Below are 72,089 nucleotides of genomic sequence, written 5' to 3' on the forward strand. Positions count from 1 at the left end.
GCATAGTCGCCACCCACGGGGGAGTGTATTTTTGCTTTGCAAGTGTGCAAACGGCTTTGCAGCCGAGCTCTGCAAAAACAGTTTGTGCAGTTTCTGAGTAGGTCTGGAATTACTCAGCCCTTGCGATCACTTCAGTCTTTTTGGTCCCGGAATTGACGTCAGACACCCGCCCTGGACACGCCTGCGTTTTTCTAAACACTCCCAGAAAACGGTCAGTTGCCACCCACAAATGCCTTCTTCCTGTCAATCTCCTTGTGATCGGCTGTGCGAATGGATTCTTCGTTAAATCCATCGCTCAGCAACGAACTGCTATGTACCCGTACGACACACCTGAGCATTTCGGTGCATATGCATGCTCAGTTTTGCAGATTTTTTACCTGATCGCACCGCAGCAAAAAAAACTAGCGTACGATCAAGTCAGAGTGACCCCCATAGTCTCCAGCTTCTTCCTGTCAACTCAGAATCCCTCTGTGCATACGCATGCACAGAAGTTACCTGATCGCTGTGCTGCGAAAAATGGCAGCGAGCGATCAACTCGGAATGACCCCCATGGGGTTGCACTGGGATGCCATGGTCTTATCACAGGTTAATATATGCATCAAGGTCAGCGCATTCAGTGCCTGATAATATAAAACACAGCAGAAAGGAGGAGGGCGCTCGGGAACCGCTAGCAGTAGCAGGGACTGCAGTGGAACTGACACATCCAGGACTCAAGCAGTGATAGTCATAGTCTCCCTGAGGAAGATTAAAGTAGTCGAAACGCATTGGTAGCATGCTTGTTTGTTAAGAACTTGGTGACCCTTTTCTTTTGGCGTCTCCCAGCAGTTTTGGTTATTTTTATGGAATAAAACTCATTTGCTATGAGTACGTCTATTGGTGGAAATTGACTACAGATATAATTTGAAAGAACCCGCTACGGGAACATACCTCGTATTCTTCAAGTAAGATCACGTGTAAGCGTGTTATTTTGAACACCTATTATTTAAAGTTTGAAATATACCTTTATGTGTGTCCATTCATCTGCTTATATGTAAGCCTAAGAGTGAGCATCTGGTATTCGTTATATATCACTTGTGTTTGGGTGGTCCCTTTACATGATATAAAAACACAAAGCAAAAAGGGATTTATTTTTATTTTCATTTCTTCCCTGATCCATCATACCCACGGTAATGGGTGTCTAAGAAATACTACACATTGGATTTGTTCTTTTGTGTAATTTTTTCACATGTTCTGCATCCTGGAGAGCAATCACAGACATCAGGAATCTGTTGAGAGTGAATTCACACCCTTAGAAGTTTTGAAAGATACCTTTATAGGAGTCTACATACATTTGTCAAAGTAAGCAAGAAGTGAGCATTTGGTTAATTCTGACCGATACACTTTCCGGGTGGTCCCAGAATATCTTACACAGACACGGAGGAGGGGAGAATTCACATCCCATATTCCCGCAGTATAACTCTGATTACGTCTTAAAGAACTACTACACATTTGAAATTTCTTTTTTCCTTGTTTTTCCTTCTTTTATGTGCCATCGGATTGGAGAAAATTCCGTGAAACATTTGACAAAAACGGTGAGGTCTTCTGAATAACTATTTGATACTATATTCACTGTACCTAGTGTCTAAGCGCATTTTTGTATATAACCTGTGCATTATACTGTACATCGGGACTGAGTAGTCTGGGAATAAACGTGGAATGAACAGCAACACCATCCTTAACCCCCGGCCAGGATTCCAGGAACTGTTAAAGTTACTGCCTGAGCCGGGCGGAGTTGGAGGCTGCAATAAAGGGTTGCATGGTGACAGCAGCTACTGTACAGTAAGAAGTCAGGGAGAGGGATTTCGGTGGCTGTTATTGGCATGACATTGAGGTACCAGAAAGACGTAAGACCATGCCACCCTTTCCAGACAGCAGGTAGCCCCCTTAGGTCCCAGTGCCCCTGCAAAAAGCACTAACACTGAACCAACATCCATGCACTAAGGACTGAATTTCTACCAAAATCACGCATCACTGGTGAGGACTTTCCTATTTACTGCCATATAATTGGGACTGACAATCCTCCAGCATTGAAACTGCATCTCCCGGTCCAGGGACTGTGCTACAGCCCCAGGATAATTGAGATTCAGTTGTGCGGGTCCTATGGAGATATTGGAACAAGTGATAAGTGATATATATGTATGGGTGGTATTCATGTGACCGCTGGTCTGCTGACCGACAGTCACATGACCTCCTCCACCATCCCGCCGGCTCAGTATCCCGATGGTCGGCATGCGACCAACAGGGACTATTTCCACTCGTGGGTGTTCACGACACCCACAGTGTGGGAATAGAACCCGTGGCGACCGCAGGTCGCCACCGAGCCCGCAGCGTGGCGAGCGCAGCGAGCCAGCAAGGGGCTTGCTGCACTCGCCCCTCCCCGCCGGGATCCCTGCGTCGGTATGCTGTTGGGATCCCGGTGTCGGTAAGCTGACCGGCGGGCAGGAGACCGCCAGTCAGCCATACTACACCCATATGTATAGTGATTAGAGGCTATATGCCGCAGTGTGGCTAGTTCATTTTAAATTGATTTTATTCATCATTTTGTTATGTTATAAATGTATTACATTTTTATTGAATTAAGAACCAGACAATCCATCACAGCTAGCACTGCCTTATTGTTGTTTTGCATGTACTTTTAATATAGGTGTGACTAACCTATTTCAGGCAGCTGCTTAGATACATAAAATTGGAGTTACACTCACAGTGCCCCTTCTCAACCTAGGTTGGTTATCTTTGTTTTTACAAGGTAAAATTAAAATTTTTAACCTTACTAAACACATACTTGAGAAATAAGAACTGTCACTGTTGGAAAAGGTATAACAATTTCCACCAGACTTCCCCTTAATAAGTTTAATACTTTTGTAGACCTGCATAAGTTTGTAAGAAAAGTATAAAGAAATTATTTTTTGACTAAAAATGAGGTCACCACAGCCCCTATAGACATTGTGGCAGCTGCCCCATTTAAACCAAAATCGGAGTTCAACCCAACACACTCACGGGGTAATTTCATTGAAACCAATTTAAAATGATTTTACGACAACATACAGGAGATGGAGACTAAAATAGTAAAGCATCATTTGACTTATAAACAACAACAAGCTCTAAAAAGATTAAAGGATAACGAAGACCTAGTGGTGAAATCTGCTGATAAGGGGGGGGGGTCATTATTATGACCAGAGAGCATTATTATAATAAGGTTTTTAAACAGTTATGTGACAATGAGACTTATATAAAACTAAAGAATGATCCCACTAGTAATAACATACTTGAGAAACTGAAAAAACTTTTGGATGACTATGCAGAAAAAGGAACCTTAACAGAGAGGTAAAGTTTCTATATAACAAAGAACCGGTGATCCCAGTACTGTACATACTACCAAAAGTACACAAGGACCCAATAAAACCTCATGGATGTCCAATAGTGTCAGGGATAAACTCTATAACATCAAATTTATCAGAGTTTATGGATTTTTATTTACATCCTCTGGTGTCCAAAAATAGGTCACACCTGAAAGACACCAAGGATTTTTTAAATGATATTGGAAATATCAAATCGGTGCATTCGATATACAATCATATAGCATGACGATGGTTTTAAAGCACTTTTGAGGATGTTAGACTACAGTCCATTGGATAAAGTTCAAGATTTTATAAAACAAGGAGTACAGTTCATTCTAGCATATAATTCCTTTTCTTTTAACAATGTTTTTTATTTTCAAAATATTGGTACAGTGATGGGCACCAGGTTCGCCCCAAGTTATGTGAATATATTTATGGGTCAGTGGGAAGAGGAAACCATCTGGAACCACTGTGGTTTTTGGGGGTGAACTGGGTGTCCTGGAAAAGATATAGACAATGTATTTTTATATCTGGAAGGGGAGTGAAGAACTTTTACAGGAATTTTTTTATCTACCTTAATACGAACATTGAAAAAATTTTTTTTTCTAAAGTAGTAGTAGTAGTAGTGTAAATTTCCTAGGTGTCACTGTTTTTATAGATGGAAATAGTATTCAAATAAAAAATTATAGTAAACCCACAGATTCGGGAGCATATATTGGGGTCACTTGTTGCCACCATCCGAACTGGCTGGGGTCTATCCCAGTTGGCCAGTTTAGATGTCTAAGATGGACCTGCAGTACTTTTGAGACCTACAGTATGAAGAACAGTCTTTACAAATGAGGGCTAAATTTGGAGCCTCAGTTTATGGTCTGGATAAGATGGATCAAGCAAGACTTAAAGGGCCACATTTCGAACGTACCAATTTGTTAAACCAAATATGAAGAAAAATATGAAGGAATAATCACATTTCTATTGGGCGTTTGTAACTTCCTTCAGCATTTAGGATAAGACCATAGAGAGATTGTTAAATAAACATCCTAAAGAAAGATCCAGTGATTGGTAAATCCCTACCAGGAAAACCAAAATTTATTTTTAAGAAAGCACCCAATTTGAAAATGAGTCTTGTGAGGAGTGCCAAACTAACCAATAAACCCATGTACACAGTACAGTAAAAAGGCATTTCCACTGTGGATTATGTTTTAGTTGTAGAGGGGTACAGGGTCATCACAGTAGGATAAATGAGGTAATGATAAATAATAATAGTCTCAAGATAACAGACTGCATTACATGTAATAGTTGTAATGTGATATATGCCATAAAATGCATATGTGACCTTTAGTACATCAGCTGGACTTCCAGGCCCCTGAAAGTTTGAATAGTTGAACACCTAAGGAACATAAAAAAGGTGCTTACCATCCATGCCCTATCCAAACACTTTAGGGTACATCACCATAAATGTACCCCTGTTATAACAACTTTTTGTGGGATTTAACATATTAAAGGTACCATGGCGATGGAAAGATGTGGCAAGGCAGCTTGCCCAAGCAGAGATGAAAGCCATATATGATCTTGGCACTTTAAAACCAGTTGGATTAAATTCTGATTTTTAAATAAAGTAGTTCTTGTAAGATCTGTATGTATTATGTTAACCATTAAGCTGTTATGTGGGGCTAGTGCTTAGGATAAATGGTGAATGATATATGATGTGATGAATAATTATGTATTAGAAAGATCCAAGTGAGGATGGAATGAGGGAATGATAATTGCATCCTTTGACAAATAGTTTGTTTACCTTTGACATCACTGGAAGTGAAGTCATGGGACAGATGTTTAAGATGAGGTGAACAAGCTTGTTACTATTAATGTCTAAACCAGGCCTGTTCAACCTGTGGCCCTCCAGCTGTTGTGAAATTACACATCCCAGCATGCCCTGCCACAGTTTTAGCATTTCCTGACAGCAAAACTGGCAGGGCATGCTGGGATGTGTAGTTTCACAACAGCTAGAGGGCTGCAGAATGGACAAAACAAAGATGTTAGCATGGATGAATGGAAAATGCAGTGGATTTACTCAACATTACATCCCCTTGAGTAGAACTCACAATTACCCATGAACACAGGGACAGGAAGTGATGTATCGGCACCCAGCACCTGGTTTTGACTGGATGCAGGGTTGCCGGGTTACCCAGGATGCATGAATAGCGTGTACCAGGAAGTCTGGGCAGCAGCAGGAGACCATAGGACGTTTTGTTTATTAATATATGGGGTCCAGCTGTGACCGCAAAGACACAAATGGTTAAAGATTTTGTTAAATAGTTCACCTGTGGGCGTATAATATCCACTTTCACCTTGAAAAGGACCCCAGTTAGGGGTGTTAATGCATTGGTGTCAGGACAGGACGTCCAAATTGATGTGAACAGTGACCGGCTTTTTTTCAAGCTAAGCCAAGGAATTGTGAGATGATTGTTTATAAAGCCTTTGTAAGAAATGTTTGGCTGCAATTCTTACCCATTTGGTAATTATTCACTGCTTATACTATTTTTTGGACTCCTATCATATTTAAATCTACTGCATATTATACATTTTATTGCTTTGATTTTTTTATCATATGATTATTAAAACTGTGCTTCACTATGTTATTCCATGTGTACTTTGTTTTAAGATGGTTTGCCTGTAATGCAAGACAGAGATGTGGGATCTATCGGACAAAATAACATCTGAAAAAGAAAGCGCCGCTAGGTTTCTCTCTATGCAGTATATCTATCAGTAGATTAAAAAATATCTACACAGGACACATGGACAACCTCTGAGGTTAGAGGAGAGAAACTGTCATACCCAATGAAGGAAAGGGTTCTTCACAGTAAGGGCAGTAAGGATTTGGAATTCCCTGCCTGAGAAGGTAGTAATGGTTGACTCAATCAATATGTTTAAAAATGGATTAGATAAATTCCTAATTGAAAGAAATATCCAATGATATAGCATTTAAAGTGAGTTTATTTTAGAAAAAGTATGATCTATAATGTTAGACTTAATAACTCAACTTCATCTAGGTCATTATTGTTAAACTAGTGTTAAATACAGATTAGTGTAAGAATTATAAAAAAAAGTTGAACTAGATGGACATTTTGTCTTTTTCAACCTCAATAACTATGTAGAGAGTGAGAGTTTGGTTAATGGAGACAAGGCAATAGCAGATCATATGAATAATTATTTTTGCTCAGTATTGACTACAGAAGGAGAGTTGCAAGGACATTCATAAAAATAAGGTAGATGAAAGTATATATACAGGAGAATGTTCTAATAGAGCTCTCAAAACTAAATGGGGACAAGGATACTAAAAGAGCTTAAAGATGTCCTGGTAGCATCATGAACAGAATTATTCAACCAGTCACTAGCTACAGGTGCAATTCCAGAGGACTGGAAAATAGCAAATGTAGTACCACTGCACAAAAGTGGAAGCAAGGAAGAAGCAAGTAACTGCAGACCAGTAAGCTTTACATCAGTAGTACAGAAAGTAATGGAAACACTATTAAAAGAGTTGCGGAATATCTTAAATTCAACAATTCACAGGATACCAAACAGTATGGATTTACTGGTGAGAGAATGCCAAACAAATATTGACTTTTTGACTCAGTGACTAAAATAATAGCTCAAGAGGAGGGAGGTTCGTAGATGTAGCATATCTAGACTTTAGTAAGGCATTTTGTTCCACATTGCAGACTGATAAGTACTCTCCAAAGCATGGGATTGGATAAGAAAAGACCAAAATGGATAAGAACATGGTTGCATGATAGGAAACAGACAGTTGTAGTAAATGAATTGCATTCTATGTAGGGAAATATTACCAGTAGAGTACCCCAGGGATCTGTACTTGGACCAGTGTACTCTTTAATATCTTTGTTGGTGTCATTGCAAATGATATTGAAGGGAAAGTTTGCCCTTAGACTTGAGAAATGGTTAAGAACATGCAACTACAGTTTAACACTAAAAAATGCAAAATCATGCACTTGGGTCTCAAAAACCCAAAGGCTAAATATAGTATCAAGGATACTATCATGGAAACAACTGAGGAGGAAAGGGATTTACAGTTTGAGACACTATTTCAAGTGACTTAAAGGTAGGGAAGCAATGCAACAAAGCAATGAGAAAAGCAAGTCAGATGCTTGGTTGCATAGGGAGAGGAATCCATAGCAGGAAAAAAAAGTAATAATTCCACTGTGTAGGTTATTGGTACAGCTTTATCTGGAATGCTGTGTCAAGTTCTGGAGACCATAATACCATTAAGAATCCCAGTCCAGAATAGATTTTCCCCATTGAGAAGAGACAATAGAGATGGTAAGTTACTCATAGCTAAACAGTCTTTTTTACCTTGAGACCCAAGGACTCCAAGGAGATCCCATTTTTGTGATAAAAAAAGTAAAGAGAGTTCAACAAGGAGGGACTAAGAAGACCAAACACAGCAAAAATAAATCCACCGTAAGTGGTTTTACCTGTGATGAAGGGAACATTTTTAAATGAAGAATGAGTCTTGAGTGACTGAATAAAATGTTTAAAGTTTGCACCCTCCCATTAACCACATTTTTTTTCTATTTAGACATACAAAAGTGTATTAGAAAGTTAACTGTTAAACGTTTTTAAATAAGGAAAATAAAGAAACTGGCATTCCTTCAAATATCAAGAGATCTAAGTTTAAACCGCCCTCGACTTTTTACCATACACAGTGTAAAGGCAGTTACACTGAATGTTTTAATTGTGATGAAATGGAACAAGTAATTAGTAAGAAGGTAGATAAATGACCAAATCTGACCAAAAAAGTATTTCTTGCAGTTAAATCATTAAGAGGATGCTGAATTAATAATTAAGCCTGTTGATAAAGGAAGGGGTTGTTTTAATGGATAGGGATAGATATGTTAATGAGACATTAAGCGATGGACTGGCCTATCAAAGAATAAGGAGTGGATCTTACTTTCACAATCCAAAAAGCACTTTTTGAACTCACTAATAAAGCAGAGAAGGAAGGTGTAATAACAAATATTAAGAATTCCTTAATCCCTACCATATATATCCTCCCTAAAATGCATAAAGACTCCCAAAATCCATCCAGCAGACCTATATCATCGAGATGTGACAGATTGACATGTTATCTATAAGAATTTATTAATTTCCACCTTCAGCCCTTGATACAAAGTACTAGGGCTTATCCTAAGCATACTGCAGATGTGTTAAAGAAATTATCCAAATTAACATGGGAAAAAGATTCATATATTTGCAGAGCAGAAGTGAGCACATTATATACCATCATAGAAATGGATAAAGGGACGCACAGTAGTATCTATTTAGATAAGTGTCATTTAAGTGATGAAATTTATTTACAGATGGTATTAAATTCATTCTCCAGAACAATTACTTAATTTTGTAAGTTTTTTTTTTAATCAACTTGTTTATGGCATGCTGGGAGGACCACCATGTTTGAGAAAGTGGTGGTCCAAAGGCGGGGGCCTGGTGTCCTGGCAGCATTTTATTGACATTTTGTTCATTTGGAGGGACGAAAAAGTGTCTTTGCTTGAATTTGATAACCACACCGTCCATTAAAATCACTTTTTCACAGTCAGTTTGGAGTAACTTTTTAGGATTTAAAACATATAAAAAATTATATTAACCAAACAATTTTATTTTATTTTTTTAGAAGACCAACTGTTTCATTGATAGGTCCAGCCAGCACCATGCTATCTGGCTTGATAGTGTCCCCCTTTTGCACAATTTACAGGAATAAAACGGAACTGTACTGACAATGCAATATGTGAAGAACAGATTGGAGTTTCAAAATACTTCTCCAGTAAAAGTTATAAACAGAGCACTTTAGTTAAAGGCCAAAGAGAGGATTGATCAAATTGAGGGAACAGATCTATGATAGAAAAAAACTAAACCAAAAGTGAGTGGTGATGATTATCAATGGGCCTAAATCAATATAGTACCTGTTTTTGGGATATTTAGTCTGTTTTTAAAAATAATTGGATACTTAATACGAGACCCTATTTTGCAAGGCAATATCCTTACATGTCCAGTTTTCATTTATAGGAGGGCACCAGCACTTAGGGATTCATTTTGTACAGCAGCTGGAGGTAGAACCTAGACAAAGCATTCACAAGGTGTGGGACCTGCCTAATGTGCAGAACTGTAAAAAGTGAAAACTCAACCATTAAAAAAATATACTGTTAATGGTAAAACATATGAAAGAATTCATCACATGTAATTCAAGGAATGTGACCTATATTCTGGAATGTGTATGTGGTTTGTTATACATAGGCAAAACCACGAGGTGCCTTAAGGTGCGCCAGGTGGAACATGTATACAACATTCGCAAAGCTGTTGAAACACATACTGTTTCAGTGCACTTTTAAAAAGTCAATCACTCTAAAGAATGTTATATGAAATGGTATCCAACACATCTTACCTAAATGTAGAGCTAAAGATATGAAACAGAGACTCTCAAGATAAGAGCTGAAGTGGATTTAGGAGTTAAAACCTTAGTACCAAAAAGGGTTAAATAGTGAATTTGAATGCATATTTTTTTAACGTCATTTTATATGATTTTTTTGTTTTTATTATATATAGATATGAACTTCTTTGTTTTACTGAATGCATTGTAATTTTTTATTACCTCTTTCTCTTTCATGTGACCCCAGATTGCTATTTATATATATATGGTGCTATGGATTATAATAGAGATGTTGGTTGCACATGTTGTGAAGGTGATGCAATATGAATACAAAAGGATTAGAAACACTTCATCATCATTAAGTTTTTGCACCACTTTATTGCTGAAAGAAACATGTGGAACACAATTTGGAATACAAGTAAAAATATAGTGCGTTATAAATATTCTGGCCTTGCTGCTTGTAGTAGAACGCACTGGTGGAACGCAAACTGGCGGTCACACTGGAACCGGTTATTGGTTGTCACTTCTGCCACAGCATTTTTGAAATGTACATGCCACATCAATTAAGAACCAGCGCTGGGGGCTTGTGCAATCACTGGGGGTATATAAATAATCTATGCTTGCAATACCGACCACAGTCAATATTGCGTAGTGAGAATCGGGCATATCCGAAATCTCACTGTGTGTACACACCTATAGAAATGATAGTAGGTAAGTTGAATAGCCTTCCATCAAAGGTGGAAGAGGATAAGACAGTAGAGCAATTTAAACATGTTTGGGTTAGACACAATGGTATCTTTACAAAGGATCAACTAGGGTTGAGGTTAACCTAAAGGATGAAAAAAGGGGTAAACAAGATGGGCCAACTGGTTCTTATCTGCCATCAAATTCTGTGTTTCTGTGTTAAGTAATCTTTAATCTCTCATCATGAGTGCTTACACCAATAGAAGTTAGTCTTGTCTTTTTGTGTAAATTATGCCAACAACTGTGCCTAAGTGAACATGTTAATACAGCTGAACACCTGAATATTCTTGAAGTTGGGATAGAATCTATATTACCATCAATTTTCCGTCAAAAAAAAATACCCAGTTTCATCTAATGCGTCTATGAAGACATATTGTCACATGGTGGAGAATGACGTCCAACGTGTCTTCCTGAACCAACATGGTCCACACTACAATCTGTCAAAGGATTAATGGCATAATTACATTGTAATAAGACCGGACGATAAGGGAGGCACAATAGTTATACAAAATAGAGTATATTGCTGAGTATACTAACCCTTCACTGGCTTCCCTTCTAGAATCCTATTCAAACTTCTCACACTCACTTACAAAGCCCTCACCCACTCCTTTCCCATTTAACATAACTGACCTTATCTCCCTTTACACTTCCACCTATCCTCTTCACTCTGCTAATGCACGCTGCCTCTCCTGCCAACTGATCACTTCCTCCCACTCCTACCTTCAATATTTCTCATGTGCTGCTCCCTCTCTCTGGAGTTCCCTACTTCTTTCCATCAGACTCTGCATCACTCTTCAAAACTTCAAACTGGCTCTCAAGACCCACTTCACCAAACCCAGCCTAATCTCATCCTAACCCTCTCTTCCATGCTCACTGTCTACACCATCTGTTCCACCCCTGTCTGTCTGCCCCTCCCCTTTAGAATGTAAGCTCTCACGAGCAGAGCCCTCAACCCTCATGGGCTTTTCCTTCTCTTACTTAAACCATCCTCAATGGCACCTTATCCTGCGGTTCTCTGCAAACTCTGATACTTATGTCAGTGTTACTTACCCTGTACTTGTCCTATATTTTCTTCAACTGTAAGTCACTATTGTCCTGTTTTGATATTTTATTTATGTACTTTGTAATTGGGCACTGCAGATCCCTTGTGGCACGCTATAAATAAAGGATGATAATAATAATAATAATAATAATACTACAGTAAATTTAATACAAAGTCAGGAAATATTAAATAGATTATTTATAATAACTTCCCAATCCTTAAACAAGAACTCATACTAGGGAATTGCATTGAAGGACAGTCCTATTACTTTTAAGAGGAATACAACCTTATAAGTTTACTGGCACCTAGCGACTTGAAGCTAGAAGACAAATCTCATGCTAAATGTGGTTACATTAAAAGATAATGGGAAACTTAAGGTGTAATAACTCAATTTTCTTGACATGTCAACATATGCAGAATAAAATACGGAGAGTTACTTCCTATGCTAATGAGAAAGCTTTCATATTAAACAAAAGGGCATATTGTCCGCAAGATTTGTAATATACATAACAATTAATTTAGGAGAATGAGATTCCAACAGCTAAAATTAAAATATATCGCTGCTTCTAAAATTAATAGTCACCATAAATGGTATATTAAACCTGATATCAAAGATATACTGTATATGAATAAGAACAGTAAAATTTATATTCACCATCCCAGCATAAATTGTAACTTTCCACTCTATCTCTCGGTAGAGCAGGATCAACTATTGACCCAGACATACATTAAAACTGTAGATCAAAACAGGTATTTGAACTTCAATAGCTCACATAAACTGGCTTGGAAAACAAATATACCTAAAGGACAGTTTACTAGAGTGAAACGTAACTGTACAATGGAACAGGCCTTTGAAACACAGGCAGGTAAGTGGATATCCTTGTTCTAAGAAGGCATCATATAAAATACAGTACTCCAAAAAGCTATGGAGGAGGTTAGAACTATGGATAGGATGTCATTATTGACGCACCCCTTAAATACTAGTAAAAAGAACACAGGTATAGACTATGAAGATAAATCAGCACTCTTCATAACACAGTATAATAGTTGTGCTCACAAAATAAAATCTGTCATTAAGAATTCATCTTTATTAAGATTAGATAATGTCCTGAAAGATAATATAAATTTAAATGGTACTGTCATTTTTAGAAAATCCAGTAATCTTCAATCTTTTCTAGTGAAGAGTCATTTTCAAGTAAAAGGAGTATTAGTGAGACATGGCTACCAAAAAAGCCGGATGGATTTCATAAGAGCGGCAGGCAGAATTGTAATACATGTCTACATACTGCCAAGAAGAGTATAGAAATTACATCAGCTTCAGGGGAAGAGACTTAAGATAAAGGGCTTTCTAAACTGTAGATCCACTTTTGTAATCTATCTAATCCAATGTGAGTGCGGTAAATAATATGTTGGAAGAACTACCCGCACCCTACATAAACAATTTATGGAACACTGGTGCAACATTATACAAGGAATCAAAACGCATCCTCTTTCTAGCCATATATCTCAATGTTCCATGTCTGACAATAAGAACAAAGTAGTCAGGAGGGCCATTGAACAAATAAAAATCACTTATAGAGGGGGGACAGATTTAAAAGGCTATGCAGACGTGAGCCCTATTGGATCTATCATTTAAATACCATGGTCCCATATGACCTCAATGATTCTGTTGAGCTCAATAATATTTGAAATATAATTGTCCATTTTGAATCTGCTTGGTATATCCACAAGTTTTTTTAAACTGATTTCTATAATCTGTAGAATTTTCATGGTGGGAAGCAGCACCACCTATGTTCATTATCAATAAATGTGCTGTTTCTGATCTGTCTCTTTATGACTCTTGGTTACATTAGAGTCACTTTGTTGCTCCTCTATTGCAGTCCATGTCAGTTCTCATCTAATTTTTAATCTCTATTGTACCACTTATCACTATTTATAATTTGCAACTGTATTGTTTGTCTTCCTTTCCCCTGTTTGTGGAAATTGGGGATTATTATTATTATTATTAATTTCTACAAACTTGATATTCCACTCCATACATGGGGATAGATGGTATATTTGTGTACATCTAAATATCATCTGGTGAGATGAATTGTTGTTTGGTCAGATGAAGCATGTGAAATATATGCTTAGAAAAAGTCTGTAAATTATTGGGATCTCTATGACTGATGCAGTCAATACTAGGTTTTCACAGCATTAGTATTATAATTAACCACATTTTAATTCCTTTGGATATACTGTATATACACACACACATATGAAGAGAGATATAGGTTCAATATTAGTATCAGCACCATCATTTACGGAGGATGCTGATTAGAGATATTATCATACATTTGTCTACTCCTTTTGGAATTCCATTTCTCCTTTGCATTATTATTGTCTTAGTATTTTTATTTCCATTCTAACTAAAAATTGTGAAAATGCGCATATATATTAGAGATGAGCGGATTCGTTTCCTCGAGATCCGAACCCCTCCGAACCTCTCCTATTTTACACGGTTCAGAGGAAGCCTCGGATCTTCCCACCTTGCTCGGTTAACCCAAGTGCGCCAGAACGTCATCATCCCGCTGTCGTATTCTCGCGAGATTCGTATTCTATATAAGGAGCCGCGCGTCGCCACCATTTTCACTCGTGCTTTGGAGATGATAGCGAGAGGACGTGGCTGCGTTCTCTCAGTTTCTGTGTTCACTGTTCAGTGTGCTGCAAATATCTGTGCTCAGTGTGCTGCAAATATCTGTGCTCAGTGTGCTGCAAATATCTACGTTCTCTGCCTGAAAACACTCCATATCTGTGCTGCATTATAGGAGGACAATGCAGAATTTTGCTGACCACCAGTATATATATATATATATATATATATATATATAGCAGTACGGTACAGTAGGCCATTGCTCTACCTCTGTGTCGTCAAGTATACTATCCATATCTGTGCTGCATTGTAGTTGTGCGCAGTATATAGTAGGAGGACAGTGCAGAATTTTGCTGACCACCAGCATATATATATAGCAGTACGGTACAGTAAGCCATTGCTCTACCTCTGTGTCGTCAAGAATACAATCCATACCTGTGCTGCATTGTAGTTGAGCGCAGTATATAGTAGGAGGACAGTGCAGAATTTTGCTGACCACCAGTATATATATATAGCAGTACGGTACAGTAGTCCATTGCTCTACCTCTGTGTCATCAAGTATACAATCCATACCTGTGCTGCATTGTAGTTGTGCGCAGTATATAGGAGGAGGACAGTGCAGAATTTTGCTGACCACCAGTATATATATATATATATATATATATATATATATATATATATATAGCAGTATGGTACAGTAGTCCATTGCTCTACCTCTGTGTCGTCAAGTATACTATCCATATCTGTGATGCATTTAAGTTGTGCGCAGTATATAGTAGGAGGACAGTGCAGAATTTTGCTGACCACCAGTATATATATATATAGCAGTACGATACAGTAGGCCATTGCTCTACCTCTGTGTCGTCAAGTATACAATCCATACCTGTGCTGCATTGTAGTTGTGCGCAGTATATAGTAGGACCGTGCAGAATTTTGCTGACCACCAGTATATATATAGCAGTACGGTACAGTAGTCCATTGCGCTACCTCTGTGTCGTCAAGTATACAATCCATACCTGTGCTGCATTGTAGTTGTGCGCAGCATATAGTAGCAGGACCGTGCAGAATTTTGCTGACCACCAGTATATATATATATAGCAGTTCGGTGCAGTAGTCCATTGCTCTATCTCTGTGTCGACAAGTATACTATCCATACCTGTGCTGCATTGTAGTTGTGCGCAGTATATAGTAGGAGCACAGTGCAGAATTTTGCTGACCACCAGTATATATATATATATATATATATATATATATAGTGGTACGGTACAGTAGTCCATTGCTCTACCTCTGTGTCGTCAAGTACACTATCCATACCTGTGCTGCATTGTAGTTGTGTGCAGTATATAGTAGGAGGACAGTGCAGAATTTTGCTGACCACCACCTTGCAACCTACGGGTCTGAACGAGAGCTATGATATTGCACCCTTTCTATTAGGTGCTGTATCCTCCAATACTCCCCTTTTTCCTTTGTCGCCACAATTGGTCTTTTGCACATTCCTTCCCTCTTGGGTGTCCATGTCACACTATATTAAAGTAATTGAATCATCAGGGCTCGTGTGTTAATTTGCAATCGGGTTATATAAGATGTTAACTTTTCGTGTACAGTCAAACCACACTGGTACGCCCAATCTCATCCGATCTTGGAAGCTAAGCAGTGTTTGGGCCTGATCAGTACCAGGGAGGGGGACTGCCTGGGAAGATCAGGTACTGTAAGGACTGACAAATAACGTCAAGCTAACCAGTGACCAATCCATTACCACATGATATTAACCAGGTTGACACCATTTACGACTCACCTTATGAATTATAACACTATGAATTCTCTGAGCTTAAATATCATCACCTTCCCAGCATCACTCTCATATTGTTTATATATCCTTTTTATATATCCTTTATTAGGTCAATACTCTGCGCTTGGTTCTACCCCCCTTCTTTTTCCTCACAATCTTTGGGGTTGTAATCTTACAACCATTTCTCTTCTTTTTTCTAATCTCAATAATTAGTGGCACTTGTAAATCCTCTTATCACCTATGTATGGCTTTTTAACAGGATGTCACTTTCTAGATACACATTGGTAGCGTTGTGTGTCTGTCACTTTAATGTATATCATGTGGGCTAGTATTATTCCCTCATATAATAGTTTCCAGCATGTTTTATCTGCAACAAAGAAACCAGTACATAGATTTTACCATATCTTTTCTGTTTGTGTTTTTATTTATATGGATCCGTCGTCATGGATACCGATAAACCACAATTCTGGGTCTCCAAAGACTCCTTAAAGATGGCCACCGCATTTCCTTTATCCTCTATGGAGTTCCCCTCCAACAACATGGCCGCCGCAGCACTTAATAAGAAGGACATACACAGCATGGAGACCTGAACGTAGACTGTTGCTATCTGGAGAGGCTGCGGGCACATGCGCAGTGAACGAGCAGCGCCGCCGGCGCATGCGCACTAGCAAAACCGGAAGTGGGGCGGAAGTACCTGAAGACACGTGACGCGTCACCTCCGTCACCGGAAGTGTGGCGGAAGTGCCGCAATTCATCACATTTTTACAGTTTTGAACATTCCTAACATCATTTGAGCCTTACAAACCATTCGGTTTTAATGTGTACATCCCTATGGTGACCTCCTTTGCCTTAGGCTATGTTTCAATTGAGTGTCCTTGATTTCTTTTAGGTTATATTTTTTCATTAGATCACATGATCAATTATGACCTCACCAACCCTGAGCTAGTATACCAGGGGTATAAATAGGCATGTTATCTCATTCTGTCCTTACCCCTTGAAGAAGTCTGGTGTGATGAAACATGTTGGGCTCCCTGCAGTGACCCCCTTGCCTATTTTTAAATATAAGTCAGAACTCCTTACCTTTTACAAAGACCTTTTATGTTTATATACTTTTATCAATACTTTGAAGTACTTTTTATGTTGTGATCCACTTTTATGTGATATTAAAGCTCGTTTGGATTATTATATATTTTTTGGCTTTTAAATCTAAAAATTTTAGCAATTGCATTTTAAACACAAGTCGCCGGTACCCTTATCCCCCCATTCTATACTTTTCCTGGCAGTACTGTACCAGTAGTGCACTCTTAAGGGTTTGCAGACACCTTTTAACAAGGCTTCGTGTGTTTTTCTTTTAGCAATTTTATTTTTCATGTTTTACTGAGAACCCACCTCACAAGTGGCGCTGTATCATTTCTTGCTACACAATTGTCTCTCGGTACATCGATATAGCAGCCTGGTGAGACGAGTATCCAGTATTTTACTAGAATGTTTGGAAACACTGATCGCACGGTAAAAAGAAATGATTTATGCCAAAAAATATTTAATGAGAACAAACAGGTGGATGCTCCAACAACCACACAAGACCTTGACGATCTGTTTTGGGGTATGGAGAAACTCCTTATTAAAGAAGTGAAAATGTGGTGGGACGTAAAAGGCCTGGAACATTACATCACAGTAAATAGAGTACCCAGAGGCTTGAGACTCCTCAAACAACCCGTGTTTGGCACAATGGATACAGAATTCATAGAAGAATGGGACTCCATTTTGCACAGGTGTTCTATTGACCTCATGAAACTTCTCATCCGAAAAAAGAAGGATGCCCTGGTGGAACTAGAGGTCGAAATAAAGGCGAAAGAATCTGAAATGATCGGATTCAAGGACAAGGAGGACTACATTATCAATGAAAAAGTACTTAACAAGAAATTAGAGCATGTTGAAGGGGAAGTCATTAAAGGGAAAGAGAAGAAATTTCTTCGGGACAGAAATTATTACAGTCAAGGACACATGAAGAACTGGAGCCGGTTTAAGGCTCCCGGCCATCAGTCTAATGGAATGGGGAGGTACCAATGGAAGACGGCACCTAACAAAGGGAAGAAAACCAGGACTAATAGTGAAGATTCCCCATCAAACCCACACATAAGAACAATAAACAGATTCTCAGCTCTACAAAGAAGAGACTCCACAGGGGACCAGGATTTTTTATCGGCAAGAACAGGTGCACGAACAAAAGATTTGATGAGAAACATGGTGAGAGAGGACAGCAGACAGGCATCTCCCATGAAAAGGTTTCTAGAAGAAGAGGAAAACGGGGCGGTAGGAGGGAGAGACCAGAAAAGAAGGAATCTACATTAGCCGAATCACGGGACAAAGGCATCTTTAACCTATCTAAGCACATTTTAATGGAACCAGAGGTCACACTCCTCAGTAAGGGTCTGACTTTTGCACCAACGAGTGGTTTGAACAAGTTCGAGACCTTTATTGATTTGAATAAATTTGTGAGAAAGCTAACTTTGAAGAGACATTTTTTGCGTAAAGAAGATGCTGTCATAAATAATTATGAGGAACGCTCCAAGTCTGGTCTTAAACCAACATCGAAATATTACCCACTCGAGTCAAAGGGAAGCAACGTCAGTATTTTTTATGATATGGTAAAAAAGGACTTATGTGATACTGAACAGAAACAGGCTGAGGGAAGAAATTTGGGGAACCGTGAATGCGAAGCCCTGAAAAAACTGCAAAAAAACAACAACATAGTTATAAAGCAGGCCGACAAAGGGGGGGGATTGGTTATAATGGACCATGACCTCTACAAAAAAGAGGCACTAAGACTACTGGGGGATGCTAATTCCTACACACCACTCCAGGGTGATCCAAAAGACCCTTTGTGGAAGAGCTAAGGACCATACTTCTACATGCACTAAGGAGTAATGTGATAACAAAGGAAGAGTACCAGTTTCTTATGCAATCCAATATCATTACCCCCATTTTTTACTTTTTACCGAAGATCCATAAATCCTTGATTAATCCACCCGGCAGACCAATAGTGGCGGGCATAGGTTCACTAACCTCCAATTTATCAGAATACGTGGATGTTTTCTTGAAAAAGTATGTGATAGCATTACCATCATATTTGAAAGATACAACATCAATACTCAATATACTTGGAGCAGTGGAGTGGAAGGACACATATATATGGGCGACAGTGGATGTTCAATCCCTGTACACATGCATTGAACACTCTATAGGCATAGCTGCATGCAGGGAATATTTGAACAACGATCCAACCCTTACTTCCATCCACCGAGATTTTATTTGTGATCTTATGCTTTTTATCCTCAGCCATAATTATTTTAAGTTTCATAACCAGTTTTACCTACAATGCTGCGGCACAGCTATGGGGACGATTTTTGCCCCAAGCTTTGCCAATTTATTCATGGGATGTTGGGAAAAGACACATGTTTACGGTTCTAGTGCTTTTAAGGATAATGTGGTACTCTACTGACGATACATCGATGACATTTTAATCATTTGGAATGGCACGGTTGAATCTTTTAATGAGTTTTTAAATATGCTGGGAAACAATGATCTGAACTTGACCTTTACGTCAAACACCAATGACAAATCGGTCGAATATCTGGACTTGATTTTAACTGGTGAAAATGGAGGCATTACCACTAAGAACTATATCAAAGAGGTGGATATGAACAGTTATTTGCACTACCGAAGTAACCACCTCCAAAAGTGGAAGGATAATATTCCGGCATCACAGTTCTCAAGGATAAAGAGGAATTGTACGAATCCCAAGGACTGTGATGACAAACTAAAGGTCTACAGCAAAAGGTTCCAGGACAAAGAATACCCGGGGCCCATTTTGAAGAAAGCCCTAGAAAAAACAAGGAATGTGGACAGAGAAGACCTCCTGAAGTACAAACCAAGAGATGCCAAGAAAGATTCAGTTGCCTACATTACCACCTACAATCAACATGAAAAGACCATCAGGAATTCGCTCAGGAACCACTGGAACATTCTTCTCATGGACCCAGTACTTAAGGACATCCTACCGTCTGAACAAGTTCTCATCTTCAAGAAATCTAGAAACCTGAAGGACCATCTTGCACCCAGCCTGTTGAAGGAGAAGTCCACCAAGAGCACCCCAATGCCAAAGTGTGTGGGTTCCTTTAAGTGTGGGAAATGTAATGTATGCAAATACCTACATCCGAATCGAAAAACCTTTAGTGACATGGAGGACAAGAAACAATACACCATAAAGGAATTCATGAACTGTAATACCATGTCCGTGATCTGCTTACTGGAATGCTCTTGCAAAAAGAAGTACGTGGGCAAGACCAAAAGACCATTAAAGATGAGGATCCAGGAACACATAAGGAATATCAAGAATAAGGTGGAGAGCCATACTGTTTCTAGACATTTCACATTACAGCATAACTCCAACCCTGAGGATCTCACGTTCAAGGCGATTGAGCATGTATGTCTGGGAGAGAGAGGAGGTGACCTCGCGAACAAACTCTCGAGAAGGGAGATGTACTGGATATTCCAGCTACAGACCTTGCAACCTACGGGTCTGAATGAGAGCTATGAGATTGCACCCTTTCTATGAGGTGCTGTATCCTCCATTACTCCCCTTTTTCCTTTGTCGCCACAATTGGTCTTTTGCACATTCCTTCCCTCTTGGGTGTCCATGTCACAAAATATTAAAGTAATTGAATCATCAGGGCTCGTGTGTTAATTTGCGATCGGGTTTCTGGCGATAAGATGTTTACTTTTCGTGTACAGTCAAACCACACTGGTACGCCCAATCTCATCTGATCTTGGAAGCTAAGCAGTGTTTGGGCCTGATCAGTACCAGGGAGGGGGACTGCCTGGGAAGATCAGGTACTGTAAGGACTGACAAATAACGTCAAGATAACCAGTGATCAATCCATTACCACATGATATTAACCAGGTTGACACCATTTACGACTCACCTTATGAATTATAACACTATGAATTCTCTGAGCTTAAATATCATCACCTTCCCAGCATCACTCTCATATTGTTTATATATCCTTTTTATATATCCTTTATTAGGTCAATACTCTGCGCTTGGTTCTACCCCCCTTCTTTTTCCTCACAATCTTTGGGGTTGTAATCTTACAACCATTTCTCTTCTTTTTTTCTAATCTCAATAATTAGTGGCACTTGTAAATCCTCTTATCACCTATGTATGGCTTTTTAACAGGATGTCACTTTCTAGATACACATTGGTAGCATTGTGTGTCTGTCACTTTAATGTATATCATGTGGGCTAGTATTATTCCCTCATATAATAGTTTCCAGCATGTTTTATCTGCAACAAAGAAACCAGTACATAGATTTTACCATATCTTTTCTGTTTGTGTTTTTATTTATATGGATCCGTCGTCATGGATACCGATAAACCACGATTCTGGGTCTCCAAACACTCCTTAAAGATGGCCACCGCATTTCCTTTATCCTCTATGGAGTTTCCCTCCAACAACATGGCCGCAGCAGCACTTAATAAGAAGGACATACACAGCATGGAGACCTGAATGTAGACTGTTGCTATCTGGAGAGGCTGCGGGCACATGCGCAGTGAACGAGCAGCGCCGCCGGCGCATGCGCACTAGCAAAACCGGAAGTGGGGCGGAAGTACCTGGAGACACGTGACACGTCACCTCCATCACCGGAAGTGTGGCGGAAGTGCCGCAATTCATCACATTTTTACAGTTTTGAACATTCCTAACATCATTTGAGCCTTACAAACCACTCGGTTTTAATGTGTACATCCCTATGGTGACCTCCTTTGCCTTAGGCTATGTTTCAATTGAGTGTCCTTGATTTCTTTTAGGTTATATTTTTTCATTAGATCACATGATCAATTATGACCTCACCAACCATGAGCTAGTATACCAGGGGTATAAATAGGCATGTTATCTCATTCTGTCCTTACCCCTTGAAGAAGTCTGGTTTGACAAAACGCATTGGGCTCCCTGTAGTGACCCCCTTGCCTATTTTTAAAGATAAGTCAGAACTCCTTACCTTTTACAAAGACCTTTTATGTTTATATACTTTTATCAATACTTTGAAGTACTTTTTATGTTGTGATCCACTTTTGTGTGATATTAAAGCTCGTTTGGATTATCATATATTTTTTGGCTTTTAAATCTAAAATTTTTAGCAATTGCATTTTAAACAACACAAGTTGTTTGCAGAAGAGTCCTTGGAGTGCCGTGCTTTCTTGTATGGATATATGGATTGCGTTGCACCAGGCACCAGGACCAGTTGTTACCACAGCGAGGAGTGCCGGCTGAATTGGATCAGTAGATATATATATATATATATATATCGCAGTACGGAATTGTAGGCCATTGCTATTGATATATTACTGGCATATAATTCCACACATTAAAAGATGGAGAACAAAAATGTGGAGGGAGGCCGGCCACTTGGGTCGCTTAGCTTAGCCATGCAGCGACCTTGGCGCACCTCTTTTTTTCTTTGCAACATGTGCTGTTTGAGGACAATTTTTTTAAGTGCCATCCTGTCTGACACTGCAGTGCCACTCCTAGATGGGCCAGGTGTTTGTGTCGGCCACTTGGGTCGCTTAGCTTAGCCATCCAGCGACCTTTGGTGCACCTCTTTTTTTCTTTGCATCATGTGCTGTTTGGGGACAATTTTTTTAAGTGCCATCCTATCTGACACTGCAGTGCCACTCCTAGATGGGCCAGGTGTTTGTGCCGGCCACTTGGGTCGCTTAGCTTAGTCATCCAGTGACCTCGGTGCAAATTTTAGGACTAAAAATAATATTGTGAGGTGATAGGTGTTCAGAATAGACTGGAAATAATGGTTATTGAGGTTAATAATACTATGTGATCAAAATGACCCCCAAATTCTATTATTTAAGCTGTTTTTGAGGGTTTTTTTAAAGAAAAAACACCCGAATCCGACAAAAAAATTTCAGGGAGGTTTTGCCAAAATGCGTCCGAATCCAAAACACTTCTGTGGAACCGAATCCAAAACCAAAACACAAGACCCGAAAAATTTCCGGTGCACATCTCTAATATATATATAGCTATTTCTATTAGGCATTTTATTTTAATGATGTATTTAATACATGAAATTGTTAGATTATTGTGCAACCAAAGTAAAGACGCTACCAATAGTGGTTGCACACACCTGATTATATTATAATCAGTTGTTCAATTCTTAATTGACGACACAGGTGAAAGGGGTTTGTCGAAGTCGAAAATATTACACCTACACTCAGCACGTGCAAACACCACACAGAGTGCTATCTGTGCATGCACGTGATCTGCCGTGCGTGCGCATACCCGCACACTGCATACATTCGCTCACGAAGCCGTGCGTATTAGCGCGTGGTATGAGTAAATATGGTAGCATATGTGTTTGCATAGAAAAGCCACAAAGACATATCCAATATTTTATCCACATAGTCTACACCACAGGTTCTCAAACTCGGTCCTCAGGACCCCACATGGTGCATGTTTTGCAGGTCTCCTCACAGAATCACAAGTGACATAAATAACTCCACCTGTGGACCTTTAAAAATGTGTCAGTGATTAATTAATACACCTGTGCACCTGCTGGGTTACCAGCAAAACATGCACTGTGTGGGGTTCTGAGGACCGAGTTTGAGAACCACTGGTCTACACACACCACACCAGCAAGTTACATTTACTTAGAAAATAGAACAACAGAGATATCCAGCTTTACAGGATGTGAGGGGACAGAACTAGGTTAGTACATAGTGTTTGGTATCCAGATGTACAGTATTTCAAGGGCCACATTCCAATCACAGTTTAAAGATTATAGATATGCGCAGGAATACAATATTCATAACTTACTGTAATTACTGTACTCGTGATATTCGGCAGGAACCCAGTGGAGGGCCCCTGCAAGTACACCTGGACCAAGCATCGCCCACCTATTCAAACCAACCTATGACCCCTCATGTACTGTAACTGACCTGCCCCTTGACCTATGGAAGAAGAGCTTACAGTTTCCTTTGTATTGTGTTTTGGACCATTGTATAAAAGCAAGGCCTCCTGGCCGGCCTCAGTCTATTACTCTGAAGGTCATCTTGCTAAGCCTGACTGAGGACCGGATCCAGGAGGCGCAGGCGAACAAACATATGTACTATTGGTTGTAGCTCTTCTCTTGTGATATTGTTGTATTTCTGTGTATATCCCCTTTTAGTAAATATTTGTTGCTGCGCTGGACCACAACATAACATATACAACTGGTGTCGCATTCCATTCTTGTTTGGGTATAGAGGTGTATTCTGCCACACGTGTCGCTGTATAGTGCGCATAGCATGTAGGCATGTATACGCAACGTGCTTACACATCGTAGGGGTTATTGTTTGCATTCAGCGGCCCGAACCATAGTAGTAAAAGGTATTGCATTTCCCTGAAAGTTAAACGAACTTAACAGTTGGGAGCTCGTCCAGTTCACCACATACTCACGACTTGCAGGGCCTAACGGACTTTGGTTTACCAACAAAGGGTGGAGACGCATCTTAAGTAATTTTGTATTGTGTTTAAAACTATCTAATGTTGCTAGACCACGTCTGTCCTGTATAGTCTTAGAGGTGTTGGTGCGAGCAGAGGGACAAAAGGGGAAAAAAAGCCATTAATTTTCTGTATGTGTCATTTTTGGCACGAAAACACACACAAAGCATACTGATAGTTTGCATACATTCTCACATATTGTTGCCATAGGTTGTAATAGTCATTATAGATTTGCATAGAATCGGATACGTTTGTCATACATTTGGTGTATTTCGTTATGGGGTAATTGTAAAAACACAAAACGCAGTTCCAGCCTAAAAGTTTAGGTAAACACTCAAAGGAGGATTACCCTTGTGGGTGACTTCCAGCGGGTGTAAGGAACAAAAGTGTATTGTGTAGTGAGCAGTAGAATTTTGCTCACATTGATCGTGATAAGTGTGGTATAGTCAATTGCGAACGCACGTTGTACACGTGGTACGGTACGTGAGGAAAGCATACGGGAATGTGCACGTGGTGCGAGAATGCGCAAGGTTGCGTGAAGTAGCGAGCGCAAGTGTAACCATACAATTGGAATAAATTTAAAGGCGGGATAGAAAACATAGTTATACAAAAGCAAGTAACTACCCGATTCTAAAAGCAGATTACTGTAATATTTTGTTTAAAGTGTACTACCTCTGGAACAAGCTATCAATCAAAGGGAGTGATATACCTTGTGTATTAGTGTGGGTTGAAAGTAAGTGTGAATGCATTGAACTCCATGACCAATTCGGGTTCCCGTAGAAGACACTGAGTTGGCAGAGGCTTGGTGGCGTGAAGGCTAGCGACCTTACATTATAAGAGAAATACGCAAGTAGTGAGGAAACTTGCAGAGGAGCATGATAGAGTATAGATTGTGAAGTATTGAATTTAAGGTTTTGGTGTTATGCTCCAGCTGTGGAGCGCAGCTAGTAGAATTCGACTCCTGTGATCGTAGGGCGTATAGATAACAAGTATCTATAAGCCGTGCAATTGGACTGCACATCTGTGTGTGAGATATGCGGTGCAACATGATACCATTTGCATTCTTTTCGCAATTGAGTCATCATACACGCTGTGTGGAGCATACGCAGACGTGATTTGTGTAAAGTAGATGGAATTTTCGCTGACTCTCTCTCAGGAAATATTCCGGGTGGAAGTCCAAAGGAAGGCTTGGTGATGTTTCCCAGGCGGAATTCCTGTGGAAAGAAACCACAAAGATCAGGCTGATTATTAACCTCCACTGAAAAAGGTGGCGTATTGATTTATTGCTGTTAGTACGTCAATACTTACAGTGCAGAGGGGCCTGGTATGGATCCTCACTGGGTACGCGGTGGTCACTATTGGAGTGAGTCGTGGTATTGCCAACGGAGAAGGAGTTGGTGAGAGAACTCAGAGGACTTTCACCGTTTGCTTGTATTGTCCATTTGGGGATCATGTAAAGAAAGCCCACCATGGGATCCAAATGTACAAGCGAGAAATGTTCGGCAGCCAGGGTTCAGGCTGGAGAGCGGAGGCCAAGAGGGTCCGCTCGGTTGATAATGTGTGGGAAGTATGGTCCACACGGAGAAGCTTTTTGTGATGAATGGGTGAGAATGACAGTGGATGATAGGGCATCATTTCCTAGGGTTGGTAGTTTTGTACCAGAGGTGCTTCAGAATGTTAGGAATAGAATATGTCTGATCAAATCTAAGAAACAAAAGATCAGACATAATGACTGTTTACACATATGGCAACAAGAGGGAGATATGCAAAGGGAACTTGCTCACACAGTAAATTCCAAACCAAACAGGAATGTGAATGCAAGTGCACCACCACCGCCATATGTCGATGGAGAGAAGATAGCTACAACCAATGGTATATCGGGAAATGATAGGAACACATACAAATTGTACTAACCATAATCCATGCAAGCTGTACCCTGTTTTAAATTTTCCCAAAGGTTGTAGTTCTGAGGAAGACGACGAGCCCAGCATGATCTGAGCCCTCTCCCTGGCAGCCACCATACAAGAAACTCAGGTGGGCATGGCCCAACCAGTAAGAGCCATGGCGATACCCTCCCCTGGAGGAATGGGTGAGATCGTATCCACAGGTAAGTACGGGACCGTTCGTTATGCAGAGACGGTAGCCCCCCGCACTGACACAAACAGGAGTGAAGTGGTTGAGTTGAACCATGTCCGGGTAATAGCAGTCCCCAATGGGAGAACTGTTAACCAGGGAGTAAACCCCATCAGAAACATTGCAATGCATTGTCCATGGTCCCAGTCTGAACTAAGGTCCATTATGTCAGAATTCCCTGATCCCAGGAGAGATTTAGTAGGATGCCAGAAATGTATTAAAGAACTGGGCAATGCCCATGAGCCCACAAACAAAGATTGGCAGATAGTGTTACGAGCGAGCCTACCCTCAAATATTGACACCCAGAAATTTATAACAGACTGCAAGATAGATGCAGACGTGCCTCTCACTAATGAATACAATCAGGAGAATGTTAGGCAAATTAACATACAACTAGGATTGTATTTCCCCACCGTTGTCAAGTGGAATAAAATTTTCTCTATAAGACAAAGAAAGTGAGACGGCATCAGAATATTTCCATAGAGCTTTACAGGAAATGGCTAGATACACTGGGATAGGGGATATAAAGGAAAATGCCAACCACGGGTAGGTAGCTGTCTCTGTACTAATGGACGGGCTCAAAGAGGCATTGAGAACCAGAGTAGAAACTTCTTTGATAAATTGGAGGGGGATTACGGCAGATGCCCTGAGAGGAGTCTGCTTTCGAGCACGACCGCAATATCCTTAAGCACAAGGAGTCGCAAGGGGATAGGTTGATGATGGTAAGTATACAGGCTCTTGAAGGGACATCTGACCAACCAAAACCCCAGACCCCCTGAAGACTGGAGAAGGTCAATAACATGTTTCACTTGTAAAAAGGAGGGACACATAGCCAGAGAATGTAGGTATGGAGGGACACATAACAAGTATAGACCCCCTAGACAAGATTACGAGCCACGATACCAAACACATATATGAGATCATGGAACATATAGGAGAGACTACGAGCCACATAGAGGGGAAACACGGAGGTACCCACCAAGGAGGGACTGGCAGGCCTCCGAAAACTCACAGCTATCCCCCTCACATCTAGTAGCTGTCAATGCTCTGTTGGAGGGCCCAAAACCACAATAGAGGTCAGGTCATACCTGTAGTCTACAGCCGGTGAAATTTATTGCTGTCCTTGGAGATGAACCTGAGGTCATGGTCAAGGTAGCTGGTACCATACAACCTTTTCTTGTAGATACAGGGGCAGCCAGGTCAGTACTAAACTCCACAGCAGGTATTTCAAGGGCTACATTCCGATCACAGTTTACAGATTATAGCATGCTCCTGCACATAGATATGCGCAGGAATACAATATTCATAACTTACAGTAATTACTGTACTCATGATATTCGGTGGGAACCCAGTAGAGGACCCCTGCAAGTACACCTGGACCAAGCATCGCCCACCTATTCAAACCAACCTATGACCCCTCATGTACTGTAAATGACCTGCCCCTTGACCTATGGAAGAAGAGCTTACAGTTTCCTTTGTATTTTGTTTTGGACTATTGTATAAAAGCAAGGCCTCCTGGCCGGCCTCAGTCTAATACTCTGAAGGTCATCTTGCTACGACTGACTAAGGACCAGATCCGGGAGGCGCAAGAGAACAAACATATGTACTATTGGATGTAGCTCTTCTCTTGTGATATTGTTGTATTTCTGTGTATATCCCCTTTTAGTAAATATTTGTTGCTGCGTTGGACCACAACAGAACATATACAACTAGTGTCGCATTCCATTCTAATTTGGGTATAGAGGTGTATTCCGTCACACGTGTTACTTTATAGTGCGCATAGCGTGTCAGCGTATATACGCAATGTGCATACACATCGTAGGGGTTATTGTTTGCATTCAGCAGCTGCAGTGGACCGAACCATAGTAGTAAAAGGTATTGCATTTCCCTGAAAGTTAAACGAACTTAACAGGTTCTTATCCCTTTAAAAAGGGAATGTGGGAGACACTAGAAATCTTAGTCTGAGAAAGCTGCTGATTGTTATGCAGGCGAAGAAACATGTTACTATCATGGAGCAACCAAGGACAGCCGCACGAGGAGTATTGAGCCATGACACAAACGGTATTAGTGAGGCCGACGGAGAGAGCAGCTTGCGTCTCACTACTGCACACAGTGAGAGCGCACCGGCCTCACTTGCGACCGCCCAGTCGCATTCAGCAGGAGCGGGGAACATCTATCAGCGGTGTTACACTCATTAACGGAGACCACCACACAGAGCAGTGTGCGCTCTGCGGTTGCGCGCAGTGTCAGCGTCCTACCTGGAACATATTACCCAGCTACCCCAGCAGTCCACCCTACACAGCGGGATCAGGAGACCGTTTCTATCAGAGGTAAATTATCCTTCATTGACATAACAAGGAAGGTCTATATACTGATACAATGGTTTCATATGGGGATTTATCATTAGCTGCTCAGGAATACCAGTGGAAACATCTAAACCCTCTGGATACAGCCATATAAAAAGGAACTCTATACCAGTGGCCCAGAGGACAGTGATATTCCTTTTAGGTGTCTCCTAAAATTTGACACAAATCATTTATGCTGTGGACTTTTTACCATCAATATTGTAGAAAGTTACAATTTATGCTGGGATGGTGAATATAAATTTTACTGTTCTTTTTCATATATATCTTTGATATCAGGTTTAATATACCATTTATGGTGACTTAATTTTATAAGCAGCAATTTATTTTAATTTTAGCTGTTGGAATCTCATTCTCCTAAATTAATTGTTGTTAGTATATATTATGCGGCTGGCCAGCTTATGCTTTTTTATGTATATTACAAATCTTGCGGACAATATGTCCTTTTGATGAAATAAAATTTCTTACATTTTGCCTCAAACCAGCGCTCTTTTGACCATTTGTACATAAAATTCTTTCGTTTATTTAGGTTGAGTATACCCACAGAAGAGCAGCAGGTATTTGGGGTACCAATAGGCGCCTGATCATCTTTGGTTTTTCTTCATATTAAACAGTTTATGAATGGTGACACCATATATAATATTGTGTATATGTTTTACAATGCCCTTGCGCACTCCAGTATGTGAGGAGGACAACTAGAGCAATCAAAAGTAAGTTTAGCGAGTACAGACAAAATATTATTAATAAACTACTTACACACAGTGTTTCGCGATACTTCTACAAACACCACAGCAGCGATCCTAAGTGCCACTCCATTGTAGCTGTCGAACAATTTCCAATCACGAAAAGAAGGGGTATTAGATTCCGACAATTATGTTTAGGGGAATCAGCTTGTAGTTTCAAGTTAGATACCCTTAGTCCGAAAGGTGTCAATGAAGCACTGGATTATGCATTTTTGGATAACTAGCCTTATATAAGAAGTAGTTATATCCTTGGAAGAAAAGATAATGGCTTACCCTGACTTATTTTTTCCCCCAACTAGTCTCTTTTCTTGTGAGTTTCTACATCCTTACCAGCCAGTGGTAGGGCAGCCCAGTGTTTGCGTGCCTGCACCCCTGTTGATTTAGCAAGGGACATCTGTTGCCACTTATTCACATGGAGACAGAGCATGTGTATATGGAGGTCTGATATACAATACTGGGTGGGTAGGTAGATAGATAGGAGAATATTAGTGTATTCATTTAAAATATTGATAAGTTGTGTACTAATTGTATTATCATAAAATCCCTACAGTGATTAATAAACAATGGAATATAGAAAAATTAAGGTTAAATAAGAAACTCTTTCCCTAATTGCATATCTCGGATATGTAATGATCAATAGAGAAGTTTCTTCTCTTCATATATTTACTTTTTTTTTAAAATCTATTTTTATCCTTTAATGTAATTTGTTTATACATGTTTAATTACATATTTCTATGCTGAGGATAGATATATATATATATATATATATACACACACACACACACACACACACACACCAACACGTGTTCTCCATGTATACAAACATATGTGATATGCGCAAGGGGCGTATTGTCTTGTTAATGGTAATTACAGATGTCCACATACAGATGAAACGAAGGCTCATATAGTGCTATCCAACTGGTTTGGGTCAGGATATATTATCAAATCCCCATAGAACCGGGAAAATAGAAGAGAAACCAGTTACAGCTAGGGTGCACACAACCCAATATTGAGGTAAAATACAATCTTTACTTTAAATGTATATATCCACAACAATGTTTTCCAATAAAGGCCTCAATGCCTGTATAGGTTATTGTTATTTGAAATCAATTATTGTACTGGGACTAAATATGTCCTTTATTAATAAATGAGCGAAGTATTAAAAATTAAAGATGAGTTGACGACCTGTGACTTATATGAAAAGCTGGATGAGTTTATTTCTGTGTGTGTCATACTTACGTATTCATGAAAGTGCTTGTGAGAAATGCAAGTCCTATTCTTCTTCTCGAGCTTGTGTACTTTTTCTTGTAGCGGATGAGCCTATGCAAATTAATAGATCTCATTTATCTCCGGAAGAGTAGTCCTGAAGGCTCAAACAGTGTCTATGTCTCTATGGCACTGCTTCAGGTCATTTTCTCAGCTGTGTATACAATGTATGTGGTTTTTCATTGAAGATCCCCTACTACTGTGTGCATTAACTCACAAACATCCTCAGCTGTATGGACAATGTATGTGATTTTTCATTGACATCCTGCAAACTGCAACTCCTAATCTGAATTCACACTAAATGTATAATTTAGTCATGTATTTAAGTCTATTTGTATATTAGTACTTGCTTGTAGCGGATATTGTCTCTTCTGAAGATGTTCAGTGGAGTGAAGTTTATTGAGCATACATGAACTGTTTACTTAACACAGGGTAATTTAAGTCCTTTGATTAGATGTGCAATTGGCTTTAGCTGAAGCCTTTGTTAATTAGACCTAGTATATGTTTGCATTCAGTTATGGGGCAGTTGTCTGAGTTTGGAAATATACGAAGTGAGGAAATTACAAAGTGAGAACAATTTTAAAGCAGTTAAACATTGGAGACCAGGTAATTACACCATATAACTTGCATTTTCCTGATGAACTTACCTAACTGTATATACTTTTATTTTAAAAACACCATGTACCACAAACTTTTTTTTCTAATAGCATTTCATGGTATCCTCTATAAAGTCCTTCACTATTCCTGTAACTCATTGCTTCGTGCACATTGCAGTCTCATTAATCTAATCCCCTCTTATTAACACTCATGAGTTTTTAACCTATGTACACTAACTATAACATCCTCAACCTGTCACCATAAGAAACTATCACAACTCCCCCAACTATACCCTTCTCTCTCTCTTCTTGTGCTTCTACTAGCTGGGGACATATCCCCAAATCCAGGTTCCATCCACATACCGCACTCACATTCAGCTGATTCGCAATGGAATATACATCCAACAAACCTTATAAACATCACGTATATCTCCCTCCAAGTCACTAAAATGTGCTTTATGGAATGCATGTTCTGTTTACAACAAATTAACATCCAACCATGACCTTGTCATTTAAAAAAAACCTCAATATGCTAGCTACAGTATAACAGAAACATGGCTCACACAATCAGACACAGCCTCCCCTGCAGCACTGTCACATGGTGGCCTCCACTTCACACCCCCCCCAGGTCTGGTAACAGTAAAGGAGGTAGGGTTGGAATATTACTGTCCAAATTTTACACACACACAGTTTTGCCACCTGTTCCTTCACTCACATTTACATAATTTGAAGTACATTTTATTAGGATTTTCGCCCTTTTCTCTATGTGTGTTGCAGATATTGCTCACCTGGGAAGCCCAAAGAGTTTCTGGAAGATTTTTCTGCTTGATGCCCTCACTTTTTATCCTCTGACATCCCCACCATCATTATGGGTAATTTCAATATCACTATTGACAGTCCACAATCTCTCCATGCCTCCAAACGTCTCTCTCTAACCTCCTCTCTCGGCCTCTCCCAATGGACTGCCTCTTCTACTCATCAGGAGGGCCACTGCCTCGATCTTGTATTCAACAGACTATGCTCTGTTTCTGAACTCACTAACACTCCTTTCCCTCTCTCAGATCACAACCTTATCACCTGCATGCTCTCCTCCATTACTAATAATGCTATTAATTTTCCACAACTATCTACCTCTACCGCTGCTCTCACCACTTTCTACATTCACCTCTCCTGAGACTGCTATATCACACCTTTAACGAAACTCTAGAAACAGCACTCGAAGCGGCTCCAGCTATCTATCACACTCCACGTAGACTTAGAGGTCAACCGCGGCACTCTAACTTCACAAGACACCTACAAAAACTCACATAAAGAAGAACATCAGTGGCGTAAATCTCATAGTTCAAGTGACTTTCTCACATATAAGAGCATTTACCACTCTTATCATAATGCTCTGGACACCGCCAAACAAATATTTCCAATCCCTCATCTCTGCTCGAGCCTCTAACCCCAAGCGACTTTTTAATACATTTTAAATAACTTCTTATCCCTCACTCATCAATCCCATCAGCCACTATTAGTGCACGAGATCTTGCTTTCTATTTCAAGAACAAGATTGATAAGATCCAAAATGAAATGGTATGCTCTTCCACAGCCATTGGCCTGCTCAATTCCCTTCCTGAACACTCTCTAACATCTTCTCTTCATTTGATCCCACAAATGAAGATGAAGTATCTGCACTCTTCTCATCTGCCTATTCTGATTTTATACCCTCACAAATTAGTAAAGGTCTGTCTCCTGTGCTCATCCCAGCCTCAACTAAAATCTGTAATCTCACTTTTTCTACTGGTATCTTTCCTTCTCTGTACAAACATGCAGTGATTACTCCCATTCTGAAAAAAACAAAATTCTGACCCTAACTCTCTCTCAAATTACCGTCCCATTTCTCAGTTTCCATGCCCCTCCAAGCTACTTGAGAGACTTGCCTACACTCGCCTTACACACTTTCTTAAAACACAGAGCTTACTGGACCCATTTCAGTCAGGCTTTCGTTCACAACACTCCACAGAGACAGCACTGACTAAAGGTAGTGAATTATCTGGTCACTGCTAAATCTAAAGACCATTACTCACTACTTATTCTTCTTGATCTCTCTGCTGCTTTTGACATTCTCTTCTCATACAAATACAACAATCCCTAGGTCTTCAGGACACAGCACTTTGTTGGTTCCTATCCTACTTATCTAATCACTCCTTCAGGGTTTGTTTCTCTGATTCCACCTCCTCTTCACTCTGCTTTTTTCAATCTATGCCACATCTCTTGGCAAACTAATCAGCTCTTTCTGATTTCAGTATCATCTGTATGCGGATGATACTCAAATCTACCTATCCTCTCCAGATTTGTCACCATCTGTATTAGACCATGTCACTGAATGCCTTTCTGCCATATCATCTTGGATGACATCTCGCCACCTCAAACTTAATATTTCCAAAACAGAATTAATTATAATTTCCACCGGCCAATAGTAGTTACCAACCTGATATCTCTATCACTGTTGATAACTCAGCAATCATCCCTACCCCACAAGCTCACTGCCTAGGTGTCATTCTTGACTCTAAAAACTGTCCTTTGTTTCCCACATTAAATCTGTCTCAAAATTATGTTACATTCATCTAAGAAACATATCCAAAATACGACCATATCTTACACAAGACACAGCAAAAACTCTTATCCATTCTCTCATTATCTCCTGACTGGTCTTCCCAAACATAGGCTCTCACCACTACAATCCATTTTGAATTCAGCTGCAAGGCTAATCTTCCCCGCTAGACGTTGATCGTCTGCAGATCCACTCTGTCAGTCCCTCCATTGGTTACTGGTATTTTATCATATTAAATATAAAATACTTTCTTACATGCAAAGCTATTAACCAAACTGCACCAACATACCTCTCTTCACTCATCTCAATAGCTCCCTACCCTCTCTGCACAAGATCTGCATCTCTCATTCACATGTATTACTTGTTCCCACTCAAAATTACAGGACTTTATCCGGGCTTCACCAATCTGTGGAATGCCCTTGCACAATAATACTCACCTCTAGTCTGCAATCCTTTAAATGTTCCCTGAAAATACACCTCTTCTATCTAATTGCATCCTCTCTGTACAGTACACATAACCTTCCATATTGTCTTTCTTTACTCTCACACCCTTCTGATCCTTAGCCAACATTGCCCAGTGATCATATCATACAACCCAATAAGAACCTAGCAATATGGTGGACCATTATGCAATAGGTAGCATCTATCCTTGTGTATCAATGCCTATTATCCTATAGATTGTAAGCTTGTGAGCAGGGCCTTCCTACCTCTATGTCTGTCTATTTTTGCCCAGTTTTGTTCTATTACTGTTGTTCTAATTGTAAAGCGCAATGGAATATGCTGCGCTATATAAGAAACTGTTAAAAAAAAATTTTCCTAGGAACCTTAATGCGCTATATAAGAAACTGTTAATACATAAATTTCTATGAAACTGTTATGCCCATTCAAGAAACTCCAAGGCCTAACTTGTAAAGGAGAAGTTAAGTTAGATCTCCTTGAAAAACCATATCTAGTTTCTAATCTTATCTTACCTGCAGTTATTAAATTTGGTAACCATGGTCTACTTAGTGTAACTTGTGGATTCAGGAGCCATGGGAAATTTCATTACTTGTGTAGTCATGGAGAAATAGGGACTTTCAGTGAAGCATTTAACCTGATCTGTGTTTCTCACTGCTGTGTATGGTAGCCATATCTCGGAGGGTAAAATTACACATCAGACACTCCCAGTGACTTTGTTAACAGGGGTGCTTCACTCAGAACAAATTGAATTTGAGTTACAGGTGATTCCGAGAGCCACCCACAACATCGTCCTTGGAATGCCCTGGTTACAAAATCATAACCCACAGTTTGATTGGTATTCTCTACAGTTAACAGCTTGGAGTCCTGCATGTCACCAGCATTGTTTGTTTCTCATGTATCCTGTTAGACCTTCTAATGTTCAGTCTCATCCAGGGTTACCAGAACAGTATAGAAACTTCGCTGACATCTTCAGTGAACAAGTTGCCAATACTCTTCCACCCCATCAAGTTTGAGATTGTCCAAGTGACCTCATGCCTGGGAAAACTCCTCCAAGGGGATGAACTTAACCATTATTGGTCCTTGAAACTCTGAGCAATGTCCAAGTATATTACAGAAAAATTGCAGAGAAGAATTATACATCCATCTTCCTCTCCAGCAGTGCAGGCTTCTTTTTTGTAAAAAAATAAAAATGGTGGTTTACGCCCATGTATAGACGGGTGGTATTCAGCTGACCGACAGTCACATGACCTCCTCCACGAGCCCGACGGCTCACTTTCCCGATGGTCGGCATGCCGACCAACAGGGACTATTTCCACTTGTGGGTGTCCACGACACCCATAGAGTGGGAATAGAACCCGTGGCGACCACAGGCCGCCAACAAGCCCGCAGCGTGGCGAGCGCAGCGAGCCCACAAGGGGCTTGCTGCACTCGCATCTCCCCGCCGGGATCCCGGCGTCGGTAAGCTGACCGGCGGTCAGGAACCGCCAGTCAGCCATACTACACCCGTTTAGACTATCGAGGGCTTAATGACATCACCATCAAGAACAGCTACTGTCTCCCATTTTTCTCAAGATTTATCTGAACATCGGCAGAAAGTCTGAGGGGTCCTCACTCACCTATGAAAGAATTGCCTGTATGGGAAGAGATATAAATGTACCTTTGAAGATCCCACTATCCTATTCCTTGGGTATATCATCTCTGGATCAAAACTTCTGATGGACCCAGAAAAGCTTGAAGCTATTAATAGTTGGTCACTACCCACATCTTTAAAAGCAATTCATTGGGTTTGCAAATTACTATAGAAAGTTCATTCATGGATTCTCTACACTCATTACTCCCATTACAGCTCTCACTGCTGCTACCAACTACTGGTCCTTTCCCAAATTACATGTCTTTACACCTCGTGTTTTGTTTTCCTCTACCACAGTGCACAGCGTTGGGGTACCATACTAAGAGCGCCCATGGGCATGTGTTGAAAGCATGCTGACATCATTGCGACCCAACAATGTGCATGTGGAGGTGTTGGCAGCTGTCCCACTCTGGGGAACTTCTTTCTGCAGCTATATAAGTGAACAAAAAGAGAAAGTACTGTATAATGGGCGCACTATTGGAATTAGATTTATAAAACTTAGCTTTTAATATTATTTTTTGGATAAAATCTTGTGATATTTAATCACAGTTGAATTGAGTATGACAGTGAAAATTAGAGGTTAACATCAGACTAAAGGTGCATACACATGGTGAGATTCGGGCTAACCCCGATTCTCACTGTGCGATAGGGACTAGGTTGGTATCACAAGCATAGATGACTTGTGATACTGGCTTTGTCCAATTTTGGCCATGTGTCAGTTTTGACTATCTTTTCTACTAGATAGTCAAAATTGACATGCCTGCACAGTCTATCTAGGTTTGCAACGCCGACCGCGAATCGGGATCGCAAAGTGACTTTCACCTTGCGATCTGCAAATAAACCAGTTCACCAATTACCTCACCACTAAAATAGAAAAGGAACAATGCCGTATTGATAGAGATATTAAATCCACAATTATCTGGTAGTGTTCCAACTTATTTCTTTGCAGGTGATCTGTAACAGACTTGTGTCCCCTTCATAAGAGAGCCCCTCTAATTCATAGGGGGAACACAATGAAAAAATATCATAGTGCAATTTATCATTAAAAGCATATAGAATTTAATAGCACTCCTTTACGACTCTTAACATTAGCTTGTTCTTTATATCCTGTCCTATGTATTCTCTATGTATATATTTTTTATAATGTGTACATATTTTAAGTATGTTTTTAATTTTGGAGGCATTTTACTCATATTAATATGGATGGTGATGCCCACTATATATTTACAAATAATTGGTGGTGTGGAATATGGATGGAACACCATTAGGACTATGATTTTACAGTGGAAACGTTCGACTTCCGGCCAGTGGAACACATCAGCTGGGGATAGAATGCACGGCCATTACGGAAGGAGTGTAAGATGACAACTTCCGCTTTGTGGAATGCACAAGCCGTGAATGGAACGCACTGCTCTTACGGACGCACTCGTCACTATGGACAGCGTTGGCGCGGACATGGGGAAACGTTTAGCGGCGATTCAGCACAGCTGGTCTATGTATTTGAGTCCTGCAGCAACCATGTTCACATTTAGAGAAAATAGAAATGATTTAATAAAAACCACTTTTAAATCTACTAATAATACTACAGATTTATTTGATGAAGATCTATGTACTATATTTCAGAAATTGGAGAATATCATGATGAAAGAAAACAGGATATGGTGGGAAGTAACCACACTAGAGAAGTACCTAGAAGTAAATCTGATACCTAAGGGGTTAAACATTGTTAAACCTCCCTCCTTTGAGGCTACAAGTCAAGACTTTAAGGAGGAGTGGAACAAAATTTTGGATGCTTGCTCCAGATCCCTGATTGAATTGATAATCAGAGAAAGGGGCAGCACCCTTAAACATGTGAATCATGAAATTAATTAACTACATTCTTTAGTACATCCTTACAAGGAATTGGAAGATTTTCAAGTATATGAAAAAGAACTTCTACATAAAATTACTAAAAATACAAAAGCGTTAACAGATAAGAAAAATAAGAAATATCAAAGGGATGTTTTAAACATCCAGCAGGAACCTAAAGAGACTCCAAAAATGAAAAAAAAACAACCCCCAGGAAACCATTACAGGAAATAGATTCCAGGGTAGGATAGACCCCACTTTGGCGCAATACCTATAAGAAATACAAATATAGAAATAGGTCCCCTTCCAGGACTGGATATGGTCCTAATTATATTAATAGGAGGGAACTTGGAAATAATTTTCATCAACAAAGATACAATAGGTATGCTCCAAGAAGGGACTTCAGTGAGGTTAACAATTCTGAGTATTGGGAAACTAATCAGAATTTTAATCGACCGCAAAAGCAACGTCATTAGCGGAATCAGACCAAAAAGGTTATAGCCCAACATTATCGAATAGATTTGAGAGTCTGGAGATAGATAATTCAGGGACCCCAAATTAGCTCAATACTTATTTTTTAGAGTGGGATCTCAAACTACCAGGAAGGAACTAGATGTAAAAGGACATTCAAAAACCACTAGGGGTAAAAGAGCTGAAAGGAATAGAAAAAGGAAAAATACACGTTTGAATAATATTTATCCTTTAGAGCATAGGTTCTCAAACTCGGTCCTCAGGACCCCACACAGTTCATGTTTTGCAGGTCACCTGTAGATTTTTAAAATGTGACAGTTGGTGATACACAGTGCAGCTGCTGGGTGACATGGAAAACGTGAACCGTGTGGGGTCCTGAGGACCGAGTTTGAGAACCATTGCTTTAGAGGATCAATCAATGATACCTAAAACTGATGGTGTCACTAAATCATTGGTAGAAACTATCCCTGAAACACAAGTTTTACAAAAGGGGTTAAAATTTGCCCCCTCAAGTCAACCAAAGGGTTTTGACATGTTTTTGGACGTACAAATATGTACCCGTAAACTAACTATAAAACGTTTTTTCCTCAATAAAGAAAAAGAAATTGATCATACACCCATAGAAAACCATTGTAGTGGTACAGGTTTCCGTGCACCATCCACATTCAATCCTACATTTTGTAAGGGGAGTTGTATTGATGTATTTAATAGAGTTGTGACTGAGGAAATAGAAAAAGTGGTTAATACAAAGAGTAGTGTAAATAAACGGAGGAGTTTGAATCTTAGTTAAAAACAGTTTTCTGCTTTAAAATCTTTGCGGGAGAATGAATAGATTATCATCAGGCCCGCAGATAAGGGTGGAGGGGTGGTCCTTATGGACAAGGAGGCATATGTCAATGAAGTTTATCGACAGTTGTGTGATGATGTCACATATAAGAAACTTAAGGTGGATCCAACATTGAGAATTACAAAGGAATTGAGGGAACTCACTACAAAAGCATTGGATTTAAAAATCATCACACAAAGTGAATTTGACTTTATTAATATTAAGGATCCATCAGTACCATCGATATATGTCTTGCCAAAAGTCCATAAGGACCCCCTCCACCCACCAGGCAGGCCAATTATTTCTGGTTGAAACAGTATAACCAGTAATTTATCTGCATTCATAAATTTCTACTTGCCACCATTAGTTCAAGGCACTAGGGCTTACTTGAAGGACACTTGTGATATTTTACAGAAATTATCCATGTATGAATGGTGTGAGGGTGACTACCTAAGCACAGCAGACGTAGGATCCTTATACACCATCATTGAGAAAGAGAAGGGATTGGCTGCTGTATCATATTTTTTGAATTTAAGTACACTGGGAGATGATCTAAAACAATTCATTTTAGAAAGTATTAATTTTATTTTAATTCATAATTACTTTATATTCAAGGGCACATTTTACTTACAATTGATGGGCACTGCCATGGGCACCAGGTTCGCCCCCAGCTTTGCTAATTTATTTATGGCCCACTGGGAGGAACAGATGGTGCAGCGGTGCTCAGCTGGGGATGGGCCTGGTGCTCTATCAGCGCTTCATAGATGATATTATTTTTGTATGGAGAGGTGACATGGAGCATCTGACCCATTTATGTAGTGCACTAAACTCCAATGAGTTATCGATTAAATTAACCTTTCAGTTAAGTCAATTAAGCATATCTTTTTTTGGATTTGGAGATCTATATTGAAGTTGGAATCTCAAAAACTCGGACATTTAGAAAAGCAACCGACTCAAATGTAGTTTTATTGATATTTCTAGTCAACACCATCCTAACTGGCTGGAATCTATACCATTCAGCCAGTATATACATATAATAAGAAATTGCATGGATGATATGGTGTGCCAACAACAGCAGGATGATCTATCAGATAGGTTTATAGCAAAGGGCTATCCGGTAGAAAAGTTAAATAAGGCTAGAGTTAGAGTTGACAAGATGGAAAGAACTGACCTATTGAGGATCAAAAGTCCAAATAAGGATAAAAATGTAAATAATAAATTCCAATGGGCTTTCTCAAGTCAAATTAATGCAAAACATAAACAAATAGAAACCATATTTAAAAATAACTGGAAATTATTGAAACAAGACCCCCTGTTGGAAAAGGTTATACCGGATAAACCTGTATTTGTTTACAGGAGAGCACCATCACTACAAAATCAATTAGTAAAAAGCAGCATGGAGATTAACCCTAGACCCAGCATTAGAACCAAAGGGTTCAATCGCTGTGGAGACTGCTTGATGTGCAAAACAGTAAAAATGAAAGACAAGAAATTCACTAATTTAAGTATTAATGAGAAGACAGTAGAGATAAAAGAATTTATTACATGTAATTCTCGAAATGTTGTATATGCTCTGGAATGCTCATGCGGATATTTCTACGTGGGAAAAACCACAAGGAATTTTAAAGTAAAGGCAACAGAGCATATCTATAACATACGCAAAGGTCTTCTCACACACACTGTTTCATCTCATTTCAAAGCATGTCATGAGTCCAAGGAGTGCAAAATAAAAGGTTTCTGGGGTATACAACAAATACAACCCCAATGGAAAAATAGAAATATAGAAAAACGATTATATCAAGCAGAAATGAAATGGATTTACCATTTAGGAACCCTTGCTCCTAAGGGATTAAATGTGGAATTTGAGTTAAAATGCTTTCGGACTTAGAATCTATTTTATTAATTTGTTATTCCTATTTGCACTCCTTTACGACTCTTAACATTAGCTTGTTCTTTATATCCTGTCCTATGTATTCTATATGTATACATTTTTTATAATGTGTACATATTTTAATTATGTTTTTTATTTTGGAGGCATTTTACTCATTATTATGGATGGTGATGCCCACTATATATTTACAAATAATTGGTGGTGTGGAATATGGATTGAACACCATTGGGACTATGATTTTAAAGGGAAACGCTCGACTTCCGGCCAGTGGAACACATCAGCTGGGGATGGAACGCATGGCCATTACGAAAGGAGTGTAAGATGATGACTTCTGCTTTGTGGAACGCACGAGCCGTGAATGGAACGCACTCGTCACTTTGGACAGCGTCGGCGCTGTCATGGGGAGCTGTTTAGCGGCGATTCAGCTCAGCTGGTCTATGTATTAGTTAGGGTATAAAAGGGAGTTGAGGGTGGGCAGTAGACACGCTTCTGATGAAGGACATAATAGTCTGAAACGAGTTCTGCTCTCCCTATCTACATTATCCCATTGGATGGCTACTGTTTTGGTAATCCTGCTCTGCTATCTTGTTCTGGAGCTTGGTACAGTTGACCCAGATCCATCAGGGCACTTGGAGGATTTCTCCAATCCATTGCTGCTATTGCCTTAAGGGATTTTAAACATGCGATTTTATCCTTTATGTTTGTAACTGTAACCTGTTAATAAATTCTATATGCTTTTAATGATAAATTGCACTATGATATTTTTTTATTGTGTTCCCCCTAGGAATTAGAGGGGCTCTCTAATGAAGGGGACACAAGTCTGTTACAGATCCCCTGCAAAGAAATAAGAACACTACCAGATAATTGTGGATTTAATATATCTTTCAATACGGTATTGTTCCTTTTCTATTATTGTGGTGAGGTAATTGGTGAACTGGTTTATTTGTGGAGCGCTTGTAATCTATCTCTCAAATCTTTTTGACCTAGTAATCACCTATAGTGCAGTAGGGAAAGCACTACTGGATTTAGATTGGTGCTGCACCATAGATTAGATTGCGCAGATTGTCTCTGGATATTTTCTTTATTTATACCTTGCTATCTGCACTAACTTTCCTTATGATTTTGACTATATAGTCAAAATCATAAGAAAAATATCTCACCGTGCGTACACACCATAACAAGGACATACAAATGTGTTATTATTGATAGAAATTGTGATAAATATTAAAAAGGGGAAAGCATTGTCCACCTATTACTGTACTGCTTATATTACTGACCAATCAAATTAACCTAATTTTGCACACTTGGACCTAATCATTAGAGGTGGAGGAGGTAATTACCACTAAGATTATGAGGAGTGAGAAAGAAATTAAAAATAAAAAACAGAAAAAATATCATAGGGATAAGAAAGATAAAATGGATCAGGAAAAGACCTATCAAGAAAAGGAAACATCGGCAGGGAATGAAGGGAGTAAAATAGCCCCACCCAGAGTACCCCCATTTCATAAAAATGGGGTAATAAATAACAATGAAATACATTTAATCATTCTGGAAGGAATGATGAGAACAAAAACCCGAGATGGGGGAGACAGATATAGGAGAAAGGAGGAATATAGGGAAGAATGGAGAGTAAGGTCCCCTAGGAGGAATTCTGTGGGGTACCATAGACAAGAAAATGTGCATCAAAAGGAAGTTGGTCGGAGAGATAATAGATTTGAAAAAAGGGACTTAGGAAGGAATTACAACAATAAAGAGCGGGTGACCCAATTTGGAGACAGAAATGGCTCCTCCCCATATAGAAGGAGGGAAAAAACTCCGGAAATGTGGGATCAGCCATCGTCTTCTTTTTTAGAAAGGGGTACCCACCGACCCCCGAGGTGGAGATAAGGTCTGATTTAAGGAAAAGGGGAAAAAGAGGAGGAAAAAGAATCCCACTCAAGAAAAGGAAAAAGAAGCATACACTTAGTCTCTCTGAGGATACCAGTGATAGTATCCATATCTCAGAGGAAAGAGTCACTTCAGAACCCCCTAATGAGAAAGATAAAGAGACCACAAAGATTTATAATCTTAGTGGGTATGAACTAAATCCACACGAGAGGTCTGTGTTGGAGAAGGGCCTCAAGTTTGCCCCCACCAATAGATGTGACAAGTTTGAAGTTCATGTCGACATAGAGAAATTTATAAGACGCCTAACACTCAAAAGATTCTTTGATGAGGTACCGGGGAATGAAAACAATCAGGTTACAGATATAAGAAAAAAATTTAAAAGAAAATCTACGTTCTACCCAAAACATAAAAAAGGTAGTTTTATAGAATCATTTGAGAAAATAGTGAAGGCGGACTTAGAAAGTATAGAGTTTAAACCTAATAGAAGGAACAACTTGTTTAGGGAAGAAAGAAATGCGATTAAGTCCTTAAGAGGGAATAAAGAAATAGTCATTAAGCCGGCAGACAAGGGGGGGGGGGGGGGGGGGAGTATAGTGATCATGAGTCTAGATGATTATAATAAAGAAATAATGCGCCAATTGATGGACAAAACTACATATTGCAAACTTAGGGGAAACCCGAGTAGTAATATCTGTAATAAATTGGAGGTATTTTTAGCACTATATCTGACCAAAGGTATTATTACGTAGGAGGAACGGTTATATATGATTATAGAGGAACCGGCAATACCGGTCCTCTATATCCTCCCAAAGATACATAAGGATAAAGAATGTCCCCCTGGCAGTCCAATAGTAGCAGATACCAAATCCTGCCTATCTAACCTATCATGCTTTTTGGACCATATACTACAGCCCATTGTTAAAACCACCAGGTCTTACTTGAAAGACACCATTTCAACAATAAACAAGTTGATGACAGTTGAATGGCAACCAGGTTTTTTGTTGGTGACGGCGGACGTCACATCGTTGTACACAATCATTAACCATGAATTGGGACTTAAGGCGATGTCACATTTCTTAGACATGTACGGTCTGCCGGAGGAAAGGAGGAATTTTGTTGTGGAGGGTACATCCCTTATCCTTCACAACAATTTCTTCTGGCATGATGATTCTTTTCATAAGCAGTTGACCGGTACGGCGATGGGTACCAGACTGGCACCCAGTTATGCTAACTTATTCATGGCGTATTGGGAGGAGCACCAAGTGTGGAATGGCCATGAATGGGGTGCCAGTCTGGTATCCTGGAACCGTTATATCGATGACATACTGTTCATCTGGAATGGTGATCGGGCTTCACTTGAAGTCTTCTGTGAATATTTAAACAATAATCAGTCAAATATCAAATTAACCTTTAACATAAGTGAGGTAAAGGTGAATTTTCTTGATCTCAAGATTTACATTGAAAATAATGAAATAAAAACTAGTAATTTCATCAAAACCACTGACTGTAATTCGTTTATTAATTTTACTAGTAATCACCATAGGAATTGGTTAAGAAGTATCCCGATTAGCCAATTCCAAAGGATAAGAAGGAATTGTACAGATGTGGAAAAATATTGGGAACAAGCAGGGAAATTAGAGGAACAACTTAATGAGAAAGGTTATGAGGAGGAAATGGTGCAATCTGCAATGGTCAATAGTGGTCAAAGTAATCGATTGGACATGCTAACAAAGGGACCCAATAAAGAAAGAAAAAATAAAGCAGATATTCCCTTTATTACTGGCTACAATAGCCAGTTTAGACAAATAGAAAAAATTATGGACATTGGTCCATATTAGGTAAGGATCCATCTCTAAAAGAATTTATATCCGAAACCCCCAGATTTGTATATAGAAAGGCCAAGAATATCAAAGAAAATGTCGTGAGGAGTGTTGTTACGGCTCCAAAGATGCTCACCAGCAATGTTTCTAAGGGCTTTTATAGATGTGGTGCATGCATTATGTGCCGCACATGTACAAGCAAACAAAGTAAAATCACTCAGTACAAATCCAAACGGGTATAATCTATGAGATTAAAGACTTTGTGACATGTAACACTAAGAATTGTGTATATCTATTGGAATGCACCCGTATGATAAAAACTAGAATGGCTGAGCATGTCCGAAATGTAAGGAAGGGGATGGAAACCCACAACCTTTCACTGCATTTCAAAAAAATACACAATTGTGACATAAAAAACTTGGTAAGTTTCTGTGGGATAAAATCTGTTATATCCAACTGGAGAACTAATGATGGGGAGGCGAGATTGGCAAGAATTGAGATGCGAACCATCTATGATCTGAGAACCCTAGAACCAAAGGGTTTCAATGCAGATTTCGAGATGAAATGGTTTTTATGAGAAAAATTAGTAAAACATGAATTAGAGCCTTTAAATGTTTCTTTTCGGCAATATATATATGAAATGGTTTGGTTTTTTGTTGAAATTATTATATTTGTCAACAGTATTCCTAATGTTTGACTCTTTACTTCTTTGCATGAGCCTGTTGCCATAACTACGTGCCCAAAATGAAAACATCTGACGTGCACTATTAAGAGAAACAGGAACCTCCGCTGTGCGTTCCAAATACCGGAACCACGTGTCCCGGACTTCCGGTTATGCGTTCCACCAACCGGAAGTGTGTGATCGGGACTTACAATGGATAAAAATGAACGGAATTGTATATATCTTGATAAAGTTTTTCAAAAATCCGGTGCATGATGGGTATTTGAGGAGGAAGTGATCATAGGTCGAGCTGGAGAAAAACCAGGGGAAAATCCAGGAACGGCATGGTCCGGACAAAATGAACTCTGGGCAACGATAGCCGATCCCCAAATTCTGGACATATTTTCCGTATAACCAATTAAGTTATAAATGTTATTATATTGGAGGTTTTTTGGATATTGTGTTGTCCTAACACTGTAATGGAACCATAATGGAATGTTTAAAAAGATATGTGGGTAATTAAAGTTTTATAACCATTGTTAAGGGATTTTTTAAACTGATGCAATATGATTGGTTTTAACAATTGTAGGGAGGGACCAGGAGGTATAAATGGCCGATTTGGTTTGCTCCCAAGCACACCCTGAGGAAGGATATCAAATCCGAAACGCGTTGGTGTTTTTATACCCTAGGCTGTTGGATATCTCCACAAGTTTTGCACCACTGGTAAGAACTTGCACTCTATATTATATAGAATATTGCCGAAAAATTGGCAAACGTGGTGCTTTATACCTGAGGGTGCACGGTGGAGCAAACCAGAAGCCTATTTTGGGTAATGTTTTATGTTTGGTTTTATGTTTTTATTGTTTTTGTGGATATACCTATGTATTGAATAAACATCTGTTTATCGTTGGATATCCGTCAAAAATATTTTTTTTACCCACATTGTGATGAGAAAGCGATTACTGTCTGGAACGAGGAAGGAGTGAAAGAAACCTTTCCATGCACATAGGGAACCTCTAAGAGGTGAGTGTCCATTACAAGGGCCAGGACGAGTGGTTGTCCAGCTGTATGATAAGCATTGTATGGAGAATGAAAAGAAACCTTTTGAGGCATATACTCTGTTCACGGAGGTCAGTTGAAAGGTGCGAAACATAGGTTGGAAGATTGTGGTCTTTTGAGGTTGCCCTGGTTGGAAGGAAGAATATTGTCTGCTGGAAGAATCGATTAAGGACAAAAGAAATTAAGGATAGAATAAAGTGTCAAGCAGCGCCTTTGTATTACTTCATTTTTGTAGTGTGTATTAGATTTACACAGTGTGCATAAATGTCCCAGCTATCTTATTGTATACACACTAGTATATGTATAGTAGATAAAGTTTTTCAGTTGTCTAGCTGTTCTCAAATATTACATTCCAGTAGCTACAATATTTGACAATTTTGGGCTGTATTACTCTGGATAGATCAGTGATGGCTAACCTTGACACTTCAGCTGTTGTTGAACTACACATGCCATCATGCCCTGCTACAGTTTTGTTATTTGGCCATGCTAAAACTGATGCAGGGCATGCTGGGATGTGTAGTTCATCAACAGCTTGAGTGTCAAGGTTAGCCATCACTGGGATAGATACTTCGACGGTAGATTACTATTATCAAACCTTTGAGCTCTAGCAAAGAAAAGTGACAAACTCAGTGCTTGGACAATATTAAAACTCAATATTGGTGTTACATGAAGAGATATAATTTACTGCTTAGAGCAGAGGTCCTCAATACACCCCAACAGTCCAGGTTTTAGGTATATACATGGCTCAGCGCAGATGAATAAATCAAATTGACTAAGGTGCTAATTAAGTCACCTGTGGCCAAGCATGGATACATTTGAAACCAGGACCGTTGGGGTGCCTTGAGGACCCTGTTTGGGAACCTCTGGCTTAGGGCAATAAACACCTTTGTATAAACAAGAGGTAGGATTCTCATTCTAGTATCAATAATTCTATAATAGTTCCTGTGTGTGTATTCTCTGCCTCATAGATTGATACATGATTTTCATTTGTATCTGTAATGCTTTATTATCCTCGGAATTGAAACACTCAAGAGTTAAACATTGTAGCAGAGTTAGTCTGTATTGGTGTGCATGTATCTATTTTGCGAAGTTAAAATTCAATTTAGATTGTTGTCAAACAGTTATTTATTGTGCTTATGTACACAGAAGCCGTTTATTCCATGCTTCTTAGATGCAGATAATTAGCTTTTAATAAAGCGGTTATTATTATATTGTCTGTTTATGGTTTATCGGGCAGCTAATCACATGTGGTTGATGTAATTTAAATACAATATCTAGATATACAAATATCAATATAAGCCTTTGAAGAGTGAGTTAAAAGTTTAAATTGCGTGTTCATACATTGTTCACAAGAGGCTACATATTTTTGATTTATTATAAAAAAATTATTTTCTTCTTTTTATCCATCCACGGGTTCTGTAAATGAGGATGGCGGCAAGCCAGGATCCAATTAACTGAATGGCGCTGATGACATGTTTGGTACAGATATTTCAACATTCCAAAACACATATCCAACATACGTGAACTGTCAGGCTCGTCCCATTGTAAGTAGATGAACATGCGCCCCGGAAAAATGGTCCAATCAGAGATGAAGCCATACTATGGGGGAGATGTAAGAAAAATGTCCTAATGGACGTTATGTGCTTGAAGCCATATCACCACATTATCGTGGTGATTCGACCTGACCCACTGCCACAATGTATTATTTGAGTGCCTGCCGATGTGGGAGGGCGTTATGTCACCTGTAGCATGATATGCCTTCTCACACATCAGCAAAGCTGTTATCTGCACTGCAGTCTGTGTGCATGCGCCTTTCTCCCCTGCTTCCAGGCGGTGTGAGGAAGTGTTTGTCCAGTAGCAATAAAGTAGCAATAAAGTTTTATTGTGTAAATTACAATAACAAAAAAATAAAAATATCCAGGAATGCTGTATCCACATATCGCCTGGCTGGGGGAGGCGTTCCGGATCTGCGGCCTTAGGAGGCGAAAAGTGACATCAGAGGCAAATATACATTGCCTCTGCCCTTCATCTCATATTGTGAACAGCAGGGAAGTTCTATGCGGCAGGGGCAAACAACCAACATTGCACACTGCGTAAACATGCCGTTCTTACATTACAGACTTCTGGAAAAACCAAACTTAGCGTGCGCTGTGGCTGATTAAAACCACAGCGCTCTTTAATACATCTCCCCCAGTGTCTCTTAACAGTTGTCTTAAACTTGCTGCCTTTGCAAGTCTACATGCCAGAACTGGTTCAACCACATTTTATACAAAGGTATGTCAATCACACGGCACTATATGATCAGTTGTCTAAAACCATGATCTTCTTTCCACAGAGCAAGATAAAGACCATACTGTTGAATAGCTAATTTATATCAGTAGCTTTACAGATGCTGTTGCAGCTAGTTGTTACGAACAAGCTATAATGACAGACCACGAGACATCTGCCGCTGTCTAGTCAATCATATCCAGGGCTATGCCGCCAAGAATGAGTAATGAATATTGCTGACCAACTCCATTGAATGCTCATTACCACCTTAATGCTGCTAGACAAATGTTTATGAATCAACTATATTGTAATTCCAAGCCAAACAAACAAAATAGAGGTATGCCATGCACAACACTATGGTGTGGTGGATCTAAGTACTAATAAGAGTGCCAAATGTCTGAAAAGTAAATTAGCCTATTCAGAAGAGGTCCCAAATAAGGGGAGGTGACTGACAGGGATACAATATGATTCAAACATGTGTAGTGATGACAAATGCTCTGAAATACACAGTACACATAGCCCAAATGATAATGCAAGCCAGACCACTATCACAAACCCAGACACACAGGTTGATGAACATACTGCAGGTACTGATGTTAATATTACAGAACCTGCAAAGAAACATGGAGACTTTCAAGAAAATAAAACAAGGTTACACCGATAACAGAACCAGACATTATCATAATCCCTGACACACAGGATAGTCCTATAACTATAACAGATATGCAGCAAGAAGCCCTGTACACACATAGTACCCTGAGTTATGGGGTTGCATCAGATCACGATTCTGCAGTTACAGACACAGCTGTTGCTGAGGTACCCAATGATTTTACAGCTGATGCTTATGCAACTACATCATTCAACATAGTTGTATCAGCTGTAAAAACGCCATCCAATGCCATTATGCCTGATGACGTTGATGATTCATTATCCAGCATAGCGAATGGACAACAAAAATCAGAACACACAGACAAAGAGGTGGAAATACAGTATTATGCTTTGATGGGTAGACTTGGGAAAGATGCCACGAAGCAAAAAACAAAAACCATGTCAGTGCTTATGAAGATGTTACTGCATAGCCATAAAAGACTTTCACATGTTCTTGAAAAATTAATTACACCTTTATATACTAAAGTCCTGATTTTGTCCGATGTTTTTTTTTTTTTTCAAAGTGTCAACATGGGAATTTACTAAGTACAAATCTCGCCAGTGTTGGATATATTCATAATGGTTTTTACAGCAGAGATTAGAAATACGAATGAATAGACCATCGGCCAAACGCGACTATTTGTTCATACAACACAGTGATTTACTCTTCAATCGTATTTTGAGGTTTGTCCGTGAATCCTCAATTGCGGTCATATTTTTTTGTGAGTCGTAAAAAATAGCAGCAAAAAATAAACCTGCTTTTTCGTGGCGTGTTTACATGTGTGGCAACTTCTACATCAATCACACGTGAATTAGGAGGCCTATAAAAGGAACCTAGGCCCATTTCAATCATCCCTCACTCAGATATGGCTTTGTGTGATTCCTGAGACTCAGATATCAGCCTCGAAGAAACCAGGGCCAGGAAACTGAACATGGTCAGCAGGTTGTACAGGTGCCGCGGAGGCTGCGCAGGCCTCGTTTTTTTTAGGGGGTGTTTAAACTTAAATGCATTGGCCGATGACAAGGTCATACAGATGTATGGAATTATGCCTAGAAGTCTGCTATCATCTACAAAAGGGGAGCTTGCTATTACCCACAAAGGCATACAAGACCGGAACTTTAAATAGGACTAATCACTGTCCGGAATCAAGCATCTAAAGGTCTGTTTCCAAATTCTATGTGGACAATCATTCAATAGCTTTGAACATACCCCTAGGACTGTGGCATATTTCCATGTACAATACATATACGAAAACGTCCGGCTTCCACATGTGGTATTATACCAATTAATCTGCTGTGCTTGCCCTATAATACAAATTTTATATTAATTGTTTATTTGTTGCAACAATTTTTTGTGTGTCTATTAAAAAATGTTTTAATCCATATCCAGTTATTAGTGCTGTATATATTCCCTAGTCTCATACAGATGTTCCGTCTAAATCGAACCAACATTTTCCATCTGTATGACCTTGTCAAACTGGACCTAGACCCTGAGACAGCATGCTCTCACCCTGTCTCAGGCCTGCACAAACTCCTGGCTGTGTTGCACTTTATGGCTACTGGTAGCTTTCAGGCTGCTTCTGGCGATGTCATTGGGATCTCAAAGCCCTCCTTTTCAAGAATCCTAAACCAGGTGATGTATACCTAACATCCTCATCTGTTATTTGTTTGTTGTAGTAATGTCAGTACAGAGTAATCATGTTATGTAATTTAATGTCAGTACCCTTTTTTCACAAATATACACAGAGGTGTTGGATGATTTGCAGCCCCACATCAATGCCTCAATCTGCTTCCCTACCCAGGAGTCTCAGTGGGATGTCATCAGGGTAGCTTTCTATGGCCTTGCTGGCATGCCCAATGTGCTGGGAGCTATAGATTGCACACACATTCAGCTGAGAACGTGTGTGGGGCAGGCAGCATATATATACCAATAGACATCTTGACCACTCTACAAATGTCCAGGTGGTTTGTGATGCAAAACTCAAAATCATGAGTGTTGTTGCTGGTTACCCTGGTGGCTGCCATGACTTCTTCATCCTCAGTCAGTCATCCCTCTTTGATAAATTTGAGGATGGACAAATGCCAGATAGATGGCTGATGGGTATGTGATTTGATTTGTGTAGGACTTTGTATACTATGTCCAAATCCACTGTGTTAGTTATGTGTTGCTGTAAATGTACTTTTCACATGTTACTATATATGTCTTTCAATTGATAGGGGATATGGCTGTTTCTATTGGCTTCTGACTCCATTGTCCTGCCCTGATTTCCCTGCTGAACACAATTACAATAATGCACATAAGTCCACGCGGAATGTGATAGATGTTTTGGGGTGCTGAAATCTAGATTTAGGTATCTGGATAAGTCTGGTGGGATTTTGTTATATAGTCCCTTAAAGGTGACCAGAATTGTGTTCTGCTGCTGTTTTCTTCATAACATGTGTTTGCAACAACATCTGCCACATGTTGATGATGAGGAGGAGGAGGATGAAGAAAGCTGTCAGCAAGCAGAGGAGTTAGATACATCTGGTGACACTTGGAGTACAGATGTAGGGAGGCAGGTAAGGAAAGAGCTTATACATCTTCACTTTTAAGGTAAGTATATGTGTATGTGTTTTTTTGCATTTTTACATTGGCACATAATTATTTGTAACCAATTCAAACATGTTACTTCGCCAGAATGTGTATTATTCCAAATACATACAAACACACACTGGCTTAGGGGCATAAAAATGAAGCATGTGTATTGTGTGTTCTTGTTTTGAGTGCACATCATATTATGGTGCACATGTATTAAGGCTGGAGAAGTCATTAAGCAGTGATAAGTCGAAGGTGATAAAGCACTAGGTAATCCTGATTGCTTTTGTAAAAGCTAGTTACTATCTAAATGTCTACTATGTATTCACTTTACACTTTGCCATGTTTTTTTCTCTTCTACATGCTGAATACACGTCGCCTTATGTGTGGTGTTCCATGGTGTTTAAGGGACACAAACTCTGTACCATCCAAAAAGTTTTATTTTTGTGTGATTGCTTGTTAAATTCAGCATGTTTTATAGACAACACAACAAACATTATGTATCCATTATTACACACATTACTTTTGCTGTTACAAGGAAAAGTGTGATTTGTTAGAAGCATCCAAACAAATGCTCCCATAACGCATTTTTAGCACACACAAACATGGCAGGACATTAATGTCAATACGGTTAAAAAAAGATAATTTAAAAAAAACATTCTTGTTTGCACATATTCGGACACTAGCTTGTTGAACAATACTGTTTTTGTCCTAATGGCTTAAAGTATTAAACAATGAGCCAAAAAATTAGGTTGTATGGGTCATGTATTAATCTGCTTGGTTGTGCTGTAGACAGGCTGTTATCTGATTGTGATTAAAATCTGGAATTAATCAAAGACTGTTGGCTCAGTAATGCATACACCTCACAATGTGCATGCCTGCGCAGTAGGAAGACTGAGATATGAGATATGAGACTGATTAGAATCTGGTAATAATAATTAGATAATCAAAGACTGTTGGCTCAGTAATGCATACACCTCACAATGTGTAGCACAGATAACATTTCACTGCCAAAAACATTTACAAAGACTGGTAAATAGCAGTGTGAAAAACAACTCCACTTGCAAACTTAGTATACGGCTAATTGATGATGTTGTTTAAATTAGTAAGCTGCTAACAGGACAATATATAGTGTTCAACATACACTTACTAACTCATTGTATTTTTTATCTCCAAACAGAAACCACTACATCTGGCAGTTATTTTTGGGGAGCCGGCTGCTTGGATGCTGCTTTGACTTTACCACTGTCGGGTGGGCGTGTTCTGGTGAAGCACCTTGGTGGTGAGGCCACTGGTGATACAAGTGGAGTTGTCATACCATATTTTATTTAATTTTATTTATTTTAAGTTAGTCACAGTAAAGGCAACTTACTGTGTTGCAACAGTCCACAACACTTTAAATAGCTTTACATGAAAATAGAGTGAAATAATCTCAGAAATGGCAAATTATAAGTATTTGGTATTGTTTAGAAGCATGAAACAAAGCGGTTATGGATCCGCTAACAGAGTATATTTTTATTGTAACTGATAAATAAATATCATACTTAATAAATTATACGTCCAAAGTGTATATGTTTAAAATCCCCGCCCTGCATCTTGGTAATGTGGGATGGCATATCACAGGTTGGTGGGGACAGTTGGCTCATAGCCATGACTATAAGAATGGGACACAGCTCTGAAGTGGGACACAGCTCTGAGAAGGAATTTCAACTGAAGTTACATTGCTATACACACGCACAACGTCATGGTAAGTGTTATTATTACTCTAACTGGGCTGTGATGTGTGCAATGTCTTGTAATTATTATTATGACTCTAATGCTTGGGTTGTGAGGTTGTGAGGGGGTAAAATTATTATTATTATTATTATTATTATTATTATGGCTCTAATGATTGTGATGTGAGGGAGGCGGTGCATTTTGGAAATGCATTTAAATATATATATATATATATATATATACACACAAGGAGTTCCTGCACTCTCACAATAATAAAGTCAGCTGCTGGGGTGCCTATCAAGGTCCAGTCACAAAGGAGACCGGGCCCATAGTACAATACAGGAAATCCCACTTTCGTGGGAAAAGATAGCACTCTCCAGACTAAATATCCAATAAAGTCAAAAGTAAAATTAATGCAAAAGGTAGTCTCACAGTTCATATGAAGTATCAAATGATCTCCAGCAATGTCCAACGTTTCGGTCCCTGACGGGGCCTTTTTCAAGGAATAAATACAGTCAACAATGGCAGCAGTTCAACTTCAATTCAGCCTTGCAGGAATTTAATAATTTACAGAGGAACATTGAAAAATATAAATTACAACGTAAAGTAAAACTTAAGAGCACTTTGGTGATCGTAGTAATTCTGATCCTAATGTTTCTATGCCTTCTAAACTGCAACCTTTTCGCCCTAAGTCTGTGTTTGATCCCTTATCTAACAACTCTAGTTTAAAAACCTTTATGAGAGTACTTGATCACGAGGTCAAAATCGCATCAGATTCCAAAGATAAGATCCATCTTAATTTAACAAAGGCGGAAAGAGATGCTTTACAAACATTGTCTAGTAATGATCAATTAATCATCAGGCCGGCAGATAAGGGGGGATCTATTGTATTGCAAGATTTTAATGATTATAATCTAGAGGCTTTACGCCAATTATCTTGCTCTGAAGTATACATCAAATTACAAAATAATCCCACTACCAATTGTAAGAAGCGGCTTAAGGAGATCTTGTTACAGGCAGTGGATGTTGACTTAATCACCACAGAAATTATGGAAGTCCTAGTACCACAATTCCCGGTGGTTCCGTTGTTTTATTTATTGCCAAAGATCCACAAGGGTATCAGCCCTCCCCCGGGTCGACCCATTGTGTCGGCCAGGAGGTCGTTGTTGCAACCCTTGTCTATTTTTTTAGATTGGCTGCTACCACCTCTATTGGGTGCAGAACCTAGTTTTCTGGCTGACACTACCGCATTTCTCAATAATTTACAGGGAATTGAAGCACTACCGGAGGGGTGCTGGCTGGCTACGGTTGATGTAGTCAGCTTATATACAACAATTCCCCATGGGATGGGTTGTTTTACTTGCTATTAAATGTTTTTTGACTAGAAAGCAGGTTTTCGATGTAAGTAAAATTGAAGTGATATTATCATTATTAGAGTTAATTTTGACCAACAATTTTTTTCTCTATGGTAAACAGTTTTACCTACAAGTGCAAGGCTGCGCGATGGGATCTGCTGTTTCTCCCACGTATGCAAATATTGTGATGTTTTCAGTTGAGGATGATGTATTTTACAGTAATGAGGTATTTAAATCTGAGGCGATTTTGTTTAACCGCTATATAGATGACTTATTCATTTTGTGGAAGGGTGACAAGAGGGATCTCATTGAATTGTTGGAGATCTACAACTCAGGGGAAAGCACTATAAAATTTACATTTTCGTTAAATCAGGAGGTGATTAATTTCTTGGATGTTAAGGTATCTATCTTAAACAACTTAGTACATACATCAGTATACATCAAGCCCACTGATTGTAATCAATTTCTACATGCTAATAGCTGTCATCCCTCTTCCCTTAAGAGAGGTTTGCCATTTTCACAGATGATTAGGATTCAAAGAGTTAACAGCGATACTGAGGGGGCGTTGCATCAGATTTATGCACTGATTGTTAAATTATTGATGAGGGGGTATTCCAAAGCTCTACTTCAGTCAGCCAAAAATAAAGTGAGATGTCTATGGATAGAGTATCTTTATTACAGAAAAAAGCAAGAATATAGAACAACAAAATAGATTCCCCTGGGTTAATAAATTTAATATCAAATCCGACACTGTTACCAAAATTGCAAAAAAAAAATGGCCCTTACTGGAGACTGATGCCCAATTACATATGTCTGGTTCTAAATTAATGCCTTGATTTTCTAGAGGAAAAAACTTGAGGGATTTTTTGGTAAAAACAGATTTTTCCAGAATGCTGATGAAATCAGAAACAACTGCTGCCCATTTTCTGTCGCAACCCAATTCTAAATTGGGATGCTTTAGATGTACGTGTGTTACCTCCCAATATTTATTAGTAGGAGATTCTTTCAACCATCCACAGACCGGTAGAAAAATTATGATTAAGCATCGCTTAACCTGCAATTCAGCGTTCACTATTTACCAAATATTGTGCCCATGTGGGCTAAGTTATATTGGTAAATCTGAACGTAAGTTTAAAGAAAGAATGACATGTCACAGGTCTGCGATTAGAATCGCATTAGAAACGGGTAAGAGTGATCAGCCTGTAGCCAAGCACTTCATGGCTTTTAAACATCCCATCAGCAGTATTCGATATAGAATGATTGATCACGTCCCTAATAACATCAGAGGAGGAGACCGTGCTTTAAAACTATTACAAGTTGAAGCAAGGTGGATAGCGAAATTGGAGGTGATTCACCCGAAGGGTTTAAATGAACAATTTTCTTATGCATGTTTCTTGTAATATCTTGAAAAGGTTTGTCTGCAATAGAATCTATGTTTTGCTGTGCACTCAAATATCGTGTTTGATGTGATACCAATAGGTTCATTTGCAATGCGGGTTGTGTTGTTAAAAGGCTGTGCAGAATTAATTTGCTCTCAACTATACATCTCCGCATATTGCAGTGCTATTATTAGTTTCTGTTTAATGTTGCTACTTGTAGATCTATGCGATACTGTTGTAACATTTTCAAATGGCATGACTTATGTTGTAACTCTACTGTAACTATTTGGTTTCCATGGTGACAGGTTTCTTTCTGTCCTAGTGCGCTGACGGCACTATTACCACACTTCCGTGTTTATGACCGGATGCTTGGCATCCGGACTGTTTGGGAGAGCACACGTGGGTAGTTCTATAAAGTTATGTTTTTACTGCATTGTTAATAAAAGTCTGACGACAGTGGGGTGTCCACTGAAACGTTACATCAACTTCTGTTGACTGTGTGAGTTCTTCGATTTGCCGTGAGTGCAGAGCGCTTTTGCTCTGCTATATATATATCTCCTATATAATAGCCCAGATCTGTGACTTTGTGACTCATTTGCTAATGCTGGGCGGAGTCACAACACTGGGCGGAGTTAGTCAAATGAGTCACAGATCTGGGCAAATCTATAGGAGACTAGGAGCAGAAGCAGATAGTATGGGCATGGCACAGGCAGGGGTGCATACCTCCCAGCTTTCTTCAGGCAGAATGAGGGACACACGCGCAGCGAAAAGGGGGCGTGGCCAACGAAAGGGGGCGTGGCTTCACGGGAGGGCCACCGTTTTCGTCAGTGAGGGGGCATGCCCAGCGCTCTGTGAGCTGCTGGCATGCCTCCAGGGGCGGATTATGAGTCCGGGGGGCCCAGGGCACTTGAGACAGGGGAGCCCTATCTCATTGCTGTGCCTGCTGTGGGGATAAGGGCCTTATGCAAATTCCGGGATTTTTTTTTTTATATATGGAATTTTGGCCCCTCAGCTAGGGCTAAATCTAGAGGAGGTGTCGCTCCCCCCTACACACCCGCACAGGCAGAAGAAAGCAGGGAGACTGCTGCCTCCCTGCAACACCACAGACCTGCCAACACGCAGCAGCGTGTGCTGACTGTAGCACAATGCTGCCGCTGTTGCTGGCAGGACGGGGGAGCTTCTGAGCTGGGACAGAGCTACTCCAGCGGGGGGGGGGCTAAAACTGTGGGGCCCACAGTACGTACCCCCTGGCCCCCCCTTAATCCGGCTCTGCTGCCGGAACCCCGGGACAGTTGGGAGGTATGGGGGTGTGGGAGGGGGTATGCCGTACAGACAGACGGGCATCGGCTCACTGTGTGCTTGACCCCCCACATCAGCATACTCAGCAGGGTCTCTCTGGCGCGGAGGAGCGTCACTTTCTAGCACACTCCACGCTTCTTAGCTGCAGTTTTGTGGGGCACCTGCTGCTGTGCAGGTTCCGTACTGCCTCTGTTATTTCCAGCCCCGGCAACCCCACCGCTAGCTGCAGTGCTGCCGCCCGCAGTGAGGTGCGCCCAGCTCCTTCACACACTTTAGCCAGCGGGTAGCGCTGCAGAAGTCCGAGCTGCAGGCTCCGACCCCCTCCTCCCTCCAGCCGCAGCGTCTCCTGGGAGCTAACCAGTCACTCCCAGTCTCCCCTTACCACAGTGCCCAGCAGCCACGAGGTCCGCGCAGTGTGCATGCTATGACCCCCTCCTCCCACCAGTCGCAGCGTCTCCTGGGGGCTAACCAGTCACTCCCAGTCTCCCCTTACCACAGTGCCCGGCAGCTGCGCGAGGTCTGCGGTGTGACACTGAGGAGGGGGGGAGGGATGCTGACGGGCAGAGGAAGCAGGACTCCAGCCTGAGAGAGTCAGCCATGCCAAGTCTCCACCAGCAGCAGACCCCAACAGGTTGGAGTGGAACAGCAGCAGCCAGCAGCAGTGACTCCGGTAAGACACATCTGTCTGTCACCACTGTTTTGTCCCTAATACCAATCTCTCCCGTGCCCTGTGTTCTGTCATGTCCCTGTCACCCCTGGCCTTGCCCTTTCACCCTTATCCTGGCCCTTTCACCCTTATGCTGGCCCTGTTACCCCTATCCTGGCCCTGTCACCCCTGTGCTTGCCCTGTCAACCCTATACTGGCCCTGTCACCCCTGTCCTGGTCCTGCCGCCCCTACCCTGGCCCTGTCACCCCTATCCTGTCCCTGTCATTTCTGTCCTTGTCCCGTCACCCCTGTCCTTGCCCCGTCACCCCTGTCCTTGCCCCGTAACCCCTGTCCTTGCCCCGTCACCCCTGTCCTGACCCGTCACCCCTGTCCTGACCCTGTCACCCCTGTCCTGGCCCCGTCACCCCTGTTCTAACCCTGTCACTCCTGTCCTGGCCCTGTTACTGCATGTCCTCCAACTACCTTTTTGGCAGGTACAGTACCCGCAGCGCCTCCAGACCAATCCTCAATGCACCACACCTCCGCACCTTCCCCTCCACCACATGCGGCACTCCACCCCTCCCCCACACGCTGTGCCTCCAGACCCCCTACACCACCCGTGGCTCCCACTCCTCCGCCCCTCCACCACCCACAGCACCTCCAGATCCCCTCCACCATCCACCCCCCATATATGTCTCCCCCCACACCTGCCCCCCTCCACCCGCATCTGCAGACACCCTCCTCCATCTGCGGTCCCCCCCTCATCCACCCTCCCCCACCCATGGCACCCCCGCACCTGCCCCTCCACCACCTGCAGCACCTCCGGACCCCCTTCCCCATCAGCCGCACCACCTGTTCCTGCCCCTCCCCTACCCACGGCGCCTCCGGACCTCCTACCCCACCCCCGGCACCCCCGCCCCTTCCCATCCCACAGCACCTACGGAACCCATCCCCACACCTGCCCCTCTCCCACCCGTGGCACCCCTGCCACTCCCCCACCTACAGTGCCTCCGGACCCCTCCCCCATCTGCAGCCCCCACTCCTCTGCCCCTCCCCCACCCACAGCACCTCCCGACCCTTCCCCATCCGGGCCCCCCCCCGCTTTCCGCCCCCCTCCACCTGCAGCATCTACAGACACCCTCCCGCATCCGCAGTCCCCCCCGCACCCGCTACATTCTGTACATCGTGTCCTGCAGGTGCTGTTCACGCCGTTGCAAGGGGCTGCACCTCCTTCAACATCGCATGCCGTTTCATTGTGCAATATTTAACCACTAACAAAGGAATGCAGGTAATACTCCATATAATACAAATATTGAACCCCAGAAAGGCATGCAAGGGTTAAGGGGGCGTAGCCCCTTGCGACGGTGTGAAGAGCGCCCGTAGGGCGCGATGAAGCACCTAGTATATATATATATATATATATACACACACACACACAATTTAATGGTGTTGTATTATTTCATGTATATCGTTTGAAGACAGATGCTATATGCTGTCTCATATTATACAAACATTATATTTTAAAGATATTTTAACATATCTACATTTTAATCTAGTTTAAAAGAACACTGGTATCAAAATTTAAAAATAAACATATATATATATATATATATATACATACACACACACAATTTAACGGTTTTGTATTATTATTATTATTATCATCATCATCATTACGGCTCATGCTGTCTCATATTTTACAAACATGGGGGTATATTTACTAAGGTCCCGATTTTGACCGAGATGCCGTTTTTTCATCAAAGTGTCATCTCGGGAATTTACTAAACTCAAATCTCGGCAGTGATGAGGGCATTCGTATTTTTTTTGAAGTCCAAGTAAAAAATTACGAATGAATACACCATCGGTCAAAACGCGCCTGTTTAGATATGAATCTCGGTCATTTACTAACCATTCGTAATTGTAATGTCTGCCGTGAAAATGCATTTGCGGCCGTGAAAAATTACAAATCGTAAAAAAGTCCTAAAAAAAAACAGACCTGCTTTTGAAAAGCGTGTTTACATGTGTACTCAATTATCCATTACTCACACCTGAATTGTTGGCCCTATAAAATTGTCCCAGGCACATTTTGTAATTCTCTCACTCTGAAATGGCGGCTGTGTTGTGTGCCAATGACTTTCTGTTTGCTGTGGGATACCTGAGCCTGCACCATGAGGCTTCCAGAAATCAGGGCCAGGTAAGTCAACATGGTCAGCAGGTTGTACAGGTGCCGCGGAGGCTGCGCCAGCCACGTTTTTTTAGGGGACGTTTAAACTTAAACGCATTGTCTGATGATAGGGTCATACAGATGTTCCGCCTAAATAGAAACAACATTTTCCGCCTGTATGACCTTGTCAAACTGGGACTAGACCCTGAGACAGCACGCTCTCGCTCTGTCTCAGGCCTGCACAAACTCCTTGCTGTGTTACACTTTATGGCTACTGGGAGCTTCCAGGCTGTGGCAGGCGACGTTATTGGTATCTCGCAGCCAACCTTTTCAAAATATTTGAATCAGGTGAGTTGAAAAATATATACACGTTTATGTCTAAGTGTTGCTTCTGTAAGCTCTTACAACACAGTATTGTATAGAATACATAACATGACACTCACCTTAGATTGTTTACTGTCCACTCAGGTTTCGGATGTCTTGGATCCACATATTAATGCCTCAATCTGCTTCCCTACCCAGGAGTCGGAGTGGCGTGCTGTCAGGGTAGCTTTCTATGAGCTTGCTGGCATGCCCAAGGTGCTGGGGGCCATAGATTGCACACACGTTCAGCTGAGACCACCTAGGGGCCGTCAATATATATATACCAACAGACATATGGCCCAATCCACTAATGTCCAGGTGGTTTGTGATGCAAAACTAAAAATTATGAGTGTGGTTGCAGGTTACCCTGGTGGCTGCCATGACTCCTTCATCCTCAGTCAGTCATCGCTCTTCGATAAATTTGAGGACGGACAAATGCCTGATGGCTGGCTGCTGGGTATGTTCCAAATGTGTTGTGTGTATGTATTTTAACTACAAACTCCATTTTTGTATAGGGTAATTAATAATCATACACATGTACTAATGTTGCCTATATATGTTTTTCAGGTGATGGTGGTTATGGCTGCTTCTCTTGGCTCCTTACTCCATTGTCCCAACCTGATTCTCCTGCTGAACACAGTTACAATCATGCACATAAGGCTACGCGGAATGTGATAGAAAGATGTTTTGGTGTGCTGAAATCACGGTTTCGGTGTCTGGATAAATCTGCTGGCCTTTTGTTGTATAGTCCCTCCAAGGTGACTAGGATTGTGTTCTGCTGCTGTTTTCTCCATAATCTGTGTTTGAATCAACATCTGGCACATGATGAGGGAGAAAGCAGTCAGCAAGCAGAGGAGTTAGAAACATCTGGTGACAGTGTGAGTACAGATGTAGGGAGGCAGGTAAGGCAAGAAGTGATTCAGCGGTATTTTGCTGGTAAGTTTTTGGTGGATGTTATTAACCTTGACTAAACCCTTTGCAATACATTTTTGTAAGTGCGATTGTGTGTTTTGTTACTTAATGTTTGTTGTTTATAGTGGTGTGTACATTGTAGTTAGTTTTTGAGATAAATACATTGTCATTCATTACCCCAGAAAAACATACATACATAGCGTCTTCTACAATGTTTGACACGGACACTGGAAGTTGTGTGATAGAAAGAATAAAATTTTTATTGTGTTACACAAAAGTTTTATATTTTTTATTTTTTTCGCTTGTGTGTGCTGGGTGCCGTGCTTTGTGCTGGCTCACTGGCACGTGTTCGGGAGGATCGACGAACAGGGGAGGTTACTGGCGTTTGGCTAGGGGTCGTGGTTCCAGAGCTGGAGCTCACTTGTTGTGCTGCCATCAAAGAGATGTTCTGGCTTAAATTATGGATGCTGGCATTCAGTTGGTTGTTGGTTGCAGTGTGGCTTGCCACAATCCTGGACAATGACTCATATACAACCTGATTGTGTTGTATCAGTTGGATGAGTGTTTGCTGCTGGCGTTGTTGCTCATCAATGATGCGCGTCAAATGAGCCAGCATTTGATTGTTGTCGGCCCGAATTTGATCCATCGAAGTGGCTATTCGACCTACTTGGACAATCAGTCTGCCCGAGTTGCGACTAATGCGCGGCAGATGATGGGGCAGACTGGCAAGGTGTTGGGTGTGGGCGGTCAGGCAGGCATTGTTTTGGGTCTGTTGGCTTGTCCAACTGGCCCAAAAGTCATTGGGTACTTGTTGCTGGGGTGGAGCTTGGAGCAGTTGTGGAGTAATGGAGGCTTGGGGGATATCCTGCGGCTGGGTTGGCTGGGTCTGGACAACAGGTGTTAGGTTTAGTGTGTAGGTGGCCTGTTGGTCTTGTTCCTGCTGGCCAACGTCGGGCATCAAGCTTGGTTCTGTATGGGGTGGGCAACATGCACTGTTTACTTTCAACATAATATATTTGGTTGGCCTAAACATTTCTAAACGAATTATACTGCATTTTTTGTTTTTAAAAAATTGTGTTTTTCTAAACGAGGAATATTTTGATACAAAACACATAGATCCCATCACATGCGTGCACATAGACTGACTGCCGGAATCCTCACCTAACTACCTCCCCTCCACAGCATTACAGTGTTCTGTCACCTCCCCTGTCCAGGATATAGACTGCTCACCTGGATGGTCCAGAGGAGCGGATCAAGTAAGCAGTCTACCTCCAGGACAGGGGAGGTGTGTGAACACTATAATGGTGTTCAGGGGTTGGTGGTTGTTTGTTTTTGGGGAGTAATTTGCTGTTTTTTTTCTGGGCACGTGTGTGTACTAAATTTATTACGATGGCTGTTAAATTTTAAATGTGATGTTGCCCATACCAACCAATAAGATTTTTTTAATTTATGCATTTGCACCTTCAAAAAGTTAATACGTGAAATCTGATTGGTTGTTATGGCAAACATGTAATCTCAACTACAACTCACATCATAGTAACTGTACTGTGTATATTATTTTGTATGTGCTTATTGTAAGTTTTTACTCACCAGATAACTGAGGTGATCGTGGCTCATCACTTTGTGGACTAGCCAATAGTGCTTGTGGTGGCTGGGGTGAGACTGCGGAGATGCGCCGCCTGGGTGGGGAAGATGGAGCCGCAGATTCTGATTCAAGACGCCGTGTCTTGCTTGGCCTCCTGGGTAAGTTAGCCGAGCCCTGTGATGGGCGCCTTAGAGGAGGTCGGCTTACAGAAGTAGAACCTATGTGAATATATAAACATTAATATTTTGTACTTCTATGTGTTTGCAGAATATGTGACTACAGTGAATTCGTACCTGCAATACCAGCATCCTCATCAGTTGGCTGGGGCCTGTCTGGGCGGCTGGTCTGGCGTACTGTGGAAAAAGTGTTAACAACATTATTACCATACTTGTCCAAAACATTGATAACTGCAAAACCTTAGTGTACTGTAACCATCTTGTACGTATTGTAAAGTAAACTTATTTCTGGTTAAGATCTTCGTGATTACTTAATTTGGTTTATCTATAAAAATTAACATGGTGTTGCACGAAATAAAACAGTAACATTGCTGAATTGTGTGCAAGATATTGCAGAGTTGGATTACTTCCAACTTAAACCAAAATTTATTCAAATTAAAAATACTACAAAAAACACACACACAAATCATACAAAGCTGCAATTATATACAACAGCTATGGGCAAGAAATATCTCATATTAAGTATTGGAACTACACATACCAGCATGCACTGCACCTGATTTTGCATTCAATAAAAGAAAAAAACAGCCAAGGCATGATGGGAAATGCAGTTTAAAAACAAAAATACACCTTAAGGGTGCTCAGGCCTGCAATACATGACCAACACAATGTATGCATACTTAAATTAAAAATTAAATTTTGCTGCATGATCATTTAAAAAAAAAAAAAAAAAATTAAAATTCCAACTCACCATCCTGCGTAGGGCGGTCCGAATCCCGGACATGAGTTGCAGACACCACTTCTGCAGGAATCAGTGCCCGCACAGGCTCCTCCCAGTCACGATAGGTTGCCCGGAAAGGGGGGCCACCCCCGGTTTGGCGGGCTGATTTTGCCTCCTTGGCCATCTTGGCCTTGACACGGCGCTTGATGTCATAAAACCTCTTGCGACACGTGTCCTCAGTCCGCCTCACCACACCCTCACTATTAACTGCCACTATTACTTTCCCCCACAGGACAGATTTCCTGCGGGAGGACACCTTGGCAGCATCCTGGCCAAACAATTGCCGATGATGCCTCATCAGCTCCCGCACCAACGCCATGTTTTCAGCATAGCTGAACTTTACATTACGGCCAGTCTTGGTAGTGGTGCGTGGCTGCGGAGCCACAGCACCATCACTATCACTTGAAAACTGAGCAACAGGCACCCCCTCCTCATCCTCACTCTCCTCCTCCCTCTCACTAACCCCCTCCACCTCACTCACCTCCTCCCTCTCACTCACCTCCACCTCACTCACCTCCTCCCTCTCACTAACCTCCTCCACCACACTGACCTCTGAGTCAGACATAATTAGGACAAATGACACAAAACACAGAAAAAATAAAACACAAAACACACTCCTCCACTACTACTACTACACACCACACAGCCAACACACACACACTCACTCACTCACAAACAATGACAAAAGACTTGGAAAAAAAAACAAGGACAAAAAAGTTTACAAACTCTGAAAAAACTAGACAACAAATATGACAAGACTACTTACACACACAGTACAGCACTCAACAATCACAAAACTCCTCTCCAAATCCACCAAAAAATCCACAAAACTCACCAACTCCAAATACACCTTCCTCTCTCCTCTCCACTAGCTAAACCCACGAGGTGCGGTGTGTTTGGGGCGGTTTTATAGTAATGTGCACAGACACTCCTCCATCACAAATACAACCAATCACGTACGCGTGATAAAAACGAAACTTAGGACTGAAAACGCGGCCGCGAAATTAAAATCACTGCCGTAACAGACATGTGACGCAGTCGTAAAAAAAACACTAATCACGGCCGCAAAACATCAAAATCGGCCGAAAAAACCAACCTCAAAATACGAATGACTTCGACATCGGACAACAGAAAAAAAAAAAATACGACAGCTTAGTAAATTAGGCGTAATCAATTCAAAAAGTTGCACAATTACACTTTCGATGTCAATCGCGATTGTACTTTGACCACAAACTGAAAATTACGAATGTTAGTAAATATACCCCATGGTTGTGTTGTGAGGTAGGCATAATTGTTTGTGGCTTACTGAAGGATGTTTAAATATGTGGTAATAGCGCCATCTAGCAACGCATTTTGGAAATGCATTTAAATAGAGATATATATATATATATATATATATCTCTATCTTGGAAGAGCTGGCACTCACCCTAAATGTACGGCTCCGGTGCCCTCTGGAATGATAAGTATACGGCAAATGGAAACATGCAGCGGCACTCAGAGACTGATCCCAGTAGGTAAAGTGCAAAAGGTAACTTTAATCCATCAAGACAAAATGGGGTGACCAACGTTTCGGGGCGCTAACGCCCCTTTGTCAAGGTGATACAAATGTGTAAGACAACAACATACCTTTAAATAAGCAAAGAAGACCCGCGAACGGGACACACGCCAGAGGAGAGTGGGTGGGAACGGGATCCGTTCGGTGCACTTCCGGGTGTGGTGACGTCAGCACGCCCGTACGTCGCGGTCCGTCACTTCCTGGAAAACCGGAGCTTGCACGGTCGCCTAGGAGACTGGCGCTGAGTGTTAACCAGGGGGCGGATAGACATAGGTGTAGCTGACGAGACAAAGAAAAATGGTGCAATATAAACATGTATACAGTCAATAAACCGGATACACGTAAAATACTTAGATAATAAAAACTGTGCATAATTAAAAAGACACGTCATAGCATACATAAAATGTGAAGCACCTAAAAATAGTATAATAGACTAAGTAATTAGAGCAAGAAATATGTAGCTGGATGTATATTAAGGAAAAATAGTTAAAAAGACAACATCATTTAAACCATATAGCATTTTGCAAATTGGGTAGACAATACTGACTGGAGAAGATAATGGTTAAATGTAGACAAATTGATATCTAGTTAATATTCTTGCTATACATGGATGATAATTAGACCTGCCTGCTAACAAAGGCTTACATTTGAAACACACTCCAAGCGTTCTTATCATTGAGGCCATTTGCCGTATACTTATCATTCCAGAGGGCACCGGAGCCGTACATTTAGGGTGAGTGCCAGCTCTTCCAAGATATATTACGTTTTTGATTGACTGTTCATTAACCCTGGACCGAGGCACCCCCATATTTCTACCACTTCAAGTATTAACTGTCCCAAACATTGGAGTACTGAATTCTTATTGGAACTTTTTACAACGGTACCATTAAATCCCGCAAGGTGAAGTCCTGCGATTTAGCACTAAGCACTTTGTTTTCACCAAAGCACTTTTTTTGGACACTTGGCACTTTTTTTAACACTCTTAGCACTTTGATATCCACTAATTCTCTCCCTTGACGTATTGCACATTACCCAGCCTTTCTTCCATCTAAACTACTGCCATTCGTTTGTTTCATTATGACCCAAGGGGCATCATTGAGCAGTACTAATGTACCTCCCAGCCCAGACAATAGCTTCAGCTTCAGTGAAATGGATGCTGAACGTGTACTCTTTACTGAGGACCTGGCTGATTCAGAAAAGCAATTAAGTATGGAGGACATTTATCATCAACTTATCAAACTCAAACGGCGCGAGACGGACTATTTAATGCACGGCATCTCATTGTCCGATTACTTTCGCGAAAAAATTATCCCTCGCGGATTTAGAATCCGCAATGTGCCTACCATAGGCCGCTTCAATCCCGAGTTCTGCATGGATGGCCATATTAAACAAGTGCAGTTTTGACTTAATTTTATTGGTAGTGGAGGAGTCGGGGAGAGAATTAAAAATTACTAGAGACAGAATCCATGAGCTGGAACAACAGCACAAAGACACTTTACTGCTGGATACTAATCAAGTTTTAGTACAAAAATTGAAGACCCAGTGTGAAAATTATCGCAAGGAGTTGGTTAGATTCAAGCGTAACAAATATGCCACTGTCTGGGAGGACTATGAATCTAACAGAGTTTATCGGTGGGTCGCCGGGGGTGAACCGGGGAACCACCGTCCATACAATCAGAGATCCAAATATTCCTGGCGTAAACGAGGGGAGTCACGCAACCGAGATTATGCCACCTCAAATAGCGATAATGAATTCAACGTAGCTGACTCTGATGGGCCTACAGATTCTACCGTTGTCCCTTTAGGGACCTCTCCCATGGTCACAGAAACCACCAAAACAAGAGGGCACCCACCCGTAGGGGCCAACAAAACCGCAGGATCCAGAAACACCTCCACAAGGAGGAAAGTCTAATTTTCAACCTCTCTGACCGCATTCTTACTGGAACAGAAATTAAAGTGCTTAATAATGGCTTATCCTTTATACCCACCAGTAAGTTTGATGGTCTCACGTGGCAAGCTGAGCTACACCATTTTGCTCGCAAGTTGAGGTTACAAGAATACTTTCAGGATCATCACACGGTTACACCAACTGATCCACATCAGGCATTCATGAATTCCAGGCACGGATCTTAGTTTGACCCCCAGTCCAGTAATGCGTCAATTAAGACGTTCACCAGGCTCCTAGATGATTCGGTCACTAAATATACGGCTGCTTCACATGAAACACACCAAAATCTTTCCAGGCTCGAGTTTAAAGCCTTGAACCAACTTGGATCATACCGAGACATCGTCATCCGCCCCGCCGATAAGGGGGGCGGTATCGTGATTATGAATCTGGCCGACTACAAGTCAGAAATATACAAGCAGCTCGGCGATGCATCTGTCTACAAAAGTCTGTCTTCTGATCCTACATCTAGGTACAAGCAAGAGGTAGATAGTATCTTGGATCAAGCCTGTGCATCTTCCTATATTTCTGAAAAGCTATGTTGGGCCCTTAAACAGGAATATCCCAAGGTTCCTATTTTGTTTACTGTGCCCAAGGTACACAAAAATTTAACCCATCCCCCCGGCAGACCCATAATCTCTGCCCACCAATCATTATACCAACCTGTGTCTGTTTTTCTGGAGGCATTCTTCAACCACTTATTTCGAAACAGCCGAATTTTGTAAAAGATACCACTTCTTTTCTGAATCGTTTGTCTTTACTCTCTAACATACCTGAAGGCACCCTAATCTGCACCATTGACATCTGAAGTCTATTTACCTGTATCCCTCATACCTAGGGCTTGGCAGCTATGAAGCAGTTCCTTATCAAAGAAAATCTGACTACTGTTAACTTGGATCTATTCCTCAAATTGTTTGAACTTACCCTGACTAGGAACTATTTTTTGTTCGATGGGAAGTATTTTTGCCAAACTAGCGGGTGTGCTATGGGTAGCAACGTCTCCCCTTCTTTCGCTAATGTGTTCATGATGCAGGAGGAGCAGGCTATGTTCTTCACCGACGCTGCTACCTGCAGTCATATTCTACACTACTCACGTTATATTGATGACGTGTTCATCCTCTGGACGGGCGGCCAATTGCTCTTTGAACAACTTGTCAATAAAATTAACAGCAGGGATTCACTGATTAAAATCACGGCGGAAAGTAACCCACATTCTCTTAATTATCTGGATGTTCAGATTTCCATCATTAATGGGAGTATCAGAACGGATATCTTCTATAAGCCGACTGATAAAAACACTTAACTGAGAGCCAACAGCCACCACCCAAGGGCACTGAAAAAAGGCCTTCCCAGGTCCCAATTGATGAGGGCCGCAAAAATCACCAGCGATCCATCCAGATTAGACCAGGCTCTTTCCACCGTCGTGGACCGCTTTGCAGTCAGAGGATATGTTGCAGGCGAACTTTCTAAGCACAAATTAGAAGTCGCAGCCATCCCGCGGCATGATTTGTTACAACAAAAACCTAACAAACAAGATCAATTGGTACCATTAGTCACCAAGTATACCACTGCCAGCCCTGTGGTACCCCGAGCCCTCAAAGCTATGTGGCCAATAATATCCACTGATAAGAAATTACCTATTTTCAAGAAAAAAAGACCGCTCACATGCTACAAGAAAAGTAAAAGCATTAAAGATTATGTGGTAAATTCAGATATAACAGGCTTTGGGGATCAATCAACTTCCAACTTTCTGACCAAGCCTCCGGGATGCTACAGGTGCCTTGGGTGCAAAATGTGTGCCAACATACAACCGGGACCATCCTTTATATCTACTTCTACTGGCAAATCATTTAATATCAGGCATGTCGTTACATGCACTACTACCCACATTGTATATGTAATCACTTGCCCCTGCAAGTTACAGTATGTGGGTAATACAGTACGCACTGCCCGAGAGCGTTTTGCCATACACAGATCTGCTATTAAGTATGCAATCTCACGAAAATTTTCGGATCAGCCAGTCGCAAAACATTATGCTGAATCTCATCATTCACTACAGGATCTGAATCTACAGATCATTGATCATATCCCCAAATCTATACGCGGCGGTGACCGTGGGGGCCAGCTTCTACGTCTTGAGGCCAGATGGATTTATTCACTCGATACCATTAGACCTAAAGGCCTCAATGATAAGATCGCTTGGAGTGTGTTTCAAATTTAAGCCTTTGTTAGCAGGCAGGTCTAATTATCATCCATGTATAGCAAGAATATTAACTAGATATCAATTTGTCTACATTTAACCAATATCTTCTCCAGTCAGTATTGTCTACCCAATTTGCAAAATGCTATATGGTTTAAATGATGTTGTCTTTAACTATTTTTCCTTAATATACATCCAGCTACATATTTCTTGCTCTAATTACTTAGTCTATTATACTATTTTTAGGTGCTTCACATTTTATGTATGCTATAACATGTGTCTTTTTAATTATGCACAGTTTTTATTATCTAAGTATTTTACGTGTATCCGGTTTATTGACTGTATACATGTTTATATTGCACCATTTTTCTTTGTCTCGTCAGCTACACCTATGTCTATCCGCCCCCTGGTTAACACTCAGGGCCGGTCTCCTAGGCGACCGTGCAAGCTCCGGGTTTCCAGGAAGTGACGGACTGCGACGTACGGGCGTGCTGACGTCACCACACCCGGAAGTGCACCGAACGGATCCCGTTCCCACCCACTCTCCGCCGGCATGTGTCCCGTTTGCGGGTCTTCTTTGCTTATTTAAAGGTATGTTGTTGTCTTACACATTTGTATCACCTTGACAAAGGGGCGTTAGCGCCCCGAAACGTTGGTCACCCCATTTTGTCTTCATGGATTAAAGTTACCTTTTGCACTCTACCTACTGGGATCAGTCTCTGAGTGCCGCTGCATGTTTCCATTTGCCGTATATATATATATATATATATACTAGGTGATTTATCGCGCCCTACGGGCGCTCTTCACACCGTCGTAAGGGGCTACGCCCCCGTAATCTCTCCAGAAAAGTTAAGGTGTATGTGGATGTAGTGTGAGCGATGTTGGAGAGGGTGGTTTCTAGGCTAGGTGTGTGCACGGGGCACGGCGTAACACAGTGTGCAGGGTCGGCAGACAGTTTGTGTTGGGCTTGTGGGGAAAGTAGTCTGTGTGTGGCGGTGTTGGGGACTGTGTGCGGGTGTGCTGCGGGACTCTGTGGGTGCGCCGTGGCTGTAGTGTGTCAGATGTTGGTGGGGGTGCATGTATTAGCGGTGTGGGGAGGGGGTCCGGTGGCACACAGTGTGCAGGGATGGAAGGTAGTGTGTGTGGGGCTTGTGGGGAGAGTGTCCGCTGTGCGTGCATGCTGGGGTCTGTATGCAAGTGTGGTGTGTGCGTAGTGCTGCGGGATTGTGTTGCCGCGGCATGGCAGCAGTGTGTCAGATGTTGGGGGGGGTGAATGTTTCCGCGGTTTGGGGAGGGGGTTAAGCGGCTGTACACACTGTGCAGGGAGGGAAGACAGTGTTTGTGTGGAGGGTGGCCTGTGGTCGACCGTGCTGAGGAATATGTGCGTCCGTGCTGCGGGACTATGTGGCCATGGTGCACTGTGGACAGGAGGCTGTGTGGGGCGGTGTTGGGGAGTGTGTGCGTCCGTGCTGTGGGTGCCCGTGCTGCGGGACTGTGTGGGGGGGCCATGGGTGAGATGTGTGAGATATTAGCGAATGTATGAGGGGCGTGTAGCGGGAGGCCGGCGTCTGTCCAGACAGTGCAGGGGGAAGGGGGGGGGGGGGTCCGCTGTGCGCCCGTGCTGCGGGAGTGTGTATCCGCAACACGGCAGCAGTGTGAGCTATTAGCGGGGGTGAAAGTATGAGGGGCGTGTAGCG

General features: G+C 41.0%; 2 pseudogenes; both read left to right on the forward strand.

Moving 5' to 3' along the window:
- The first annotated feature begins 15,827 nt into the window (after window positions 1–15,827).
- Window positions 15,828–15,946, forward strand: LOC134897209 (5S ribosomal RNA; annotated as a pseudogene).
- A 4,860-nt stretch (window positions 15,947–20,806) lies between these two features.
- On the forward strand, window positions 20,807–20,925 carry LOC134897362 (5S ribosomal RNA; annotated as a pseudogene).
- Window positions 20,926–72,089: the final 51,164 nt, after the last annotated feature.

The sequence above is a fragment of the Pseudophryne corroboree genome, chromosome 3, assembly GCF_028390025.1.
Source record: "Pseudophryne corroboree isolate aPseCor3 chromosome 3, aPseCor3.hap2, whole genome shotgun sequence".
NCBI classification, from domain to species: domain Eukaryota; kingdom Metazoa; phylum Chordata; class Amphibia; order Anura; family Myobatrachidae; genus Pseudophryne; species Pseudophryne corroboree.